This window comes from Psammomys obesus, unplaced genomic scaffold (genome assembly GCF_907164565.1).
Source record: "Psammomys obesus unplaced genomic scaffold, mPsaObe1.curated_primary_1811, whole genome shotgun sequence".
In the NCBI taxonomy this organism is placed as follows: Eukaryota; Metazoa; Chordata; class Mammalia; order Rodentia; family Muridae; genus Psammomys; species Psammomys obesus.
The window spans coordinates 34,409,058-34,480,056 of NW_026596051.1; the positions used below are offsets into that span (position 1 = coordinate 34,409,058).

Consider the following 70,999-nt stretch of genomic DNA (forward strand, 5'->3'; position numbering starts at 1 on the left):
GAGTAGAAGGGCATGGAGGCTCATCTGTAGTGATGTGGCAGGTTTCAACATCTTCAGCGTGAACGGTTCACCCTTATCACTATTGCTTAATGCTGAACATCCCCAGTGTTCTGTAAGGCATACCATGCACTATTTCCTTCATTGCCTCTCCTAACCTCATCTGATGTTTCTAGTATCCCATTTCATGGGTGGAAAAACCATACAGCTCCAAGATAGAGTGAAGACCTGAATTCCACTTTGCTCAACAGACCCATTTCTTGGGCTGTTTGAAGTTAAGTGGAAGGCAGAGGGTTCCAGAACCCAGATCTGAGCTCAGCAAAACAAAACAAAATAAAAAAACAAACAAACAAAAAAAAAACCCAAACAAACAAAAAAACTTACCTTTTTTTGGGGAAATTAAAGCAGAAGTGGCTGCCAAGATTGTCTGGCAGGCACGTTAGGACATTTTGATGTTCCCCTAGTGTCTGTACTATGGAATACCCTTCCCACATCCAGCAGCTTAGCTCCTATTCAGATAATTCCTCTCCCCAGGTAAAAAAGCACCTCACTAGCCTCTCTTGCAGCTATGCACAAGCATGTGACCAATGTTAGACCAATCAGGAAACAGCAATTTTGATCCTGGAGAAACATGGAGTCTGTTTTGTCAGAAGGTGGGTATCTGAGGTGGAGGTGCCTCTTCTGTTTCATCAGTGCTGGGGACAGAATGTCACTGGTGAAATCAAGAAAAGCAAACTCGCAGCTCAGAAGCTGCATAGCATTGGCGGGATGGCATTTTCATATTCAGACTAGATCCATACTTTCTAATGTGTTTCCTAGACATGGAGTTCCATCCCTCACAGAAGTTCACAGCACAGTGATAATTTCCTCCTCCCCAGAAGTGAAGTCCACTTCCACTATGTACGTCCCAGAATGCTGATTCATACAAGGGCTCCCAGAGGGAACTTCAATATCATGTGGAATTGAACACTGTATACCCACGCAATGCGGGTTTACAGCCCTGAACCTACAGAATGTCAATTAGCCATAGACCTGGAAAATGACCTGGTATCCAAAATGACCTGGATACACTGGAAAGCAAGAAGTTAATGGGCCTCTGTGTGTTAGTATGTATGCATGTGCCAGTGAGAAAGACCAGTCACCCATATCTGCAGTGTAGACCAGGGGGCTGGAGAACCAGGGAGAAGCTTGATTTGAATATGGTCTTCTGGAAGAACTAATTTTCTCTTCTTCCAGGAAAGCCTTCAGCTGAGAATCAGTTTTCACTCAGCCCTCTGAGTTGAACATCAAATCTAGATGCCCAGTACATGCCTCCACACGTTGGACGAACTATCTGGGTCCTATAGTCTTAAAACTGAACCCTGCCATGCAATTTGAGAAAAGAGAGCCTGGCAACAAGTACAGAAGTGAAAGTCCCCAGGGGTCTTAGTTACATTTTCCATTGCTGTGAAGACACCATGACCATGGAACACTTATAAAGCACAGCATTTAATTGGGGCTGACTTACAGTTTCAGAGGTTCAGTCCATTATCATGGTGGGAAGCATGGCAGCGTGCAGGCAGACATGGTGCTGGAGGAGCCAAGTGTTATAAAACGTGATCCAAAGGTAGCAGGAGGAACCATGCTGGGTAGAGCTGGAGACCTCAAAACCCACCCCCACAGTGACACACTTCCCCCAACAAGGCCATTCTTCGTAATAGTGCCACTTCCCATGAACCACGCATTCAAACACATGAGTCTACAGGGGCCATATTTATTTAAATCACCACGCTAGGGAAACAGACAACACTGAACTTCTCTCAGGAGAAAGCGTAACGGAGTGTTTTAAGAAAATCATGCAGAGGGCCAAGAAGGACTCTTTCTGCTAGGCAACATCTATTTTAAGCGGATTTTGGTCAATTTGAGGCTTTTGAGAATGTGGGAAGATTTGAACAGACCCAGAACGGAACCAAGGCAACTAAAGGGCAACACAGCAAAGCTGGCTACTCAGCCATTGTCCCACCACCCAGATCTGGAAACGATGCAACCGTCTTCTTCAGAGAAGCTGTAGAGAGCTGAGCTACCTGAATTAGGAGCCTGAAATTTTCTAAACCACAATTCACAATCCAGCTATGAGATGAGAAATAAGTTTTCAGTGAATCCGGCCCAACCAGTGGGTACCTCGAGCCACACAAAGTCCTTGAGACTTGAGACTTGGATTCTGTTTTCTAGGTCTACTTGTACATGACTCTGTACCATGAGCAGACAGGGGTAAAATGTATTTCTGTTGTGGACCATTATCATAAAGCTTGGAAGCCACTGGAATGGGCATATCCCTTCTCACCCAGAGTCTACCATTTACTGAAGTCATTGCATTCCTGATGAGCTAGAAGGGAGAAAAATCTAACCACAGGATGGGATTACAGAGCAGTTTCCTCCACCCAGTGGGGTAATGAGTATAAAATGTTTCTCTCATTCTGGACTATTTCAAAGCCTGAGTATAAGTTTGAACCTAAGCACTGGGAGCTGACAATTTGAAAGCTCCCACTCAGCTGAGGAAACAGCACACGCAAAGGATAAACACAGCAGCACACAACCCTGTCTTGAAGACACAGCCTGTTTTCTTTTGGTGGTGTTCCTTTACAGTTCATGCTTACTTTACTATCTCTGAGGAAATAGATACAGAAATACTGAGCTCAACAGGTTTCTGTAAGGGGTCAGTTCAGTATCCTCAGGACACTCCAGGGGTTAAAAAAAAAAAAAAGAGGAAGAGGACCTGTTGGGAAGTGATAGCTTGGAGCTTCTACCAGAACAGCCAGGCACTGGGACTGTATACCCTGTGCCCAGCACTGGAGCAAGCAGCAGGCAGTAGGGTAGGAAACCTCAGTGCAGACCCCTGAGGGAGGACAAATTTGTGGAAAATGTTGGTGTGATGAATGGATTTTCTTAGTCCACTCTTCTAGAAAGAACACTCCTCCTGCCTACAAACACCATGGGCTAGTTTGAAGTTGCAGTGTCTGCGAATTCTACCACATGTTACTGGTTCTGTTGAGTATTCACTACCCAAGTTCAAGGCCACTTCATCCCCAGACACTGGCCAGCCTCAGAAATGGTTTCACACACTGGCTGAATAAGTTCCCGTTTCTTTCACTAGGTCTAAAGTAACCCAGGCTTCAAGCTTAATGCCCCACCTCCCGCCTCTCCAATGCCTGGGTGCCTCCACCTTACTGTAGGTTGTGCTGGGACTCTAATCCAGGGCCTCTCTCTGGGAAGCTAGGCTAGTTCTAGCCACTAAGCCACTATCCTGAGTATCCCACCTAGTGACTTGATCATCCCCTGGCTCCCACTGGGGACACGTGTGGAAAAAATCCTGTTGTGATGTACTTAGAATACTGTTATTCTATGTTTGAGTTTCACTCTGCAGGCCTGACCTGGACCTTGCTGTGTGGCCCAGGCTGGCCTCAGACACTGAGATGGGCCTGCTGGTATTGAAGGTATGCACGAGCACGCTCAGCTCTTTCTGTACTTTTAAGCATTGGTTTTCAACACTTTAAATGTAAAGAAAAGCTACAGTCCCCATCTCTACACCTCAGTGAGTTGATTGCAAGAGGTGCACTTCATGCTGAGAACTGAAACTCTTCCATAGTCTTTGCGGGGCTAGGACGATCCGCCAGGCACTGGACCCAGATGGAAATCAACCATACCAGGCCTGTCTTCATGGAACCGGTCTAAAACCGCATCTCCTTCCGCTGATACCCACCACTGCATTCCCATGTGTTGTTTTCTAGAATGCTACAAGAGCCGTAGGTACAGGAAGCCTACGTCTTGTCCACAGCAGCCCTGGTAAGGAGGGTTCTTCCCAAATCTATACGCTCCTCACCTCCTGCTGGAACAGATTATGCTACCTCTCAGTGTCGTTTCCTGTCCTCCAGCAAAGGTGTGCCCACGGCTTACAAGAGAAATAAGCTAGCTGATTCTGGGCCTTCCCCTATCTCTTTAAACATGCGGCAGTTTTTTTGTTTTGTTTTTTCAACTAGGCAGCTTTTTATTACCCACGGACCATCTGATGATGCCCACAGCTGGCGACTTGCTGGAAGCTCCACTTGAGTATGCCCCCACATGGCCGCCGAGTGAGTTAACGGCTGCCCAGGAAAGCCGTCAAGGCTGGTTTACTCCATCCTACAAGACACCTGAACCCTATGAGGAGGATGCAAATTCCAATTCTGGAAATACACAGAACAAGAAGGAAGAGGCCCATCTCGAGGAAACATTTTTTCTGTTTCTGTGCCTTTACAGTTGCATTACACATTATGACAACTACTTAAAAACAAGTGTGAAAAGAAGTTCGTGTTCCCATAAAAACTGGGGGGAACGTCCTGGCATGACTGGAAAGATGTTAGTTGCTTAAAAGAACACACTGTAGGCTTTGCCATGGGTCAGAGAAACATTAAACGTTGGAAGTTAAAGTAAGATTCTCGGATAAGTTCTGCAAGTGTGTTTAAGTTCCTCTTGGAGACCACAGTTGATGCATTATTTAAAGGTGTGGGTTATACAAAACAGAGCAAGTCAGTTGGCACACCTGGATGACAAAGAGGAACTTAGGCCATAGAGGAGCTTGCGGTACAACTTTTCAGGAGACTCTCACTTTTAGAAGCAGGCCGACAGGAGAGCAGCTACTGAGCCAGCAGTCTATTCTAATGAGTACCTGCTTGTTTCACCCAGCACCAGCGATGCCCTGCCCCGCCCTCTTCAGATGTGCATGTAGATAGAACGGAATATCATGAAAGATGTTCACTCCATTAGCCAACTAGCCACTTCCAGTCTTACTGGAAAAAGCTTCTATAATATGCAAAGTATTTACTGGGTTTACTGCAGTAAAAGCAAATGTTTGCCGAGTGGGTCCCCTGAGAGAGACAACGCCTGAGTGCACTGCTAACTACTAACGTGGCAGGTTGGCACGACAACGTGGCAGGTTAGGTACTAAAGGGCTTTGGTCTGAATGTGACCTCCCACAAAGTTCTCACGTTGAAACTAACCATCCATGATTGTATCAGACGACAGGGAGCCTGGGAGGTGAACTGGTCATGTTGGGGTGGATCTTGAACACTTAAGAGGATCAGCACCTTTAAGAAACCAGAGAACTCATGCCTTCAATCATTTGAAGATGCGGCGTCTCAACAAGATGCCATCTGTGAACTAGAGAACAGTCCCACCAGGCACCGAGTCGACCAGTGCCTTGGTCTTGGGCTTCCTACGTCTGGAACATGGGAAATACACTGCTCTTTATGAACTACCCAAGCTGTGGTGTGATACTAGAGAAGCTTCCCGGGTCTAAGACACAGCACTGATCTGTGGTGGGTAGTGGGGTTTCTCTTCCCAGTGTACAGGTGAGCAAAGAGGCATTGTGACATACCTGGAAGACAATCTTTACTAACCAGAACTCCAGTCAGCTAGGGACACCGGGTAGGTAACTCAGTGGACATTCCTTGTCCATGTACTTCCCCACTGACTCGAGGCTGTTCCAGGAGCCATTTACTTCAGGGAACTCTGACTATCTAGGAATACTTAGGCACATGGCATTACCAGATCTAAATGGTCATAAGGTCACCAGTTACCTGTCAGCCTTTGCACGGAGCCCAGAGAGCCAGGATTTCTAACTCCACCACATCAAAAAGCCTGTCAAGTCCCTCGCAGAAGCCTGGGAAGCCAGGGCTCAGCAGAGAATGGAGGGGATGTTCAGGAGCTAACTACCATGTTACCATCGAGAATGGTTTTGGCTTACTTTGGCAAGGCAGGGAATTAATGGGTTACCCTCCTGGCTCCCATTTAGCTTGTTTCTCTGCTAACCTTAGGTGGTGAATTAGGATTCAACCTTACTGGGCAGTATGATTTAGGGGAGCCCAGGTGGGCCTACTGGGAACCAATGTTTCCCTTTGCCCTGGGCCCAGCACAGCAGTTTAAATCCCTGCAATTGTGGTTTTATAAAGCTGCAGTCATTTTTGTCATATAATGTGTCAAATGAACTTCGATGTCTTGCTGGCAATCTGCTGTGTTTGAAGAATTCCACACGTGAAACAGTGCCCTTTTAGGGGAAGATTTTAGGAAAAAAATATGCAAACTATACCCTAAAAACACAGGTGAAGTGGGAACATCACTTAGGAAGCCCTTAAGTGAGAGGATCCTTACACTCTTCAAGCTTCTTCCTTCCTTTCCTCTTTCAGCAATGATTTAATGGGGCCCCACTCTGTGATAGAAAAAAGTGAGTTGTGCTAAGCCCCTGCTCTCACATGGAAATAAAAACAGGAGCTTTTCAGGTTGTTGAGCTGGCTCAGCAGGTCAAGGTACTCTGCTGCCAAGCCCGAGGACCTGAGTTTCAATCTCTGCAACCCACATGATGGAAGCGAAGAACCCATTACTACAGGTAATGTGTTCTGACCAACACAGGCACGCTTTGGCACACACATATACTAAATGCATAAATGTTAAAAAGGACACTCTTGGAGTAAGGTTATTGTGGGTGATACGACAAATGGTAAAGTAAGGAGCATCTTGCCGAGCGATGTGATATGAAGTAGATCTGATGGTGTGAATTCCAGGCTCAAGTAAGTGAGCAAGAATAGGAAGGCTATGCAAGGTAAGGCATTTCAGGAAAAGGAAACTACAAGGGACTGCTAAGCAATCAACAGCTTTCTACAAAAGCGTGCCATACCTCTGTACCCCACTGTTGCTCGGACAAGTCACCACAACCATACTGATGTAAAAACCCACCAGCTTATCACTGGAGGTCCTTGTAGACTGCCAGTGTACCTGCATTCCTTTAGCAAGCTTTAGGAGTTGAAGTTTCCTTGCCCTCTCTGGTTTCTAGGCGACAGGCATTCCTCCCTTCCATACATAACTCTAATCTCTGCAAATGCATCACATCCACCATTGTGACCCTTCTGCACCCTCTACCACGGACCGCTTTAGGTTCAGGTGTGCATCCAGGGTAATTCACCACATTTTAAAGATCTTTTATTAAAAAAACAAATCAAAACAAAAATTCATTGAATTTTATTCTCTGTGCATTGGTATGAAGGTGTCAGACCCCAGGAACTGGAGTTACAGACAGTTATGAGCTGCCATGTGGGTGCTGGGAATTGAACTTGGGTCCTTTGGAAGAGCAGACACTTAACCACTGAGCCATTTCTCCAGGATCCCCACCTGCAAAGTCCCTTTTGGGATAGATTGTAGCAGATTCAAGAATTCAGGGATTAGGGCTTTGATAACTTTGACAACCCATGATTCAGCCTACCTCTGTAGTACAGTGCCTACCTCTGATGAGCAAAAATTAGAGGACTTCAGTCTTTACACCTAGCTGGTGGGGAGACCACAGAAGGGATCATTTAGTAGATGACAAGTGGGTGGAGCATTGGAGAGAGAGAGAGAGAGAGAGAGAGAGAGAGAGAGCGCACAATGGGGCCACACAGGTAAGCTCATTTAGGTGGGAAGCCACAGATACACCTAGAGATAAAAAGAGACAGACACCACAAGCAAACCATTACTCAAATCTGGCTGAACTATTGACTGTATTTTGGGTTAATGGCCTACATGCTGCTTTAAAAAGCATCCTGATACGGCAAAGCTGCAAACGGAATTTTTAAAAAAGGACATGCAGTCTCAAAGTGGCTTTAAAACATTCCTGTGTCAACTGAAAAGCTACGGGCAAGAGCTATAACGAAGTTGGCAGAACAATAACTGATGATGCAGGGGGTTGGGAGCTTGGGACTTCACTATATAAAACCCATCCTTCCATGCAGGTGTGAAATGTCTCATAGAGAATTTGAACTCTTTGTGGAAGATCAGCTTGGCCTTTCTACTACAAATGTAGAGTCCTCTAGTCATGAGAACATGTGCAAGGAATGCACCTGGGCAGAGGAATGGAAATGGGACAGTAAGCTGCCAACTTGGAGAAAGCGAGAAAAGGAACAAAGACAAACTGCTGGCAGCCACGTAGGTGGCCGTGTGCCCCAAGAGCCACGAGGAAGACTAACACTGCATTTGCTTGAGTAAGACAGTGAGGTACTCTGGCCTCCCGTGCAGCCACCAGCCGCAGCAGCATGGAGAACAGGAGGCAGGTGCAGATGATCTGTGTGTGTTCAGGAGAGTGCCTGGCGGCAGGAGGAGTGGAAGCTGTAGCAGCAACCAGCGCACAGTGGTGAGAATCATCAGATGAGACGACCCTACTGCAACACTTTAGGGCACTGAGTTGAGAGGGGAAAAGTAGAATTTGAGCTCAAAATACTGCCCCACCAAACAAAGCATCCACTTGGAATGACACAGAAACAAGAAAGTGCCTGAGAAGCACAGGATAGTTATCTGGGAGCAGAGAACAAAAAATCCCAGCTTTTGTTCAGGTCAAATCCCACCTAGCCTCACTCAGTCTCACTGGACACACCCATCCTCATTTCTATGTACTGTCACAGCCTTTTTGTTGTTGTTTTAGTTATTCTGTTTTTCCTGGACTCGCTTTGCAGACCAGTCTGGCATCAAACTCAGAGAACCACCTGCCTCTGCCTCTCAAGCGCTGGGATTAAAGGTGCACAGCACTGCACTCAGTTCCGTATTGTCACAACTTCATTTGAGCAGATGATGTTATCTACCAAAGATTCAACAAGCTTCTGGACCTGGGTCTTAAAAAACAAAAAGAAGGTAGGGGGAGGGTTCAGCAGGTAAGGGCACTTGCCACAGAGCCTGATAACCCAATTTCTCTCCTGGGCACCCACATGGTGGACAGAACTGAGTCCTGCAAGCTGTCCTCTGACTTCCACATGCACCGACAGCCCCCCATAAATAAAATGTCAGTCTTCAATACTAAGAGGCTTAAACATTCCTGTGTTCACAGCTAGAAGGAAAAGGTAAGATCCACTTTAGAGATAGCCAACCTCCCAGTGCTTAGAAGAAAAAGGTAAGATCCACTTTAGAGATAGCCAACCTCCCAGTGCCCTTTAAATTAGGCGCTGCTTCTCACAGTGGAGTAACAATGGAGGAATGCATCCTCCCACAACTCAGACATGCTCAATTCACAATTCCCATGGTAAGACAAGTACCAGAAAGCTAGCTACAGACCAAACATGCAGGGACAAACCTGAAAAAGCCATAGAAGACCAGCTGATATGGAAATTAGGGGATTATGGTGTAGGCCTAGCTTTGTGGCTGCTGTCTGTCAGCTATTAGGACAGGGAGAAGTTTGAGGGTAAGTCACCCCAGATGGATGGGAAAGCCAACAATGTCCTGTAAGGTTTGACTTAAGCTGCTGTCATTGAGGTGCCAACTTTGACAAAACACATGCTCGGTATTTCAGAGGTAAATGTTTCTAAATCAGAACAGATGCCATGCACATTAATGCCATTATTGCAACCCCATTTATGTCTAGCATTAAGGTATCCTTTAGGTTATACAACTGGGTCACAACCAATCAGTCAGCGTATTATTTATCCTTACCATAAAAGGTGGGCAATATCACCGTTGGTCAGATGTGCAAAACAACCCTGGGACATGCAGACTCTCGGGTGAGCTGACTTCACCTGGGCATGTGGATCCATGGCCTGTGCTCAATGCTGCTGTCTGATGCCCACCTTTCCAAGACTGTAGACCATGGTACTCTGACTGCAGTGGGCAGATCCCACACGCAGAGAAGACCGTTCCTCAGCTGAGTGTAACCCTCTAGCAGCCACTTAGTAGGGAAATGCTGACTGGAAGCAGCTAGAGCCAGGGCTGTTCAGGCTCTGGGGAAGCTCCATGTTAGTTCAAGGAGACCTGGGTCTTTCCTTTGGCTAATAAGAAGCCCCTGATGCCACTTGGAAGCTAAAACTTAAAGAGGGAGATATCTTGGCAAGATGACCAGGATTGGAGAAATAAGATCCTAGTGTAGACAGAAGAGCCCAGGCAAGCTGTCTCAAACCTCGTCATTGCTGGGTCTACTTCAATTGGCCCAGGATGTAGTAAGGAGCTGACTGCTTGCCTAGCATGTTCAAAGCCCTGTGTTTGAACCCCAAGCACTGCACTAAACACAAAGAGAGAACATGAGCAACGAGGCAGGTTTTTCCTGCTCTAACTATTATGTGAATATCCAACTCATTTAAAACAAGCCACAGAAACTTACCCAACATCTGATCATGGCTAATGGGTATATTTCTTATTACAAACATGAGGGCGATACATACCCATTCAACAAAGTATATACATATCCATTCAGCAAAAATTTGTGAGATATCAAGTGATATAAATTCCCAGTGGATCAAAAACTTGAATTCAAGCCCACGACTTCACACCATGGTTCTCAACTCCATATTCTTTTCAGCATACCAAGCTTTGGCCACAAATTTCTGAAGTGAGAGCTGGCTGAACCACCCTGTAAAGTAGTTCCTCAAACACTAGCAAATCTTTTACTTCCCACTCATACACAGAAATATAGCTAAATAATAACTGGAGGATTCATAATACATAATAAATGATACCCTGTATAACAGTTTGGAATGCTGCTCTCAGCAATGGAGGTATCACAATATCTGACCTCAAATATATATGCTGTAGAGCTATAATAACAAAAGCCTGCTACTGACATGAAAACAGGTCTTTGGGAAAGGCCTAGAAGAACCAGCAAAGCTGTGTGTGGCCATCTTATTCCTGACACAGGCAGCAAAATACAAGTAGAGAAACAACAGCCCAGTCAACAAAAGGAGCTGGCAAAACTGAATATCCACCTGGCAAAGAATGAAATTAGAAAGTTATCGCTCACCTTGTACAAAAAAATCCCAGCACTTGAGAAGCAGAGACAGGTGGATCTGAGTTTCAAGTCTATATATTCTATAACAGAACTATGTTATAGAATATAAGGCTATGTTGAGATCCTGTCTCAAAGAAAACAAAAAACAAAGCCAACAAACACCCCCAAATCCAAACAAAAAACCAACCAAACAACAACAAACAAAAGCCAAACCTCTCACAATGTTTTCTACAAAGCAGGGGAAGAACATTTATGAGGCTGTCCACGTGCTGGGCTGTAAGGGCAGCTCAGAGGCTGCCTAAAACCCCACACCCCTCCCTAGGTGGCCCATGGCCAGTGCTTCCGCCAGCTCTTCAGCAGAAATTGTCAAACAGGAGGCTGAGAATTTTTTGGTTTTCTCATCTAAAAGCCTGACCACTGGGTGTCAGTTTCCAGGGGAAGGAAAATAAACAGGCGGTTATTACCCCACTTAATTGTACCCACAAAATCATGTGAGATTTGCCAAAGCAATGAAAATCAGTTGGGCCAAGTATGTCACTTACGTCAGATAAAGTTTATTTAACTTTCACTCACATAAACACATCAATACTTATCTTTCCTAATTTGTACAAATAAGTCAATAGACAGCAAAGGCTATGAGCTCAATCCTTGCTTAAAAGATGAGGCAGTAATGGCCAGTGACAGTCACTAATCTAGAAAGCAACTTGAAAGGCTCCTGACACCAAAACACCTGGAGCTGCGACATCTTTAAAGGCACAGTGGAGATGATTGGTGACTGAAATTTCCAAAAGTAAGGCTTCATGACCCACTATGTTGTGCCATCTGCCAACAAGCAAACAAGAGGAAAAGAAGCCTTAAGTGCGGTAAAGGACACAGGGCTAAAACACTGAGGTACGTCTGCACTGGTGTGGGTCGACCACGGGGTATATAGCATGATGGAGAGATTCAGTTGATGGGCATTGTGGGCCTCCCCTAGTACTGCCAAGACTTGCAATGGAGTACTACCACACCATGGACTGGAAACACACCTTCAGTGTTCTCTTGCCTTGGCTGGGCCCTAGTGAACAGTCAGTGGTAAGTACTGAACACAGTACCCATACTCCACTAAGCGTTCAAACAAACAGTAGGGGTACAACCACATTGGAAACTTATTGCCCAGCGAGCAAACTTTCCCTTAAGATAACCATATATGGTTATACTATTATCTACTTGATAATAAAAATATAAAGAAATAAAAATAAGCAAATTTCATCTCTAAAAGAACCAAGATGTCATAGCCTTATTAGAAGCTAATTACATAATTAGAAAATGATACTCTACAGTCATCAAAGGCTTATATTAACTCCCAGAGTTATATCATTAAAATGGAGTGAAAATATTTTAACTCAAAAAAAAAAAAAAAAAGGTTTGAAACTATTTTGCCTTCATGACATGTATACAGTTTAAAAACAACTCTCTGAAGATGAGGCTGGCCTTTAACTCAGATATTCTTGCCTCTGCTGGGATTAAAGACTTGCACCATCACCCCCAGCTCAAAAAACTACCGGCTAGAGAGCTAGCTCAGCAGTCATGAGCATCTGTGGGTCGTGTAAAGGACCTGAATTCAATTCCCATCTCCCACACGATGCTCACAACCACCTGTACCTCCAGCTCCAGGGGATCCAGTGACCTCTTTTGGCCTCTGCAGGCACATGCAAACGAAACATACATTTAAAAAAAAAAAATATAAAAAAAAAAAAATTTTTTTTTTTTTTTAGGTAAAATGAGGAGAGGAAGCAGGATTTAAAACTAAAAAGGCTCCAGGAATGTACTATGAAGATAAATAATAAGCTGAAAGACCTTGAACACAATTTTTATCTCTAGGACTTGTTTAAGATAAAAAAGAGGGATTGAAGTCAATGACTCTTGAGCTCCTTCTATTCAGGACACTGCCCTTTCTGATTCTAGGACAGTTACTCCATCTGCAAAGGAGTTCCCCATCCATGCGGCTCTCCCACTCCACAAAAGAAAAACATAGTATCATTTTCAAAGTCAGAGCCAGAGCCTTGTGGCACATCCCTGCAGAGGTTATAAAAAACCCTTCTCTTTCAAACAGCAGAACAGTTGACTCAGAGTTTGGTAAAACTAAGTACCAGTGAAACCAAAATGGATTTTTAACCTACTAGAAAATCTAAGTTGACAAAGCAAGCAAGAATTAGCTCAAATGGCTGCGGCCTTCCTCTGAGCATCTTGGAAAATGCTTAATGGTTTGAGTGTTTACTGTATATGTCACAAAAAGCAATGAGGCTGGAAGTGTGAATGTGGTATGCTTAGAAGCTGAACCTTCAGTCACTGGGGCAAGTCTCAAGAAGTAACAAGCTAAAAACCTACAAATTCATATCAGGAATTGCCTGAATCATACCAGGATAAACTGCCAACTGTATTTTCATGTCTCCAACTTTTCAGTTACTGGATTTCACTATGATTCTAAGTTTATTTCCCAGGAATGGATACAGTGAGACAGTTTGCAAATAACTTTTGATGTACAGTGGAACTTACAGAAAAAAAATCATTTAAGAAATCGAATCTTAAATAATAAAAATACTCTTAACTAGAGCATTCACACATCTGACTGTGGATTCAAGAGCTTATCTGAACAGAACCCATGCAATTACACTGCCTTCACTCAAATAGTGTCAGAAGGCAACTACCCTATTTACTACCCACTGATAAGTTATGACACCACCATTTCATAGCCTGTCACCCTATTTCGTTTACCCTCACCACTATGTCCAGGCTTTCCTCAGTGCTAAGGACTGTTCACAAATGCTTTAGTGTATCAACTGTAAAAAATCAGGATGGCAATGCCGCAGTCAGAAACCAAATAATTACCTGAATGTGAAAGGCATAGGGTGATGAAATGACATTTTACTTTTAATTGAAATTTTTCTAATAAACAGCATAATTTAAAACAACCACAGAGAGAAATCTAACAGACCTGAGATTCTATAGGAAATCCAATGGCTATGAAAAGCTTTCAGCACTCTACCAGTTTTAAGAAAAAACTCAATATGAGCATGAGGCTGAAACTCACAATGGCTTAGTAGATAAAAAAACTGGCCACAGAAACAAACAAACAAAAAAGCTAACTGCCAGAAGAGCACAGAAACAAGCACAAGGCCTGGGTTCAAACCCAGATCAGTCTGTTCAGGATGCTAAGCTCTCCTCATTGTTTCAGATTACCAGCCTTATTCTACCTCAGTGTTGAGCAATTTCTAGCTTAGTGGGTAAAAAGGAGTGGGTATATGAGGCAAAGGTCTATTACCAAAAAGGAACAAAGAGTCAGCCATAAGAACAAGTCATAGCAGTTACATTTTCACTGATCACTGGGAGTGAGGAAGGGCAGAGGGCATGGGAGGCAGAGCAATAAATTAGAACAAATGACAAATGTATGAAAACGCCACAGTGAGGGTCCCCTGATGGCTCAGAGGGTAAAGCTCTTGCATCAGTCACTAGGATGGCTCCCCGTCTCAATGAAAGGCACTTTGGTTTGAACAGGCAAAAGATAGACTTCATCATGCAAGGTTTCTAGCCAACAAACCTTGGGAGTAAGCATGCTCAGATGCACACAGCACGGCTCCACTGCCACCAAGAGTGGCTGGACTGAAACCTACTAGAGTAAGGAAGGCAGGTACTGGAGAGATGCTCATCAGCTACATCACTGGCTTTTCTTCCAAAGGACCTGGAAACCAATCTCCACCACCCCTAACTCTGAAAGAACGAGGCCCACACATAGTGCACATGCCCAAACACATAACAAATTAGAAAACTCAAAACAAAAAACCCTATTTCATCCAACTTTTGCAGCTGGATCTGCTCTTCCATGCTTACCTCTTGTGATAACATAACAGAGTGGAAAACTAGACTGGGGAAAAGGGCACAGTGGTAGACCTGTAATCCTTGCAGCAGAAACTGCCAAGTTAGACCAGCTGAGGTTACAGAGCCAAGTCTACAAAACTGCCCTAACAACACTAGATCCACCTGGTTCCTTGGGGGTTAGAGCAGAGCTTGGGCATCTTTCAAAACTACAATTAGCACTACAATCTGAGCCGCAAGAAGCTGATCAGGGACTAGTACTCTATAACTCAGATCTAGAGCACCAAATTGTGCAGAGTTGGCATGTTTGAGCACTGGTCATCATCACCAGGCCTATAGTTCCACTTCTTCCATAATCAGAAAAAAGGGTTATCTGCCTTGGGGCTATGTGTGCCACTCAAGTTTTGATCTGAAATGCTCAGTCCCTGCAACAATCATCACTACTGATTACTTTCTTCCCTCCCACCACGCTATGTTCTCTACTGCCTGCAACCTTGTCTGCTGGACAAAACCCACTCACTAAGCAAGCATAACCAGTTCTCCACCAAAACATGTCTTACCTGCCATCACACGTCTCTGTGATAAGAAGAAAACTGTGGGGGGTGGGCGTTAGATTTCAAAGACTGCCCTAGTCTCTATCAACAAACTTTTACCAAGTTAACAAGCAGATCTGATCCACTGGAGATGTTAAAACAGTCAGCTTTTTGTGAAAACTCTTACTGCATTAAAATTCATCTACAGAGGCCTTGAGAGGCACAGATGCGCCCATTTGAAGTTTAGTGAGTTCCTTCAAAGTCAGCTCCTGATTAAGTGAATTAAAAATATAAATGGATTTCAAATCCAAAGTTTCACCAGGATAATTAAACTTAGGAACTAAGTTATACAAAACACCCAAATATAAAGCTTTAAGAACCTTATTTTGTCCAAGTAGTCTTCAGTTTGTTTTTGTATTGATTATATATTTAAAAAGTACACTAAAAGTAACTGCATTCTCACTATAAAAAATCAGAGGCTAAAAAAAAATCTAATCGTTGTCATAAAGTAACTGAGTGCACAAAAATAAACATTTCCCTAATTTGAAAATGTGGTTAACACTGGTCAATTGTCCCCTAGATGAAATATCAGCTTTTTTGTGAAGACACTAAGCAGTGATATCCAAACACTTAAGATATTTTCCAGCTTCTCGTCTGGCAACAGTTCTACAATATAAAATGACATTCAGCTAATATTAAGCACTAAACTCCGATTCACTTATCATTTCAGTCATTCCCTAAAGCAGTCACATTTTAATTCACTCTGCTCCTTTATTCAGATTTGGGTAAATCAAAATTTCTTCTTTAAAATGTCCAATTATTTCTGCAGGCAGCAAATCCATGAGCCAGTATCACCAATACTGACATGAATGCCCTCAATCAAATATTGCAGGGCCACCGGGCATAATGAAAAGAAGCTGCACAGATCTGAGCACAATCAATGTATTATTAAACTCTAAATTTAAAAAGGGTGGGAGGAAGGCAGGCATGGTGGCACGTGCCTTTAATCCCAGCACTTGGAAGGCAGAGGCAGGTGGATCTCGATAGTTTGATGACAGCTGTGAGTTTGAGGCTAGTCTGGACTACAGGACAGCTACAGAGAAACCCTGCCTTAAAAAACAAAAACCCCACAGCACCACGTGAGCCAGAATACCAATCACCTATGAAAAATTCCACAAGGGAGACCCTGTAAACAGGTGGCTAAGCCCGATGTTCACACTTTGACTTACTAGCTACACCTGTGACTTTAAGGCTTGTCTAAGATGTCTGGTACCTGACATCACATTATTGTTCTTTGTATCAATTTTTAAAAACTCAACTAGACCTTATGTTGAGACTGTCCTGGACAGTACAGTCTAACACAATGAACTCTGGAGCTGGGGCTTAATAATTCAACCGTGGTTTAGAGCACTTATAATAGGAATAACATTAGTCCCTAAAGCACCTGCCAACCTAAGTTTAGATTCCCAAAACCCACATAAAAACAAGGGATTGTGGCACTCGTCTGTAACCCTAGTCACATAGCGTAGATGAAGAAGATGGAATAACAAATGGATATCCACAGTTCATTGCCCAGACAATCTGGTCTATCACTGGGCTCCAAATTCTTTTGAGAATTCATGCCTCAAAACGTTAAGGTAGACAGTAACAGAGGAAGATACCTGACACTGACTTTGGGCCATTTCATCCATTCATCCATTCATTCACTCACTCACTCACTCACTCACTCACTCACTCACTCACATTCTCTTTCTCTCCGCAGTAGAGTATGTACTAGATTCAATTACAATACTCCACCCTCAATGCCCACAATCTGTTAATTATTAATGCATCTACAACAATCTTAAAAAGAGAAACAACAACAAAAAAACAGAAATTTAAGAACAAAGTGCAGGACATTTGCAAAACACTATGGTTTAAGCTCATCCACTAACAATGAGACTAGCAAGAACACTTTTTGCTCTTCTGAGTTCACATGTCCTGAGACAAGTCACAGTAAGTTGAAACTAATGTTTCCATAACCTGCAATGATGCTTGTCTAACCATTTAACCATCATGTAATGGCTGCCTGTGAAGTATTTTACTCAATCTTAAAACCCAAGTTCTGTAGGGTACTAGTTTAAAAAAAAAAACAAAAAACTGAGAAGACTGACGCCCTTTCTAAGAGCTTGAACAATCAATGTGTAAACAAGTATCTACTGAGCTTGTCAACTTTACATTTAAATTTCATGGGATAAATTTGATTTTACACTGGTGAGATGCCTCATCAGGCAGACACTTGCAAACAAACCCAACTATCTGAGATCAGTCTCCATACAATAGGAAAACCATGATAGGAGTAAACAAAAATTGATGAACAATGAAATCATGTCAGAATCAGAAAGAAATTCTTATCACTTTCTCTATGAAGTATATGAGCCAGTCCTAGAATTCTCGGTTGTTAGGTACACTTGAGTACTTTTCATTGCTCCCTAGTAGGTTCTGCTAGAAATGCTGGATTAAAAGTCTCTAACAATCTGGTTCTAATTTTCTCTTAAGACATAAACAAGACAGAAATATCTGTAAGTAACTGTTACTTTCTCTTACTCCTGAGGCCAATGAGCCAGTGTTTTCTCATCTCTCTGATGTGATTTCTAAATATCCAGAACCACTGTAATAAGAGGCACTCTAAAAAGTATTCAGATCCCTTGAAACTGACACTTCAAAAGAACACAACTATACATTTCCCTTTTATATGTAAAAAGCTGAGGAGGCAGAGGCAGGAGAATCGCTGATTTCTTTGGCCAATCTAGTCTACACAGTAAATTTGCAGGTCAGCCAGGACTTCATACTGAGACCCTGGTCTTAAAACAAAGCAAAATATCAAAGCAAGAGAAAGGGGCATCCAATGTAATAACAGCATTTAGTTTCTATGTGAAAAATTTTTATTACACTCCCTTTACAAACTAGCTACATCAAGAACCTCACTTTGGTTCCAAAAGCCAAAAGAATTTAGTTTGTCTACTTCCTGCTAATAGGAAGGTCAACTTCTCATTTTAACACACTATACAAATTACACTATAAAAGCTTCCAACATTCAATATTTAGTAAAACTAGTGGTGTTCCATAATACCCTCCCCTCCTATGCACCCAATACACATATACATGTGCTATGGGCTGGAGTGCTTAAACTGCTCAGCTGAGTACAATAAGATCGACAAAAATGCATTTAACAAGGTAATAAACTACCAGCTGAATGAAATGAACTTTAAGAAGAATGAGGAGAAAGCCATTCTTCCATTATTCTGTCTCTAGGGATCCAATTTCAAAAAATATTACACACTTTATCCCATTAGATCACATACTGATTAACCTAACAAAGTGCTACATTATGCTCTTTAAGCCCTCGTTTTAATGGCTACTGTACCTAAGGAGCACTCCTTTCGAAAAAATGCTAAATAAGTAATAACAGTATAATTACAATGAGAAAAGAAAAATCCCAACACTTAGGAAAAGCAGCCGTTATATAGACTACAATAAAAGATACGGAAGGACTTGGGCCAAGATTAGTATAAATAGACTTTATTGAAGTCAGTGCCTCTGTACGGAGACAGAAGATTGTGTCTACATAAGCACAAGTTGTAACATTTCACAACTTCTAAAAGGAATGTCAACAATTACAACGATCATGCATACCATGGTCGATAATCACATTTTAGAAGCATTTTCAACCATTTCTAAAGAAATGCTTAAAACATTGTTATATATAGAACTACTTTCAATAAACTGCAAAACATTGATCGACTTTTCCAGTATGAGCTACAGTGTCAACACAAAAGGGAGGCATAAATGTTTAATTTATGAAATCAGAATGGAATATTTACTGTAAAGAAAAATTAAAAAGCTTTCAAATAAAGGCCATTATTGAACCAACATGAAGAGCACAACTTGAACTTGACTTCATTCATCTTTAAAGCTGTCCTCTGAATAACTTCAGTTCTAAGCATTGAATTCAGTACTGTGAATATTCCTTGGATTGAAGTTTGGCAATAATGCGGTCCAACTGTCTCTTTGCTTCACACTGTGGGAAATTGCTCATGTCATAATATTGAGGGGCAATTTTCACCAACCTGTCCAGAAGGGAGGAAAGTTATGAAACCAAGATTTAAGAAGTACTAGAGTTGCTAATAATCACATTACTGCCAAATGAAGGCAAATATTCAAAAACAAATCAATGATATAAAATATAAACCCCATCTTTACAAACATCAGTTTAGAATTGTCAGCTCAGGAAAAGTACAAATCTTCTGTTGAATTCATCAACTTTGAAAAAGTATCAGAATTAATTTTAAGAATTTGCATTAAAATGAAAATAACACAAAGCTACTCAAGTGTTTCATCTGACCCTACAACTTTCACCTGTATTTTAAAGGTTATGGTTTTCCTAGTCAAATGATTTCATCTCATTTTCAGTGTTTTAGGAACTACAAATATAAAACTGTATCATTGATAAAGGCTAACTACACATCCACCCCTCAGCAAAGCATTAGATAAAATGGTAATGTTCTACACAACTGAAGTGTCAAAAGTCATAAATCAGTCATGGATGGAATCGGCAAAACACTTAAGTGATGTCACTTAACGTAAATGCTTTCCAGTTCACTCTTGGCTGACAGTCCCATAACTTACAACAGGGGTGGCAGGGGTGGGTGGGTGGAGGGGAACTGCAAGAGTAGCACTGTGCTAAAAATTGAACAGCCAGTCTTCATTACAATTTCTAGAAGCTAATATGCTAGCCAAGATGCAATGTGATTTTTTTTTTTTTTTTTTGGCTTTTCAAGACAGAGTTTCTCTGTGTACCCTTGGCTGTTCTTGACTTGCTTAGTAGACCAGGCTGACCTCAAACTCTGCCTCCCTGAGTGCGGGAATTACAGGCATGTGCCACCGTGCCTGGTTCATGATAAAATTTTTATCTCATTAAAAAAAAAAAAAAATTATTAAGGAAAAAAAATGTTTAAAATAAAACAGGTGAAATGTTAAAAAGACACTGCTTTCACTGACTATGAAATGACCCCAACGAAACGCCTAATGTTAAGTCCCTGCCCACATCAACATCCCCACTGTCTTCTCACTAAAAAACTGACTTAAAAAATTCATACTATGTTAATCCTACATCTATATACAGGAATATACACGCCTAGCTGAGAGCAGAGAAGAATATGTCTACTAAGACCAGTCAAAGTCTATCCACAGCAAAATACTAAAATCAAAATTGAAAACAAAGTGTGCTTACCATTCTGGCTTGATATCTGTACATGTCCGGATATAATTCTTAGTTGTCAGCACAAACTCATTATAGAGCACCCATTCAGGCTTGTGATCAAGCACAGTAGAGGGATGCAACTGGACCACCTGGTTATCTTTCACAGTTAAATAATGCCCTGTTCGCTCTAAATGTGCCACCTGAAACCAAAACAATATATAAAATAGTGCTTGCAGTGAAATACTTGTAAGAGTATGACAATTTTTACATGAAAAAGAGTAGAAATCAGGCTTAAAAACTATTTTTGAGTTTTTAATGCACACACATGTGTTTTGCCTACATAACTATCTGTGCACCACATGTGTAGCTGCCTGAGGACAGAGAGGATGTTGGATCCTCTTAGAATTTGATTTACAAACTGTTTTTAGCTGTTACACGGGTGCTAAGAATTGAACCTATGCTGTCCAGAAGATAGCCAGTGCTAGGGCTCTTAACCACTGAGCAATCTCTCCAGCCCTTGTTCTTTCTTTTTATTCAATGGTTATTACAGAAATATGTTGTAAAACAAAGGTATTTACCTGGTTTTTTTTTTTTTTAAGTCTTCCAATAGCCTCTAATATAGTACATTTAAATTAAATAACTTGTAATTAGGAAAAACTCAGAATGGCTTACATCAAAGGACACTTGGAGTGCTGCAAGTTGGTCATGAATACCAATGAGCTCTATGTAAAATCTCACACACACACAGACACACACAGATGTAGTTATTTAAATGTGGCGACACATGCCAAGCCCAGTGGTGCATGCCTTTAATCCCAGCACTCTAGGAGGCAGGACCTGGCAGATTTCTGAGTTCAAGGTCAGGCTGGTCTATAAATCAAGTCCAGGACAGCGAAGGCTACACAGAAAAAACCCTGTCTCGAAAAACAAAACAAAACAAAAAAAGAAAGAAAAGAAAAAGAGAAAAGAAAAACATGGACACGGGGGCTGGAGAGGTGCTTCGTGGTTGCTGGAGAGATGCTTCGTGGTTAAGAGAACTAGCTGTTCCAGCAGAGCCAGGCATCGATTCCTAGCACCCATGTAACACTGAGCATGCACAGCTGATGTTCACACATACTCTCCAACTCAAACCAAACCAATTAAGTTCAATAAAAAGCAAATACTATATGAACATTTAATTATGGATACCTGACCTAACTACTTACCTGCATAAAATACCCAGTAACCAATGCTTTTCTTATATTAATATAATAGTCCCTGCTTGTAAAATCAGTACTCCGACGGGGCAAATTAAATCTGTCCATAATTCTTGATAGCTGCTGGCGTACATTGTCTGCAGACATCAGGGACCGGTAGTTAATGAAGTTGTCATAACACCACTGAACAGATTCATGATCTAAAAAGTTGAAGGGAAGGAAAAAAGAACCTTGAATCATCCACACAACAGAAAAATTTGAAAGGCAACTTTTTTTTTCAAAAAAAAAAAAAATAGAAAAGAAAAAGCTACAGGGCTGGAGAGATGGCTAAGAATGTGTACTGCTTTTGCAGAGGACCAGAGGTGGTTCCTAGCACCCATGCTGGGTGGCTCACATTGAGAGACTAGTAGCTCCAGCTTCAGGGGGATCTGACACCTCTGCTCTCCTCCAACACTTGAATTTACCCTCAGATAGACAGAAACAAAGACAGACACACCCACACATCCATTCCTTAGTAAGAAGTATCAGAGAAAATGTTTATATAAAACTTCTCTAAATAAACTGTCGTACCACCAACTTTTCTTTAAAAAACAATAAACCTGATTCAAATGAATAAAAAAAAGTACTAAGGTTTCTGGCTAATAGATAGTAAAACAATGACTTTTTTTAAATCAATGGTTCTTAGCAAATTGAGTTATTTACCTATTAACAGCCACCTGGCTGTTTCCAACAAAGGATTTATTAGACACTGGTAGATTCAGAGAACTTGGTAAAATGCCAGATTTTGCTCATTTTCAAAGAAACCAGAGCCTTAGCTGAAGAAAATCAAATACAGCATTAAGTAATGTAGTGAAGTTCCAACAACCAGCATGCTGCTCTCTAACTGCACCTGAACTACTCCTTTAGATGGAGAAGCTAAATTATGATTGTGGCAACATCTGCCTCGGCAATTTCTCCAAGGCCAATGAACAAGCATGTCAAGCATTAACAATTTTACTACACGTATTATCAAGAAATAATTTTCTACTAATGAATTCTTAAAAATCCTCGAAACCCAGTATTATTTAGCTCAGAGCTCAAAAGGCACTGAATATATTGAAGAAAAGAATCCTTTTGGAGTAACCTGCTTTTAATGACAGTCAGGCAAGAAAACTGCATCATCTCCTTCACAGATCTTTTGGTCTTGAGAAATAAAATTGAGAGGATTGGAAAAAGGGTAAAGTGTACAAAAAAAGCACTAGAAAACAGAACGTTGATCTTCGTCAGCTACTATAACACATATACTGCTTTATCCTTTGGTGCTAGGATTTAAGTCACTATATATAATGTGTATCTTTGTCTTAAACTGACTTAAATAAGTAGATAGGTTTATCATTTTACAAATACATTACCATTTTACAATTAAGAGTAAGCAGGACTATGAACCAGTTCTTCAAACTTAAGAATATGACCAAAAGTTGGGCAATGAAAATTTCTAAACTAAGGTATTGTTGATTTCCACACTCTGACCAAGGGTACAGCTTTTTAAAGTCTCTCAATTTTTAGAAAACAGACATTAAAGACTAACAAGAGCTGGGCATGGTTAAACAACCCGTTGTCCTACCTACTCAGAAAATCATTATCACCTAAGTTCAAAACCATTTTGGATAAACCAAGCAAAATGACATATTAGTGAGTTGAGATAACCAAGTTTCTATCATACAGCTCTACTATATTTCTAAATTGATAAGAAATAACTAAATAGGATAGATAAAAATCTGCATTAATGCTACTCGTTCCTTAGAATGCCAAGAGCTACTCTACATGGTGAAATGCAAGCCATCTGAAAATAAGAATGAGGTCTCCCCACATACAAAGGTGTTACAAAATAACTTAAAACTTGTTTGTAGATATTGTACTGATATTAAGATCATTTTATTAACATGACTTCTTAATTCTTCCATATTAATATAAAAATCTGAGATTCAATAAATAGGATATGAAACATTCAAATAATGGTATGGTGATCTGGAAAAAATTTTTAAAGTTTGCGTTTTGTTTTTTTAAAATGTTTATCATTATTATTTCTTAGTTACATATGGGGCCATGTGAGTACAGTAACTGGTGGAAGCCTAAGTCTTCAGGTCCTCCTAGACCTGGAGCTAACAGCTGTTGGAGTTAGCCAGTGTGGGAACTGAACTTAGGTCCACAGGATGAGCAGGAAGGGGCTCCTGGGCCCTGAGCCTCTCTCAAGTGTCAAATGTTTGTATTTTAAAAGGCAACAATTAGTGAATAAAGGCTAACTGCTCTACTTTGAAGAGTCTGTTCTATCAAATACATTTGCTGCCTCTGGTGTAACATAAAGAAGAGTTTAACAGGCCTAAAAACCAACCAACGCTTGCCACCCCTTTCCTACTAGAAGCATTTCGTATAAAATAATCATGCCTCTAGAAAATTAATCTATCTTCCTTCCCTCTCCCTCTCCCCCACCCCTGGTTTTTCAAAACATGATTTCTCTGTGCAGTCTTGGCTGTCTTGGCTCACACTGCAGCCCATGTAGAGTAGGCTGGCCTTGACATCTCACCTCTGCCTCCGAGTGCTGGGATTACAGGTATGCACCACTGCGCCTGGCTAGTGTTATTTTCTAATTCATCTCCCCCCTCTGGCTTCTGGTCCTACCTCAACAGGAAGAGTAAGACATCTGTGGATAACTGCTATTTAATATTTTCACCAAACTCATCTACCCAAAAGTCAAAATAAAAAAATATATATACTACTATTAAATTTGATTTTTATACTTGCTTTAAAATGAAATTGAGAATATTTAAAAACCTGTATTAATGACAGTATTTGAAATTAGAAAAATTAAATAAGTAAGTGGGCAATTAATGTTTTCTAATTTTACAGGTGAGAAATAATGAGGTGACCTTTGCCTTTCATGTCATGTGTACAGACTACCCATAGTTTGACCAAGAACAGTAACTCTTATTGCTCATTCAACTTGTTACTTTGTAAAAATGTTTTTTTTTTGACTGCTCAAAAACATCACTTTATTTTTGAGATAAAATGATTCCATTTTTAATGACAACTAATGCATTTGCAAAGAACTAAATAGGTCATCAGTTGTTTTTTTTTTTACATTTTATTTTTTTCTTATCAGTTACATTTTATTAACTCTGTACCCCAGCCATGTCCCGATCCCTCATTCCCTCCCAGTCCCTTCCTCCCTCCCTCATCTCCACCATGCCCCTTGCCAAGTCCACTGATAGGGGGGACCTCCTCCCCATTCATCTGATCCTGTTTTATCAGGTATCTTCAGGACTGGCTGCATAGCTCTCCTCTGTGGCCTAACAGGACTGCTCCTCCCTTGGGGGGTAGGGAGGCCAAAGAGCCAGTCATTGAGTTCCTGTTAGAAATAGTCCTTGTTCCCCTCACTATGGGAAACCAATTGGTTACTGAGCTACCACAGGCTACATCTGAGCAGAGGTTCTAGGTTACATTCATACATGGTCCTTGGTTGCATGTCAGTCTCAGAAAAGACCCTGTGCCCAGATATCTTTGGTCCTTGTGGGGCTCCTATCCTTTCCTCATTAGACTAACTCCCCTTCTTTCTTATGATTCCCTGTACTCTGCCAAAGGTTTGGTCATGAGTCTTTGCTTTGAAAACACTGCTAGTTAGAGTCTTTCCAATGCGCTCAGTAGACTCCTGTCAATGTTCAATGCGCATCCCATTTGTCTTTCAAAACAAGGATTGATCATCTTACCCCATGTCCGCTCTCTTGATTATCTTTTTTAGGTGTATAGATTTCATTATGTTTATTATATCTTATAGGTCTACATAAGTGAGTATATACCGTGTTTGTCTTTCTCCTTCTGGGATATTTCACTCAGGATGATCTTTTCTAGATCCCACCATTTGCCTGCAAATTTCATGATTTCCTCCTTTTTGATTGCTGAGTAGTATTCCATTGTGTAAAAATGCCACAATTTCTGTACCCATTCCTCCGTTGATGGACATCTGGGTTGTTTCCAGGTTCTGGCTATTACAAATAAAGCTGCTATAAACATGGTTGAGCAAATATCCCTCTTGTGTACTTGAGCAAACTTTGGGTATATACCTAGCAGTGGTATAGCTGGGTCTTGAGGAAGCACTATTCCTAATTGTCTTAGAAAGCGCCAGATAGATTTCCAGAGTGGTTGTACTAGTTTACATTCCCACCAGCAGTGGAGGAGGGTTCCCCTTTCTCCACAACCTCTCCAGCATGTGTTGTCCCTTGAGTTTTTCATTTTGGCCATTCTGATGGGTGTAAGGTGATATCTCAGGGTCGGTTTGATTTGCATTTCCCTGATGGCTAATGAGGATGAGCATTTCTTTAAGTGTTTCTCTGCCATTCGATATTCCTCTACAGAGAATTCTCTGTTTAGCTCTGTTCCCCATTTTTTAAGTGGATTACTTGGTTTGCTGCTTTTCAGCTTCTTTAGTTCTTTGTATATACTCGATATTAGTCCTCTGTCAGATAAAGGGTTAGTGAAGATTCTTTCCCAATCTGTAGGAAGGCGTTTTGTTTTGATGACAGTGTCCTTTGCTTTACAGAAGCTGTTCGGTTTCATGAGGTCCCATTTATTGATTGTTGCTCTTAGAGCCTGTGCAGTTGCTGTTCTGTTCAGGAAGTTGTCTCCTGTGCCAATGAGTTCTAGGCTGTTCCCCACTTTTTCTTTTAACAGATTTAGAGTATCTGGTTTTATGTTGAGGTCTTTGATCTACTTGGACTTTAGTTTTGTGCAGGGTGATAAATATAGATCTATTTTCATTTTTCTGCATGTGGACATCCAGTTGGACCAGCACCATTTGTTGAAGATGCTGTCTTTTTTCCATTGAATGGTTTTGGCTTCTTTGTCAAATATCGAGTATTCATAGGTGGGTGGGTTTATTTCTGGATCTTCTATGCAGTTCCATTGATCCTCCTTTCTGTTTTTATGCCAATACCATGCAGTTTTTATTACTATTGCTTTGTAGTACAACTTGAGATCGGGGATGGAGATACTTCCAGATGATCTGTTGTTGTACAGGATTGTTTTGGAGATTCTGGGTTTTTTGTTTCTCCATATGAAGCCGAGAATCTTTTTTTCAAGGTCTGTAAAGAATTGAGTTGGTATTTTGATGGGAATTGCATTGAATCTGTAGATTGCTTTTGGCAGGATGGCCATTTTCACAATGTTAATCCTACCAATCCATGAGCACGGGAGATCTTTCCATCTTCTGAGATCTTCTTCAATTTCTTTCTTCAGAGACTTGAAGTTTTTCTCAAACAGGTCTTTCACTTGCTTGGTTAGAGTCACCCCAAGGTACTTTATGTGGTTAGTGGCTATTGTGAAGGGTGTTGTTTCCCTAATTTCTTTCTCGGCCCTTTTGTCTTAATGACTGTATAAGCAATACAAAATTGTTTAAAAAAAATACAATATATAGAAATTAAGCACATCACAATTTTTCTCTGTTAATACTAAATTTATACAGGTCTCATTTTTATTACTGTATTTCAAGTTTTCTGTAATTGTTCCTCTTTCCCTTGATTATAAACGTAAACAATTTTGGAAAAGATTGGGCAATTTTATTTTAACTCCTAGTCAGGAGTTTTTCTAACAAACCTCAGAGTTTCTAATGTAAAGTTGTCACAGATTATAAATGAAAGTGAGTTAAAAAAAAAAAAAAAACATCTTTTACATTGCAAATGACATTTATACAAACGAGAGCCTTCAATCAAATTTTACTTACTTTGTTTAAAAGCGTGGTAGACATTCAGCAGTGTCAGATGATCTCCATCTATGTGGGCAAATCTCATCTTGGCCTCATCTGCAGCTTTCTTGGCCTCCGTGGGGCGAACAAAACACTGTGGGACTAAACAAGGTTGGTATGGGCCCAACACAAACGCCCATATCGATGAGTCACGCATTCACAGATAGAGGAACAAGGCCTAGCTAGGTCAGTTCACAGAGCATAGGGCAGGGCAGGATGGCCTCCAACTGCATCTTGGACTGTTTACTACCTTGATTTGGTACATCACCTAACCACATCTGTAAGACAAGAGGGTTTCAAAGCTACAGAGTACCTGATTATTTTAACTAGATCTAAAAGAAGGCATCAAAACAGCTATTCTGAAGGCCATCAAATTACTAGAAAGCTCAACTTATTTCAAAAAACCAGTGCTGATAGCTCTACCAATAACCAGAAGTATGGTGTCAATAGCCTTTCCATTAACTGTAATTTTTCAAAAGGCCATCCATTCAACCCACTGAATGGCTGTAGTTAAAAAGCTATACTTGCCCACTGAGTAACTAAAACAACCAGTCTACTGCCACATTTCTATCAAAATTGTTTCCCTAAAACTGTGGCTATTACCAACTGGTGGGTATCACTATTAGCACCGGTAAGCAAAAGCATACGCAAACATTAAAAAAAAAAAAAAAAAAAAAAGGAAATCTTGGGTTTGATAATAGCAGTAATGGTGGAAGGTTACACCGCCTTAGAATTAAGAAAATTCAAGAAGGCTGGGATGTATTCAGTCTAATGTTGTAGCATTTTCATTAAAAAAAAAAAAAAAAAAATCAGTTAACGAAGCCCCAAGTTAAAAAAAATGAACCAAACCCTCAATATAAAAGTAAATCCAATATTAAAGAGTTGACAATTAGTCAGAAACAGTCAGTATTTCAAGGGTCATCAAAATATCAAACTACAGTAGCTGTTTAGAGCCTCAAGATTAATTCACAAACTTTTAAGTTGTTACAAAGTATGCACTACATTTTTTTTTGAAATACGACCTTCCTTAATTCACTTTACAATTCCATAGTTATAAAAAGCAGTATCAAAATAAATACTTAACAAGCCTGGGACTTTTTAATATATTCTGAAGCTCTTATAATCTTACCAATAAAAATCATGAATTATCAGTTCAGAGAGAAGATAATGGGAATAATCGACAATGAGATTAAACACAGCATCAAATTACTCTTTCCCATACAGTTTTTCCCTTTAAAGATGCCAACGTAGCCAAATAAAGACATCAAAGCAATCACAGTAAACATTAATGGTCTTGCTTAATATAACTGAAGCAAGGTAACTCTACAAGTACAAAAACATCTCACAGCTCTAAACACTAAAATGAAATAGCCACCAGAGTTGAATAGGAATAAAGAGCCCCATAGGCTTGCAACTGAGAACCTCAAAGTAATGGGCAAAAAAAGCATTACAAGTTCTAACTACTTTTTGTCCTGACTTTCCCCTCACTGTGCACGCTCACAATGTCCACAAATGGCTTGTTTAAAAAACACTATGTTTATTTTCAGCAGTCTAAAGACAGCCAGCAGTAAACTTTTTCCTAATTACTACTACATATAAAACTAAGATCTAACTGGATGAGTTCAATCTCACAATGACCACTGTAAAGGACTAATATACTAAACACAACAACTGTACTGTTTACTGTGTCTGATATGAAAACCTACTTGAAAAGAAATTCTGGCAGTTAACACAAGCACACTTTTGCCCCAACTTTTCTCTAAAATCTAAAATCTTGGGAGAAACACAACTGGGAGAACATAACAAAACATATTAAGCAAGGCAGACAACAACCTACCACCACCTCTGCAAATGAGACAATTTATTTAAAACATTGATACTGCCCTGCCCATCTGCTCTGAGTCTGATCAGTCATAACTCTGCAAGAAAACATTTAGCTACTTAAGTAAAAGTCACACCATTAGAATATACCATACATCTGAGCTATGCCATGATTTTGTTTAGAAAACTTAATTATTCTTTAACTCCATAGATTTTGAATTTATGGCATTAAGTAATCAAGACCAATAAACCACTCTGCAATTAGAAGTCAGTTCTCTCCAGTACTGAAACTAGTAGTATACAGTACTATGATTATTTTTAGTTTTAAAAGACACACACACACACACAAAAAACCCCAAAAAACTTTGATTTCCAAGTTAGATTTAAGTTTTACTGCTACTAAGAAACAACACTATTTTCTCAATGTAACAGCTAATGTTTAAAAATTACCAAGTTTATCAAGAAGATTTATTTAAGTAGGTTTTTTTTCTGCCATTGTAAAAGAATATCAAAATCAGATTCTGACTTTTAAGTACCAAATTATACATTACTACTTCTAAATCACTAAATCAGAAACTCATGTTTGTCACTGAATACACATGTAGGTAAGGCTCAACTTAAATGTAACATCGGCTCATTGAACAATTAAGTATATCAAGTACTAACGTTTGTGTACTTGCAACAAACCTTTAAAATAAGACTAACGGATCTGAAGGGAAAAATGCAGTTACAAATGCATTCAAATGTATTCTTGTTGCAATTTCTAGTTGTACTCAATAGAGCCAATGTTTTACTATATTTTGTGCACAAAAACTTTACTTTTGTAAAAATTTTTATAAAGCTATTTACAAGGTATTTAGGAAACAAACTAAATTCCTTAAAACCATCTGTAAAATCTACTACCACATTGAATAACAGTAGTAACACCAGTACTAGTAGTAGTAATAATGGTAATAAGAACCAACAAAGGGGAAGTCCGCCCAAACTCTGAAGAGCTGGGCTTTTGGTCCCTCTCCCTCTATTACCTGACAACATAGCAGTAATAGACAGGACCTCATTAGAACAGTTGTAGTCACAACTTGCAATAACCATTTTAGCGAGCTGTGGATCTAGAGGAAACTCTGCCATCATGGATCCCAATTCAGTCAGATCTCCATCATCATTTAAAGCAGCCAAATAATTCAAAAGTTCCAGGGCTCTCATCAGAGTTTCAGGAGCTATGGGAAAAAGGTAATCTATTAGATGAGTTCTCTTAAGTAAGTAAAAACATGGCAAGTGCAAACTATTATAAGCAATCTCATTTTCATTTATTACCGGACCCAGTTCAGAACTCAAACTGTCATCAAATTCAGTAACAGAACACTATTCTAAATACTACACTAAAATGACTTCTAACCCAAGCACTGTGTCAAATACCAATACCTGTAACTCCTGCATATAGAAGCCAGGAGGATCAAGTCAAGTTTGTCTTTAGTAAGTAAGACAGAAATCAGCAAAAAATTATTTTCATAGAAATATTACATACTTTTTCATAAAAGTGTTACAATTTTTACATTGCCTTGCTCTAGCAATAATTCAATTAAGCTAAGTTCCCAGAATAACATCTAGAGAACTTATTTGCTCACATCACTGCCACCTTTTTAAAAGTTTTAATACTACCCCGTAAGACCTATCTTAATGTAAAATGGAGGCAAAAGGTAAAATGTACTTAATGCATATATGCTCTATAAGACACATAGAAAACGTCTCTGGTTAACAGAGCTGACAAAAAGTCCTGTTTTGAGTCTTACCTGGTGGGTCCATAAAATCAAAATGTACCAAATCATCAATACCAAGCTTCTTCAATTGTAACACAACTGATCCTAAGTTAGAACGCAGAATCTCAGGATAGGTGTTATCCTAATAAAAGCAAAAGAACATGTAATGATAATAATACCCTTGACACCTGCCTTCTTAACCTCTTGCTTTGGCATTACACAGCTTGTACATAACTATCTCAAGGGGAAAAAATACTTGAAATTATCCCCAAAGAAAAATCAGTTGACTTCTACCAATTGCATCTATGTTTTAGAGCTAGCTGCCTCAATTTGACATATTGAAAATAAAACAAATATATCAATATGTTATAACATAATTCATTTGGAGAAAAGGTAAGGAGCTTAAGGCTCTAAAAGAATGGTTCTCATCCTTCCTAACGCTGCAACCCTTTAACACAATTCTTCATGTTATGGTGGCCAACACAAAATTATTTCCATTGCTACGTCATTAACTATAATTTTGCTACTATTTATAAATCATGTTTTCCGTTAGGAGATGCCTGTGAAAGGGTCATTCATTCGATGCCCTTAAAGGGGTCACAACCCACGGGTTGAGAACTGCTGTTCTAAAATGAAAGAAGCTCTTTTTATTCAACTAGAATGTTACATTTACTCTTCTAAATGTACAAGGTATAGCGAAACTCCTTACCTGCATTTCTGTTTTATAAGCTTTCTCTGTGTAAAGCCTGAAACATTTCCCAGGTCTGGTACGTCCGGCTCGACCGGCCCTTTGCTGAGCTGAAGCTTTACTAATTGCTGTCACCAAAAGAGACTCAACTCTGATTCTAGGATTATATACCTATGGGAATGGAAACAATTTACAATTCTTTCTTCAGCAAAACATAAAAATAAACCCAACACAAACATTCATAGACAATAATTAATGTCAAAATAAAAGATAGTTTTGCTGACCATGGTAATGGCTTCCACACTGCTCATCTTATGATCTACCCTTCTTTCAGGCACTCTGGCTACCATTCCAAGATTGAAGCTAAATATCTCTAACATACAGAAGCTAAAAACATACAGATGGCTTAATTCTGTCTCTCTTCACTTAAACTTAGCCATATTCAGTGAAAGAAGAATTTTGCCTCCCCCCTAACCCAAGGGAAGAAAAGACAGGCAATTTAATCTGTTAAAAATAGGCAATAAATTAGCTACATGCATTCACTTTAATGGGAAAGTTTTCCATTAATAATATACTATAGATTACATTAGAACATGCTTACCGAAAGCATGTCTGAAAATAGAACATTTTATCAAGTATTCACTTAGAAGTGACTGGTGTTCCTTTTACCTAGAAGACTTAAATTTTTCCAAAAGTATGCTCAATATAAAAAATAAAAACTAGATTTACTGAACACAGCATTAATTTCTGAGAGCCAGACTAAACACAGGGATCATGTTAGAAATTTGAAAATGAAACCCAAATTTAGGGAAGTAATCCTTAAAAACTATTATAGCCACATATTTAGCACCCTCAGGCTCACACTGTGTAAAGTAAGCTTCAGCATAGTTACCTTTTGCTTTGCAAATCCAGGGTCAATCACAAACACCACACCATCTATTGTCAGAGAGGTCTCTGCAATGTTAGTGGACACAACTACCTGTTCAGAAATCAAGTAAAATTACCATGAATTAAAGCTAGACACTGTCACCAACAAAAGAATTTTTAAAGCAATAAATAAGAAATTTAAAAAAGGTAAGGCTTTAAAGACAAACTAAAAATACAATATGAATCATTTCAACTTATTCTCACAACAGCAATTTATCAACACAGCTTTATTATCAAGCACACGGATTTTTCAAATAAAAATGTATCATCAAAAGGCAATAGGCAAGTAATAAAGACAGCATTAAGCAGATAACAAAAATCTTCAAAATTCACATACCATGTATTTCTTCCAGTATTTTCAAGCAAAATACAATCTTTAAGTAGCATATACCTCTGGATGAGTAAACAGATAAAAGATTTACATCATATACAAAAGGGGATCTGGGTGGTGAAAAATGTCATGCTTGGAAAAGTAGGTAACTTAGAGTTTGGGCATTATATTCCCCTATAATTTCAATATTTAAAGACTATGATTTCCACAAGTAGCTAGCACCAAGAAAAGCAAGACTATGGAGTAGGGTTCCTTGCTCTTGATTAAAAAAAAAAAAAAAAAAAAAAAATGTATCTAGTCCAGTCAACAAAGAGAGTCCAAGAGAGCCAAGGCTATACAGAAAAACCCTGTCTTGACAAAAAACAAACAAACAAAAAAAAAAGCATGTAGCATGTATATACATATCTATCTATCTATCTATCTATCTATCTATCTATCTATCTATCTATTTTTTTTTAACCTAAAAACGTAGGAATACGTACATGTGGCCCTCACGTGCTTACAAATGGAGGATTACGCTAACTCATCAAGCTCCATTTCATTATCTGTTGCTAGACAAAAGTAAAGTCCCACAATGTTAAGTCTAGGGGCTTTTTGTTTGATAGTCACTAAAGACTCTACTACCCAAAGGACAGAATTTAAAAACCATGAAAGGTTTTAGGAACAAAAAGGCCAAATTAAGATTTATTCATCCCATAGACTGGACCACAAAATCTGAAAATACCAGTTGCAGCTAAAAAATACGTAACACCCACACACAAAAATGAATAAATAAATAAGTACACAGAGCTACTTTGTAACTCATCAAAATAAGATAAAGCAAGTAGTCAATCTGATCAGATGTTAACAGTTCACCATGTAATTCAGAACAGGTCAGCAAAGTGATCCTCAATTAGTCAAGGGATTCACATGACACCAGTGGGAAATGTTACACATCTTTTCTAGACTATAACTTTGTAGTAAGTGTTCAAATATAGCCTTTGCCAAAGTCTCAGGACTAAGAAACTTGTTTTGTTTTTTGAGACAGTTTCTCTGTGTCACCCTGGCTCTCTGCTTGATCTGTAGACCAGGCTGTCCTCTATCTCACTGAAATCCACAGGTCTCTGCCTCTAGAGTGTTGGGTTAAAGGTGTGCCCCACCATGTCCAGCAAGAAGCTAACTTAAGGTAAATTACCTATAGCACAAGATAAACTCTCAATTGGCATCAGTGCTAAAACTTAGTTACCCACAATAACTCATATCTAAATAGAACCAATATTTAGAGTTCACTAACTGCTCTTCAGATAGAATTCAGGGTGCTTGGACTGCCCTGCTTAAATACTGTTTAGCCACAGTCATCTATTTAAATAAAGCTAATTTACATTATTTTAGCCATCAGAACATGAAGTGTGTTCCTTTCCAATTTAAAGACAAGATTCAGCTTGTGCAGTTAACCATCTTTAAATCAATAACCCTTTCTTCAAAACCATGAAACCGTCTCCACAAGGGCCATGTTCCTTTTTATTGAGCAACCCATATTTTAAGGCTAACTAATAATTAGTAACTTAACTATAGGTTAAGGTCCAGAAAAGACCCCACCTAACTATTTTAGCCTGAAATGGTGTCTCATACTTGCTATTCCAACACTGAGGAAACTCAGATAGAATGACTGTTGAGACCAGGCTGAACTACAGAGCATGCTTGTCTTTTCTGTTGTTTTGTTTTTAGATCCTGGGCAGCTTTGAGCTCAGTAAAATACTTAAAATAAATCAACATTTTAAAACTGTAGGCATACAAAACACAAATTTAGTCCTCAGGCTCTTTCCGGATGGCATACTAACTATACCACAGAAATAATTCAACATGTCCTAGAGAATACACTGATGTCTTCCAATAATGGGAACTTGAACCCAGTGAAACATCAATTAGACCAGAAATTAATAAAAAACCTTCTCAAGTTGAACTTCACCCAGCTGGAATACCTTGTTCCCTTACCTAGGCCAACTACATGTCCATCTACCAAAAGAATGTTAAGGTTCCTGCCTTCAAGGAATTCATGTATTTATTCATGAATAAATACATGTGTGGTTAATACTTTAGATTCTGTATAGAGTCAATAGTTAACATTTGTTGACTTAAAAGAAAATTCTAGCAAGGGAACAAAGCACCAAATTAAAAAGAAAATCGCTTAGTTGCGAAGTTCTCATACACCTTATAGGTACCTGGCCAACTTCCCTCCCTTTCCTGGATCCTCCTAAGCATTCTTCTTATCTGCTAAGAACAAACTGCTTCTGTGGGAGGAAGTAGTTCATTTTCTTATAAAAGAATGCAAAAATGGCATTCATGTTAATACATTTCCCACTTACTTTTGAAATGCAGACTTTTGTCATGTCCTATCACTCCACCCTAAGTCTGGTGACTGCAGTGGTTGTGGTTTGTTGTTTTCCTTCTGGAGACAGGGTCTCACTATGTAGACCAAATCAAGGCTGGTCTTGAATTTGTGCTGACTTTTTTTTTTTTTCCAGGCAGGTTCCATTCAAACCCTAGGCTGGTTTTAAATTCTTTATCACCCTGCTTCCTCTGCCAGAAAGTATTAGAATTACAGGCATGTACTATGAAAGCTAGCTTATAATTTATAGTTCTTTCTTTCTAACTGGTATCTCATAACTTTTCTACTATCAACGACCCAATACGACCATAGGGAATATTGAATGTTACCTTTCTTCCAATTGCTCCATTCTGTTTTTTGGGAGGTGGTGGCTCAAATATACGTTGCTGCTGCTGGGGTGGAAGTGTAGAATACAATGGAATGATCTTAATATCACCAACTTCAGGGCCCAAATCATCAACTTCACGCTTTATTCGTTTACAAGCCTCATCAATTTCCTACCAAACAAAAATGTTGATTATGGAAACAATAATCATAAAATGAAAGTAGTCATCACTATATGCATTTCATTTGACATATCTATAATCTGCTTTTCTTTCACAGATAACCTATTTTAACCTTGTTGGCCAAAATTTTAAAAATTTCAGTGTGATTTTTGAAACCAACAAAGAAATTTTGATTTTGGTATTGAGACAAAAATTTAACTACCATTATTTGTATTCTATACCCCTTTTCTTGAAGACTCAAACATCCTAATTAATTCTCAACCAAATTTATTAAAAGTGAAATTTCTCACCCAGGAATATTTAACTGCATTCATAACCTTTTCATTTTCACAATCTAAAAGAAACTCATGTGTTAGATATTTTAAATAAGCCAACTAGGCTAATGTCACATATCACTAATGCAATTATATGGAAGAATTGCTTCATTGTACCTAATGAGAACAAGCACCTTTACAGTATCAACATAGATATTTCAGGAGAAAACTGACACAAATGCCTCAGAGAGGCTTTGGAATGTTCTCCACTAGGCAAACTAATCCAATGCATTTGTATTCAAATACAAATTTAAAGAAAAAAAAAATGAATGCATTTGAGAGAGCAGTAGTAGCTGCGGAGGCGGCAAATGGCTTAAAAAGCAAAGGTTGATGATGGAACAATAAATGTTCTGCTGAAGCAATGAAACTTCAATGTTTATTATTATTAAAACAATCTTTCATGTAATAACTAGGCAGTCAGCTATCCTAGCCAATAAATTGTGTCAAAGAGTTATCACTAAGAGAAAAAAGGAATTTTAGGTAAGTTGGCTTTGTATCAAACTAGGTTTCCTGAAAATGATTTAAAACCAACTTGCAATTGTTTCTCTGTTAAAGAATATAAAATCTGGGGCTAGCGCGGCAGCTAAAAGCCACTGGCTATTGCACAAAAAACCTGAGCTTGGTTTCTAGCAACCATATGGCAGCTCACAACTCCAGTATTTGGTGCTCTGTTCTGGGCCCCTGGGCACAGGTACAACATCTGATGCACACACGTAAATGCATGCATACATACAGGCAAACATGCATATACACAAAATTAAAATAAATCTTTAAAAAAATGTAAGATCCTTGGATAAAACAAACCTTTTGCCTATTAAAAAAATACCAATTTTCTTAACTATCATAAGGTTGTTTGACCGAAGAAAATTACTATTAAAGACCATGCATGGAGAGGACCTAAAACCCCTCCTCAGATGTAGCCCATAGACTCAGTCTCCAAGTGGGTGTCCTAATAAGGGGAGCAGGGACTGTCTCTGATATGAACTCAGTTACAGGCTCTCTAATCACCGCCCCCTGGGGGTGGAGGGGGGCACAGCCTTGCCACGCCATAGAGGAAGACAATGCAGCCAGTGCTGATAAGACCTGATAGGCTAGGATCAGGGAGAGGAGGTCCTCCCCTATTAGTGGACTAGAAGAGGGACAGAGAGGGAGAAGAGGGAGGGAGGATGCGATTGGGAGGAGATGAGGGAAGGGACCACAGCCGGGATACAAAGCGAATAAATTGTAATAAATAATAATAGTCAATAAGAAAAAAAAAAAAAAAGAACCCAAAGTTTAAGACCTCAAGTTTCTAGAAAATAAAAATTGAATACTATATATTTGAAAAAAATTTAGTCTTTTTAGAAAAAAAAAAAAATGTGCTTAAATGCTATCTAGATCAGAATGACCCTGCTGGCATGTAAATAGGTTATTAAAATCCCTATCAAAATGAAAAAATATTTTAAATAAAAAAGTAGAGCCCTGTATTTCAGATTTGTTAATGTCAGCACACATTAAAAAATAAGTAGTCAACCTAAAATCTACACATGTATTAAAAAACTTAACACAATAACTAAAATATATGCAAAATGAATCAGCTCAAAGTCTTCAAGTTAAAAACCATGAAGAGTTCACAACTACAACCTCACTTCATTTCACAACGTGCCAGCATACACCTGAAAACACCTTTCCCCAGTTAATCAAATAAACTGTACTAGGCTGGCTCAGGAAAAAAATACAACAAAAAAAAACAACCTTTCTGGTTATCTCCATGAGATCATCTTCTAATACTATTCAAATATGCCTCATCAAGAGGAAGTGAGAAATTGTAGAGACCAAACACAAAGGGACAAAATGAACACTACCAACATCAGCATTAACAGTTAGAGCATGAATGTTGTATAGATGCCATTGCGGGGGAGAATTCAACCAGTAAGTTTTGCAGAAGCTTTATGGAAATTTTCCACTTTAACTGCATAAAAAAGTTTGAGTAGAATCAAAGAAGAATTGCATTTAACACACCTTAGCTCACAAAAGAACTAAGGGTGAATCTCTACAGGGAAAAAATTTACAAACACCTTTACCTTAGACATTTGGCAATGTCTAAATGTTTGCTGGTTAGCCCCCACAAAATATTGCTGCATATAATATGAAAAGGCTGAGAGTGCTGATAAATGTCCTCCAATGCACAGGCACTGAACCAATACAAACATCTTCAACTCACAACAAACATAAATAGTATTTAGGCCCCAAAAATCATACTCTATAAGAAAACTATGTCCAAAGGCACAAATATTCAAAGAAATCCCAGAATTAAAAAAAAAAAATCACAAATTTATAGCTCTTAAACTGAATGGCATTTGATAAATTATCATCTAGCTAACAATTCTACAGGAGCTGGATACAATAAAAAGAGGTTTTGGTGCGGTGAGGCATACCTTTGGTTTGTATGAGACTAGAGCAATTAATTTTGCACCACACTGTTTAGCGGTCCTTACGTATCATAGTCGGGATATCTCCTATAACACTCCTCTGGAAAAGCAATTCTATGTCTTAAATGACCCACAGAGCTCGTAGGCAATATAGACTCAAACTTCATTCATTTTAAAAAGCACTGACCAAAAACATGAACTTTATTTAATAAATTCTCTTCCTTCAGACCAGAAATCTACTGACCTACTACAGACCATACTTAAGACATTCTAGATTAGGACTCAGACCTAATCTAAAAGGTACCCAACATTTCAAGGAACCATCTACCAATTCATTTATATATTTTCCTTCAGTATGCACCCCTTTGAATATGAGTATATTAAAAAGGTGGTTAAATACTTCAAATATTTCAAACAATTATGTTGAAGAAAAACTTGAAAGACTTAGTTGAGAAAAATATGGCTAGCTTTGGTCATGTAAGTATAAAGTTTCTGGCTAATAAAAATGACTACACAAAAACTACATAAAGCAAATGATGATACCTCTTGACCAGTCAAGAAAAGGAGAAGGTCTCCTTCCTCCTCTTCACACATATGTATCTGGATCACTGTTCGAATTGCTGCTTCAAGATAATCTCTCTCTGGTTCTGGAGTATAAAAAATCTCAACAGGATGTGTTCGGCCAGGAATAGTTAAGAGAGGACAGTTATCAAAGTAAATCTGGAATTTCCCAGCATCTAGGGTAGCACTCATAACTATAACCTGTCGGAGAAAACGGCATATTACTTTTATCTCTAAAGATTCTTCCATAATCTCAAAGGAAAAAAGTTAGTTACTGTTCTAGTTAAGCATATATTATCAACTACAGACAGCCTTTAATGCTAGGCTTGATGGTGTATGTCATCTTTAACCCCAGAACTAGGGTTACATAAGCAGGAGTATCTGTGAATTCAAAGCCAACCTGGTCTAGCCAATGAGTCCAGGATAGCTAGAGCTACATACTGAGACCTTGTCTCTACAAGACCTCCCCCTCCAAAAGACGGTCTTTAAAGAAAGATTAAAAATAAAAAAGAGGCCTGTGTAGTTGCACACACTTTAAATCTAAACATTCAAAAGCTAAAAGTAGGTGGATCATTGTGTGAGTTCAAGGCCACCAGGGTTATATAGTGAAACCCTGTTTTTAAAAAACAAAAATAAAATATAGAAAAGGATGAACTACAGTTATTTATATTTTTAAATACTAGAATACCTAATAAGCAATGTGTCTTTAAGGTCTATGTAAAGGATACATTCATTATATACTATGTAAGTAAAGAGTTGTTAATATGTAATAATACAATTACCGACAGATTTAACTATCTCCAAATAGAAAAAAGGGGGGGGGGGGACCGGTTGGGGAGGAAAAAACCCAACAGACGAAATTTTTGTCATCTCTTCTAAATTATCTTAATAAGCACAGCATATTTTGAAAATCTAAAGAATGCTAAGGCCTTTAGGTTGGCCACTGAGGTCCAAGGATCTACCCATGTCCACCTCCCCGTCGCGATTATTAAAAGATGCCACCACACTTACACAAGACTGCAAGCAAATGTTTTCTGGGGGCTGATGGTCCTGTGTACAGTTACTCCCACCATGTTATATTAGGGATCCAATCGTCTCTGACCTCTGTAGGCAACTGCACTTGTGCACATTCCTACACATGCACGCAAACAAATACTTAAAAATTTGAAAATTCTTTACCTTTAAATCTGATCTCTGCCTTACAACTTCCTTCAGAACACCCATGAGAATATCTGTAGCCAATGTTCTTTCATGAGCCTCATCAAGAATTATCACTCCATAACGTTCCAGGAGGGGATCATTCATAGCTTCACGAAGCAGCATCCCATCAGTCATATACCTATAATCACAAAGACAACATTAGTCAAAACTATGTGATATTAAAACTAACCACCCTGACCTAAGTAACAACTGCAAAAATTATAATACTACAACTAAAAAGTCTTATTATAAAATCTTATCAACACTGCAATATACTGAGAAACATTACTCTTGGGTAAAGATACATACAATGATCACATGGTTTCACACGAATGTTAAAATCAAATGTCACTTAAATGCATCTCTTTACAAAAAAAAAAAAATCCCTAAAAAATATTTAAAACAAGCCAATAAAAAGCTGTAAGTTGTTTTAATGCCATCACACTACTAAAATGCTACTATATGCAAAATGTACATTTTGAAAAAAAATGCAACCATAATTTTTTACGGTAATAACAATAGATGACAGCACAAAAGTCTACTTTGCTCCATCAACACCATCAATGAAATGACCTAAAAGACAAAATGAGTCCATTCATAAAGGCTATGGGAATGACCAACATCAGCACCATGAGAATGCTGATACTTAAATGTAAAATAAAAAAGCAAATGACACCAGACTGAATGGTGATTCAAAAAAGAAAAACAAACAAACAAACAAACAAACAAACAAAAAAACAGTCTAGAAATGCTTCAGAGAAGGCATCTGGAATCCAACCATAACAGAAGGAACCATGCAGAGGCGGTATCAGATCAAAGACTGCTTATATAACGTTGTAAGGGTCAGCTATGTCCTGTCCAATCCACTCTGGCCAGTGCTGTCAGTAATACAGAACAACTATCCTTAAATTTGGCCCCTGGACAAAAACATAGTATATATACCTTTACAAGCTAAAGTCACAGTTGATGGTCAGTTAAGTAAAAGCCCATTATTTTATTTAAAAATTTAAATGGTATAACAAAATCTGAAGCCATCACTTATAACTTCATTCTGGCTCTTTATCTTGTAATCTAACCATACCTAATCTTTCATGAACCAACCTGACTTCAGTCTATATCTCTCGAAGCAGTTAAGTTCAGCAATTGATAGCATACAACATAACAAACTCCTCTCTTTCATGTAAGAGTAATTCTAAATTTATTAAAACATTTGGCAAACAAGTACACCTTTGCTACATGCAGAGACAAGGATTTATATAGCACAGGCTGCTTCATTCTCATGCGCTGTTAAGAACCACCATACCTGGTCTCCATTTATACAGTTTGTATTTCTTTAGTGTTCTTTTAAAAATAAACTACCACCATTTCTGGAATCAACTCCAAGATTTAAGAACATGAAAGAAAAGTCACTGTCAATGAAACAATAACTGTCCTAACAATCAACCCTAGACTCTGTAAAAGCCACAATATGGCTCTAGAAGCCTTGAAATTTTTCATCTATTTGACGGCATTTAGCAATTGTTTTCAGATGTGTTACTGTCATGAGCTAGGCAATCCGGTGATGAAGTAATTGTAGGTAAGTGCCTGAGCTACAACAAAACTCACTTTACCTTTTAGGGGGACAGGAAGAACTGATTATTTCAACGGTATGTGCTCAAATACCTATCTATTATATCTTAGTACTATTTCTACATCTCTCTGGACTATCAATTGCGAGTCTTTCGATATGAAAACCTTCATTTCTGAAGGTACTTTAATTAGCAGATTAATCCAGTCTGTTATTTCCAAAAATTCACAATATGTTATTTGAAGTGACAACACATAAAACTACATCTATGTCAAATATCACGGGACATGACAACCTCTAACCTACCAATTACTAGATTTCAACTAATTCATATAAGTCTCTTAACTTGAACAGGCTTCCAACTATAATTATTTAATTAAAACCAAATAAAATAAACAAAAAGCCAGAACTGCTGAGAAGCACTAACCTAACTTAAATATTTTTCAACTAATATACAAATGACACAGGAAAGTGAGCAACAAACTACATGTAAGTTTCTCCTAACTAAAGAGTACTAACAAAAACTTCTGGACACGTCAATAAAGGTGTTTCTAGAAACTTTAAAGTGAAGGAGAAGACACACTGTAGATGTGGATGCCATAATGCCATAGGCTGAGGTCCTGGATTGGACCGGCTGCCTCATACTTCTGACCACCATGCATTCTTCATGACATAATCTATCCCCTCTTAAAAGGTAAACCAAGGCCGGGTTTGGTGGTGTGTGCATTTATTCCCAGCAGAGGCAGAGGCAGGTGGAAAATCTGTGAGTTCAAGGGCCGCCTGATCTACAAACCCTGTCTCGAAAAAACAACCAACCACAAAAATAGATAGATAGATGGATGGATGGATGGATGGATAGATGGATGGATGGATGATAAATAAAGGAAAAGAAGGTAAGCCAAAATAGTAAGCCTTATGTTGCCCGTTTGGTATATGGTCATGTCAAAGAGAAAAGTGAATACACATTAATATGCCTATATAAACAAGATTATAGAAAGCAATTTTTTTTAAAATTATAAAGAGTCAACACTTCACAAGACACTGTATTTTTAATATGGTATTCTTGGAGGATTGCTTTCAGCACAACAAGCACCTGTGAGGACTCTGAAGTATATAATATAAACTAGCCTAGTAGCATGGAACTCCAAACATTTTCCTATATATAATTAGTTTCTAGATGTACAACATATAACAGAATGCAAATCCTAAAGTTTGTATTGTTTAAGAAAGGAAAAGCCAAGTGTCCAAGTTTAATATAGATACCAAATTTTTTGAACTCTCAACTTTCACAAATGCAAAATGAACATGTCAACTCTATTCACTTTTCCATTACTTACCACACAGCCTTTAGTAATAGTATAATTTCTGGATGACAATAACAAACAGAACAAAGCAAAAACGGCTTTTATTTAGCAGAAAACAGCATGGTAAGAGACAGTCCCAAACTACGGTAGTAGTTCAACTTTACCCTGGGATTATGTGTGTATTAAAAACACAGGACTTTTGATGGGCTAACTCAAAACCTTTTATCATTAAATAAAAATTTCACGCAAACCTTAGCCATTTAAATGAAAGTTTTACAAGCTATTCTGGTGTTTAATATTAAGATTTTTTTTTAAAATTCATGTATATACTATCTCTACAGTGTTCTTCTACATGTAGGTCGAGGGCACCAGATCTCTTTAGAGATGGTGGTGAGCCACCATGTGGTTGCTGGGAATTGAACTCAGGACTTTGGGAAGAGCACCCAGTGCTCTTATCCTCTAAATCTCCTCATAAAGAGCCTAGTTATAGTTCCTTGGTTATGTTACAAACAAATCCAACAAGCTGAGTTTGGATAGTTAATAATCTCAATGTCTACATAGATATCTAGAGCCAACTGACTAAACAAGTATTTTGATTATAAACAGGTCACTCAAAATGATATTAAATGTATGAAAATCTCCTAAATATTAAGTCTATGGAAGAACTTTTCATCTTAATGTAAAAGCTAACATTACTACTAGTTCAGGGTAGCTTAGTATAATAACAAGCATTTCCTGGCAATTTTCACAGAATCAAGTTCAATATGACAAGAAGTAAAACAGTAAAGCACAGTGCCAACTGCTAGATTTGGATGCTCATCTAAAAACAAAATACACATACAAGCACACAATATTTTAAATATCTTGGTATTCTAATAAAGCAAACAAAGCAAAACCCAGGAAAACATCAACCCCTTGTGATATATACAATATTGATTCTTGGCTGAAATGTTTACCTAAACACATTGAACACACAGCTATGTTATGTCAAGTATTTATTTAGCCTATCTAAGACACCTAATCAAGAAAAGGCCTAAAAATTTAATAAACTGCAGATAAAACACCAAATCATTTTTAAATAATTTTACAACATCTACAACTCTGAAGTTTGAAGGCAATTGTCTTTTATTCCCAGAACAGCATAGCTGACGCTGAAGTTGTAACTTCTATACAGTATTTTCTAGAACACCGGCACTGTGTGAACAAAGTGAGCCTTTTACAATTAATCTTTTGCAAGTACATATATATTAGAAATATTCGTAGAAAATCAAACTGATAAAAGTCAATAGGATTCTACTTGCAGGAAGCAAAAAGTATTACCCGTATAAACCCATACGAACCTAAGTTCTGTGTAAGGATTAAAAAACCCAACTTCTGACCTCCACGAGTGGTGTGGTACAAGTTGCCTACACACAGGTTTAAAATAAAATAAAATAAATAAAGCTACTTGAAAAGTAACAATTATTTCAGTCTTTAAGAGTTGTTTGAATGGTCAACTAACCATTTATTCTTTACTCCCCTACCTTTCTAAGAGAACAAAGGTCAAACTAAACCACTTAGCTTCCTAAGTACTATACTTCAATTAGAACAGAGCCTACTACTAAAAATTACTCATAAATTGTACAATTGTGGCTTAAAGTAGTAGCAGAGCTGTTTTTACATCTTACCTCAAGCCCTTAAGGGTTTTTGTCTACATTTCATTCCACAAAGACAAACATCAAATTTTAATTCATGCTAAACTTTCTCAACTGTAATTCAATTATTATATTATATAGAATCTTATTACACTGCTTTTGTAAGAACCTTTTAATTACTTTAGCTGGTGTCTTAGCTACTTTTCTATTATTGTAAGAAGACACCAAAACCAAGGAAACTTATCAAAGTTTTTTAGAGGAGGCTTGCTTTCAGTTTCAGAGGGTGAGTCCATGACCATCACTGCAGGGAGGATGGCAGCAGGCAAGAGAATGCAGCAGAAGCTCAGAGATTACATTATCACCTGAAAGACCATGACTTATCCACCCCAAACAAGGCCACATCTCCTACAAGGCCACAATTCCTTAGAGGAGTCCTTTCCAAAAGGTGTAACTGGGAACCAAACAATTCAAATATTTGAAGCGATGGGAGCCATTTGTATTCAAACTACAGCAGGTTAGTATCATTCAACAGTGTATCAAGCCAAAAATTCCACCACTACCACCAGCAACAAGCGCTAGCCATGTTGCCTGCACACTACTAATGAGTGTCAGTAATTACTTAGGTTGTATACAGATCAACATACTCAGAATAACCCTTGAGGCAGTTACTAACCTTAAGACACCTAATTATCACACTGTAAGCAGCAGCGCTAGAACCCAATTCAAGACCCTAAGACACTGGGGCCATCTTCTTGGTTCTCAAAGTCTTATCTGTTAGAATCACTATGCCCCTGTTAGCTATCATTCCAGACTATAAATTCTTATACAGTTAGCACTTCAGTATAAGATTTGCCAGGCAATATTTCATAATCCTCTGGGTGCCAACCATACCATACACACACAATCACTATGAAAAGATGGCTCAGCAAGTAAAAGCACTTCTGCCACACCTAATCAGAGTTAGATCTGCTGGAACCCACAGTATAGAGAAAACTACAAGTTGTTCTGATATATACTCACATTGTCATTGTGGACAATGCTCTAAAGTTTTTATTTTATGTAATTATATATTATAAATTATAAAACAAGCCAGGCACGGTGGCACATGCCTTTAATCCCAGCACTCAGGGAGGCAGAGGCAGGCAAATTGCTGACTTCGAAGGCCAGCTTGGTCTATAAAGTAACTCCAGGACAGCGAAAGACACACACAGAAACCCTGTCTCGAAAAACTAATAAACAGACAAACAAACAAATTATATATTTAAAGACTTAAAGCTATCATTTCCCTTAAGGGAACAAAGAAAATGAAAAAGAAGCTATTGCACATGCCTGGAATTCTCTTACCCTATACCTCAATCCTTCATTCACTTCAACTTTTCAAGACTGAGATACAGCACTTAACTAGCAAGCTCAAGGTCCAGGGTTAGACTCCGCAACGCCAAAACAACAACCAATTTCTCCATCAAAGGTAAATTCCCGTGTTGTTCTTCCACAGAAACACCATGTTCTGCTTCAGGTATCTGAAGCTTTGTATTTGTATTTGCTTCTGATAGACATAGACCAAATGAATTTCATAGTACACTGCCCAACACATAAAGCACTGTTTAATGGCTAAATAACTGAGTATTTCTTAGTAAATAATTGGGTCCCCTTAAATATTAACTACTTCTAATTGTGCAGCTGGGGGAAAAAAATCTTATCACCTTAACTACCAGCAACATTAGCCACAAAGTCAACTCCAAAGTATTTTTCTACAGGTGTAAGTATCAAACTGTTCCCTTTTCCAAAGTCACCTGTTTCCTAAAACAGAAATTTCCTGATTTGTCACAAGTCACACTATGAAGTTCTTCCATCTACTGAAATAGTATGTGTTAATGTCTTCTTCCACACAATGAATCAAGATGTTATAACACGACTGTCACATGGCATTTATCTCTAACCCACTAGTTTTCACATTGGACTGTTTCTTTAGCTTCCTTGATGCTATGTCCAATTTTTCATTAATCTCCATCCCATGACAGCAACACAACAGGAAATTAAGTCTGAGGCCCAGAGAGACCTAACACACATCTAATAAAATATAAAGTGTAGCAACTTATCCACTGAGACTGAGTAGTCACTTAGGCCTAGTGTATGTTGACTAATTTGTACTGGAGCAAATCCTTTTCAAACAGCACAGTATCTGATGTAGAATTTAATGTATCTCAAAAACTGAAAATAATATATTATGGATACTATTTGGGACCAATTTAAAAAATACGAAAATGTAGTCTCAAACTGCCTAAATTCTGGGACATTCAAGAAAAATGTTTAAAATCCAGTCTTCTCTAATATCCGTTTTTACTAAACGTCCCCCTGGCTGTTTGATAAGTATGTGAGGTCTTTAATTTCTAGATAGGAAAGTGGTTACGCAGCATAAAGAGCTGTCCTACGCACACACTCCTCCTACTCAATACACAACTGACTTTCAGTTTATTAAGGCTTTAGCTTTTTTACTATCTGGATTTTCGGTGATTTAGTGCATTACTATAGCAAATATATCCAGATACTTTTACCACACTGTTTAGTGAAGCAGTCCTATCGATTAAAACTACTACTGGCACTCTTCCTACAAAATAAGTTACATTACCACTTTTTCTCTCCTTGAAGGTAATGAAAAACATACCAACTTCTAATTCTGTTAACAATGCCAAGATAGTTTTAACTATTGAACATACTGTAGAACACCAATAAGCTTACCTTATCTAGAATTATTTTTTTCCTTAAGCTTAATTACAACTTCTGGGAATTTCTTAATGAGAAAAATGACAGTGTCAAAATGCCTTCACTTTGAACAATTACACCTGTTTGTCACCCTCTATAAACTTAACCAGTCTTTCACAAAGATTAATCTTTTGAAAGTCTACCCTTTCTATACTTTCTAGCACACATATTAAGACAGCTTATAACTTAAATTCCGAAGTCCTTTCTTCCCTTAACTGTAACTTACTGAGAATAATCTGGCATACAACTAAACATCAAAAAGCTACTCCTTTTAGAAATGAGGAAAAAACCCCACACTACAGTTTCAAGTCCCTGACCACTTAACACGTATTCCAAGTTGTCTTTTTACAATCAACTGAAGACTGCACTGCAACCAATTTATTTCTAAAAATAGGACTAAATGTTCCAGAAATGGAGATAAGCAAAAGCAAGAGAAAGTAGGATTTGTAAGACACAGAAAACAACTACGCAAGTAAAAGTTACAAGGCTCAAGATGGTCAAGAGCATACCAGCTATAAAGAAGCAGGATGTATCACGAATACTCTATTAAAGAACAAGATTCCTCCACGAGTTCATGCACAGCAAGGACTACCCTTACCCATAAAGCATATCCTACGCACATCATTTGTTTTAAAAGCAACTCTTACTAACAAACATTTTTACTCTATCACATTTATTGAACAATCCACTAAATCCCCCATTTTATGCTATTATTAACATTTCACAGAAGAAACAGTATCACTAACTAAAATCTGACCTTTGAAGCAGAATTTCTACTGAAGGGCTAAATACATCACCAAGAAAAAAATTTGATTAAAAAAAAAAAATCACTTGGCCTGCCTAAGAACGTCTACTTCATACTATTTTAAAACTGCTAACTCCATTAGTAAAGCTCCTTAACTAGTGGTAGATAACTACAATTAGAAAAGCATCCATTTTAAAGACAGAGTACTTACTTAAGAATGGTTTTTGCACTACTGCAGTCTTCAAATCGAATGGAGTATCCAACTTCCTGGCCTAACATTACATCCATCTCATCAGCAACTCTCTGAGCAACACTCATTGCAGCTACTCTTCTGGGCTGTGTACAGGCAACTCCTCTTTTGGGTCCTGGCAATGATCGCATATACTCCACACACCACTGTGGTATCTACAAAATAATTTCACATTTAAATTATTTGTTCTCTGCCTGCATACAAACTGTACGTATCAAGTACTTTATCTCACTATAATAATTTAAAACAAAATTCACTTATGCAAACAAGTTATTTATGAGTCAGGTTACAGTAACTTGAGCTCTCGAGCCAGAAGGGAGCATACACAACACTGATGTGACATAATTATACTCCTGGGAGGGCAAGGTCCACTCAGATTCTGCTTAATATACTCCACAGTACAGCTGTACCATTACTGTTTTTCTAAGCAATGGAAAAAATAGCCAACTTAAATTTTACCCTTTAAAAATTTCTAAGTCTTGTTGGGTATGGTAGTGCACACCTGTAGTCCCAGTATTGAGGGAGACAGAGGCACGTGGATCTGTGAGTTCAAGGCCAGCCTGGTCTACCAAGCAAGTACAGGATAGAAAAGACTACACAGAGAAACCCTGCCTTAGAAAAACAAATAAATAAATAAAATCTTAAGTCTCAAAAACAAAATATAGCAATATATTTCTGAAAATCACAAATTTTTAATTATAAAAATGTAGGCACAAGTATTATACCTCTTATGGCTATAAACTGCAAGCCATCAAAAGTCCTAACACTATTATTTTTCCCTCAGGAGTGTTATGCATAGTGACAGTACCTTAGGTACCATCTTAAAAGTTTTCGAAATCACCACCTTCATGTTCAATGGGACTGAAAACAGCAGCCAAGAAAAAAAGGAAAAAGAGTACTTGAAGCTCAAGGTGATCATTAAGTAACCTGTTACATATGTAGACATGAAGGGGTTCTCTCATTGTTTGATTCTCTAGCCATTTAAATAAAAACAATAGGAATATGCAAATGTTCACCACCTTCAGTAAGAATCAAATGCTACAGCACCTTGATTTGTCTCCATCAAAGCTTCTTTCTAATGCTATTAAATGCAGAGGGTTTGGATCTAAGTATATGATATCTGATGAAAAATACTAGCAGACATACTGTTAAATAATTTAGTTAGATTATTTTTACAATTGGACTAATGCATAAAAACAAATAACTCAAAAGGGAGGCAATTATACTGTTTCTCCAAGAAAAAACTGTGTGTACCTTTCAAGGACTTAAATAAAACTACTAAATAAAATAACAGTATTTCCCTAGTTCTGTGAGCCAACAGACCCAGAGTGCTTTTCTGGGAAAGCTTTAAGTGTCTACCTTCATTTCACCAACCCTCCTCCATGAAATCCAAAACACTGACTAGCAGATTAAAGGAACAGTTAGTTAATCCTTAATTCTTAAAAGTGTTCAGATTTACAAAAAAAAAAAAACTTCAATGAAATGAATGATTTAACCTCATTTTAGAAACAAGACAGTTTATTTAATTTGGCAGATCTCAAACTTTCTCAAGTTCTTCGTACTCTTAACTGATAACAAAGTAATATACATATTAATTCCCAATAAAAACCATCTTGTAAAAACCTGCATGTTTTTTCCCACAAAAAAAAAATTATATATATATAATTTTTTTTTTCTCAAACGAAACTTTTATAGTAGGGTCCATATTCTACATATTCCCAGTTCTAATGTCCATGCTATTAGAGAACACTTGGCTCTCCATATATGCTCATCTGCAATACACAAACTTCAAAGCAGGGCTATCAAAAAACTTAAAATGGGATAGTGTGTGAAAAATATATGGGGCTTGACTCTTCAAAAGTGCTAATGAAACAGAAGATTGTCAACAGTAAGTGAACACACTGATAAAGCATCTGAAATTATTTAACATTCTATAACATTAATAAATTTACAGCTATATTCTTTCATGAATCCTTTTTTAAAGATTTCAACACATTAAATTACAAAGTTTGAGTATTGAGACCAGGTATCCCTCTGTCCACAAGGCAGCCCTCAAACTCTGCCCTGCCTCTGCTTCCCAAGTGCTGAGACTAAAAGTGTCACCAACCACAGCTAAAAGTTTAAGAAGTTTAAGTCGTTATCAACATTAAGTTACCTCTCAACTAAGTCTTTTTAATACTTTTGGTTGCTACAGTATCAAAATGCTTCGATGAATTACTCAAATTAGTTTGTAGCACATAATTTTTAAAAGATTTTTAAAAATACACACCTCAGGTTTAGGGAGGAGGATAGCAAACTAGAGGCAAGCCTAGATTATATAACAAGAGCTCTTCTTAAAAGAAAGAAAAAAAAGTCTAAACATACAGCTCAACAAATGGTAGAGCACTTGCTTAGCAGCATATTCAATGTTTATTCTACATTCATAATAATGAAATAATACACCAGTAAAAACATATTAAAATAGGCACATAAGTTCAACTATTTTCCTGATTTTTACAAATTCTCTACCATATCCAGCAACTTTGTACTCAAAACAAAACAAATTCCAACTCTTGGCTTTCATGTTAGAACTCATGAAAAACAGGTAACTTCACTCTGTCTCAGCAAGCAAGTGCATATTAAACCCCACAAGTACTACTTTCACCAATCAGATTAATAGAATATAAGTTCAGGGATATATATAACTAAACAATCTATACATGCTCCCTAAGGAAAGAAGGGCAACTTGACTACACGTATTATACAACTACAATAAATCCAAACTCTTCAAAATCTATGAACATCTGCTCCCCAAGACTGACAAAGCCTAAGGTTGGCATGTCAGCTCAGCAAGTTTCAGGCACTTGCCATTAAGCCTGACAACTTGAGTTCAATCCTCAGTTACCCATATGATAAAAGAGGACCCTCCCAAGTTATTTTAATTGCCATACATGTGCTATGACATGGGTTCGGCCATACACAAGCATATATACAACGATGCAATAATATACAAAAATATAAAAACAGGCTACGTATCTATCAACAGAGCCTAGTTAAGTAACGGCTTGTTCGTCTTTAAAAACTGTGGGCACCAAGTGAGACACTTGTAACAGTGTTCAGTACTGTATGCAGGAGGCAGACGGATGCAGGTCACAACTAGAGACCTGCCTGCCTGATTTCTAAATGCTGGAATTAAAAGGTATGCATTACCAAGACTGGCAACTTCAATTTTTTTACACTATTCAAATAATTAAAAATATTTTAACAAAGAAACAGCTACTGCAATTGTTCAGATCTCTCTACTAGAAAACAAACTTTGCACTCCTAGTTCTGTACTGTCTCAGGGCTAAAAAGTGTTGGAAATTATTTCTGTCATACTTAAAAAAAAAAAAAAACAACAAAAAAAAAACCTAAACACTCTGTAATAGAATTACAGAGTGCTCATCAAAGTACTATTCTTCAAGGTAGTCTACAAGGCAGACAACTGTAAATGAGTAGACAGACAATGGGAAATGGGTACTATGACCAAATCAGCACATTTAGTTAAGTTTAAACATGAACATATTTACCAACTCACCTGTGTTGTTTTACCAGACCCAGTCTCACCAACCAGTACAAACGACTGATGTCTAACAAGAATATCTGTAAATCGATCCTTGTATTCCCAAACAGGGAGCTGAAGCCGTTTCTTTAGAATATCATAATATCGAGGGGTATGGGGCAGGTTGGTAAATGGATTGATGCACTGTGGAAGTGAAGTGTGTCCTGCGTGTCCAGTGTGTGTTGAATGGGCAGAATGTGTAGAATGTGTTGAATGAGCTGAGTGGGTTGAGTGAGCTGAGTGAGAAGCTTTTAAAGGTGGCAATCCAGCACTGATAAGCATAGCGTTGGTGGAAGCTCTCAATTCCTTTTCCTTTTCTTTCTCCCTTTCCCGTTCTCGATCTCCTCGATCGCGCTCTCGGTCACGATCTTTAGATCGGTCTTCTCTATCCCGATCTCGTTCCCGGTCCTTCCTAGAAATATAAAAATTCAGAAATCAGAGTGATTTTAAAAACATAAATCTCAATGAATTATTAGAAATTATGATCAGCCAGGTGTGGTGGCTCACACCTGTCTCTGGGAGGCAGAGGCAGGTGGATCTGAGTTCAAGGTCAGCCTGATCTACAAGGGCAGGTACAGGAAAGCGAAGGCTATTTATTACACACAGAAAAAGGACTGAGCCACAGGTTATGGAAATGGTTCAGCAGATAAAGTTCTGCCAACCCTTGTCACTATTAATGATATTCTGCTATGACTGCACACAGGAACCTAGCTTAACTGTCTTCTGAGAGGCTTCACCCAGCAGTGGATGGAAACAAATGCAGAGACCCACAGACAAACAATAAGCCAAGCTCAGGCAATTCTGTGGAAGAGTAGGAAAAATAATAGAGGGAGCCAGTTGGGGTCAAGGACACACTACAATTAGACCTACAGAGTAAACTAACCTGGGCACATGGGGGAATCAGAGACTGAACCACCAACCAGAGTGAGCACAGGCTGGACTTTGACCCCTTACATACACATGCAGCAGATCTGCAGCCTGGTCAACATGTGGGTCTCCTAACAATGGAGTAGGTGCTGTCTCTGACTCTGTTGCCTGCCACTGGATCCCTTCCCCCTAGGTGGGAAGACCTGCCAGGCCCAAGTGGGAGAAGATGCACTTAGTCCTGCTACAACTTGAGGTGCCAGGGCGGGTTGATACCCCCTTGAGGGCCTCCTCTTCTCTGAGGAGGAGAGGGGACAACAGGGGTGAGGGAATGAGCATAGGCCTAGGAGGACAAGAGGAAGGCTGTGATCAAGCTGTAAAGTGATTGTGGTGGCACACACCTTTAACCCCAGCACTTGGGACACAGAAGCAGGTGGATCTCTGTGTACATTTTAAATCTATATTCCTTGAGCAATCAAAATGAAATGTCAAATTTAAAACAAAGCTCACAAAACACAATTTTTAAAAAATAATTAGTCACTTTACTGCATTTATGCTAATTTTAAGTAGTTATTTCTAGTATCTACTACAAATAATCCTAATGGAATAATTTAAAAATAATTTATAATAGGCTGGGTGCAGTAGCTCACTCCCAGCACTCAGGAAGGCAGAGGCAGGCAGATCTGAGTTCAAGGCTGGCCTGGTCTACAAAGGGAGCCCAGGACAGCCAAGGCTACATACACAGAGAAAACCTATCTTGAAAAAAACCTAGAAGAAGAAAGAAGAAGAAAGAAAAAAAGAAGAAATAATTATAATAACAAACAACATCACTTTGAGTTGCATCTAAAGGTGGTCTGAGTGGCTAGTGATGGAAGGAATCAGTTTACTCACTCATTCTACCTTAAGTTTACTTCAGAACAATTCATATACCAATAGCTGCCATAAGGTTTTGGGTTCCAGACTAAAATAATGAGGCAATATGGCCATACAACAGAAACAAACCCTTGAACCTGTCAGTGTTCTTTACTTACAGCACATAAAGTTCGATTCCTGTGACCCAAGTTGGTGTAGCAGAGTAGGAATGAGCATTTACTACTCTCCATAATCCAGGAGGTGAGCAACAGTGAAGACCTTAAGCAGACTACAGCTGAATGCTAACTTAACAGCACTGTGTGAATGTGCTCAGCCACAAGCACTGGCAAACTGTTAATGTATCTAATCTTGTTCTTAAAATACGGGATTCTATTCCATACAACCCTGACATGACGAAAAGCCTTACTAGCCCGTGGCTTCTCTTCTTCTATTCTACTGCCCACTCACTACAGAATTATAAAACATTCAACAGGTCTGGCGGTGGTGGTACATGCCTTTAATCCCAGAGGCAGGTGGACTTTGAGAGTTTCAGCCCAGCCTGGTCTACAGAAAGCGCTCAATGACAGCCAGGGAAACAGAAATTCTGTCTCAAAAAAACCAAAACAAGCAAACGAGCAAGCAAAAAAGCTATACAACATAAAACTGAATAAAGCCTTACAGGCCAACCAAAGCCTCAAGAAATCAAGTCTATAGGCAGAGGGTGGGATCAGTGGTAGCAGTGTGGAGGAAGTTAAGGGAATATTTTCAATAATAATAAAAAAATTAAACTCTTTTCACCTAATAAAAAGAAAAGTAGGGGAAAAGAAATACAAAATTAAGCCTCAAAAATTCAAACTTGAACCACAGCCTGTCTTTGAAATACAACCCAACCATCCATTGCCTTTGTTTCTAATTTTGCTTCTCAGCTCCTTAACTTGACTTTGTATCACCTCACAATGTGAATCTGACAGTTTACAAAAGCAAAGAAAAAAGCATGTAGACTCAAATAGCTCAAGGACTAGATACCCTGCAAGGCCTACTGGTTCAGGGGGTAAAAGCATTGCTATGAAAGCAGGTTCAGATCTACAGTTCCATGTAAGCCAGGCATGGCCTTGTGGTGCCTGTAACCCCAGCATTGGTAGGGGAGCCAGATAGACCTTGAGTTTGCTGATCGGCCTAACTTTTAACAGCTTCAGATTCAGGGAGACTGCTGTCTCATACAAGGTAATGTATGGGAATGGGTACACACACACCCAGCACCACACAGAAAATCTTAAAAGGGTTCATATTCTAGTTATCACTTCATTAGAAAGGACAAGAAGAAATTAAGATAAAGCCCTAACCTTTTCAAAGTAACAAAACTTGGGGGAAGACAGATACAAACAAAAGACAAAGCAATCCACTGAATTTTATGTGATAAATACCCACACTAACACACACCCTTTTCTAAGACCCGATTCACCTGCAGCTTTATCACTATAGCAGAGAAGGAAAATACAATGCAAAACACAAGGACTTGCTGATCAGTAAAGTAAGAATTTAAACAAATAAGTAGATAGAGAGACATGGCAACCACAGCTTCAAAACCACAGGAAAGGCTCTATTTTCTGCAAAGTGAAAAAATTGTAATAATCAAGAAAACATTTAGGAAGATGCAGAAAGCTAATTCAACAGCCTAGGAATGCTGTTGCAATTCACACTGGCTACTCTGAATGTCAAAGTAAAAAACCTCTGTTAATGGGGACTCAAACCCTCTCCACTTTCTACGTAGACTTGTCCATGTGTACATTTTCTCACTTTTACCAGAACTTTTATTATAAAAGTTTTGTTCATAACATTTGCTAGTTGAAACAGAATGCTTTTAATTTTAAAGAAAATAAAAACAATCCCAGTGTGGTGGTGATACACACCTTTAATTACAGCACTCAGGCGGCAGAGGCTGGCTGATCTGAGTTGGAGGCCAACCTGGTCTGTCTATGTAGTTTCTAGGAAAGCAAGGGCTACAGAGAAAGATGCTGTCTCAAATAAAAACAAACAGAACAGAAACAAAAAGAAATGTGTTCTAACAGGGCAACACAAAGAAACATTGTCTCAAAAAACAAACAAAAAATAAAAAGTGTTCAAAATAGTACTTCAGTCAACAATGATCAAGAACAGTGTTTTCTTGCTCACATGAAAGTTGTGGCTTTTGATATGGATCTAAAAACAATAAATAATCTAATACACATAACGATGTTGCCTGGAATATCTGAAATGTGTCAAAAAATAATGGTTACTACTGATGTTTCAGTTTAAACTGTACATGGATTAATAAGAGGCACTGATACACTGCTAATAAGGATGGAAACTAGTTATCTACATCAGACTTTTTTGTTTTGTTTTTCAAGACTGGGTTTCTCTGTGTAGCCTTGGCTGTCCTGGAACTCACTCTGTAGATCAGGCTGGCCTCAAAGTCAAGAGATCCACCTGCCTCTGCCTCCTGAGTGCTGGGATTAAAGACTTGAGCCACCACTGCCCAACTACTTCAGATATTTTAAAAACTGTTTTTTTTTCCTTACAGTCTCACTTTCAGAACTTCTAGCATATATTAATATGTATATATAAAGATACTGCAAAAACCCCCAGGAAATTATTTAACATCAATGAGCAAGACAAGAGATACATTTTACAACTGCAGTATCACACAACCAATGGGACACAAATTCCAAGAGCTCACTGATACTACAGTTTGTACTGATGAATAAACATGCTCTCCAAAGATGAAAATAAAGATTTGGAGTAATTTATTGCTTTTTTTCTTTATACGTTTATGTATGAAAATTTCTTGCCCAGTACACCTAATTATTTAATCTCAGCTATCACACAAGACTGCAGTGAAACTCTACATACAAAGCACTTATGACAATATTAGGTACTCTTCCATAACTAAAAAAAAAATCTGATCAGGAATACTAAAAACCATTAGAATGAAAATGTCCTTATGTTCAGATTCTTCCAGAGCTGGTGAGATAGCTCATATAGCTAAGGCACATGACACTAAGACTGAAAAACTGAGTTGACCCCTAGGGACCACTTAATGGAAAAACTGACTCCCATGTATTCTTCAGCTGGCCACCAACCAGTAGTCATCTGCCCACATACAACACAAAAGTGTACTGGAAAGATGAGAGAGTAGGTTCTGGTGACAGCTGTGATGACAAAATGAACAAGTCTATGCTGTCAAATACACTAAACAAGAGCAAAGAGGAAGGGAAAGAGAAGAACTCTGGCCATCAAAAGTGCCTTCAAACTAAGTGAAGAAAAAAAAAAAAAAAGATGCCAAGCACAAACTCACTGCTAAAGAAACCAGTTCTATAATAAAAGGTACTCAACTAACTTAGGAAACTACAAAAACTGCCCTACAGAATCTCTAGAAATTAAGGAATTGCTGTACAAATGAACTAACTCTCCTGTACTCACTGACAAATATGAACTATTAAGAAGAAACATGAAGCTACCATGACACACCCAAGGTTTTATGTTTGGAAAAAAAAAGAGAGAGAGAAAATCAAAATATATACTGTAATCTGGAACCACTAATCCCAACAAAATCACTGAGTGGTGAACATACACAGAAAAAATACTGAACTGTCTCAGTGTTTATTCCCATGTGACCTAAAGAGGGAAATTAGTTGCATCTTGGCCAACCATGACATTCACTTTGGTTTCACAAAGTTCCCCACTTTACAAACCCAATAGAAATATTATGACAGGTGGTATGCCGAATTACAGTACAAAGTTTCATGTTGATAAAAGAATTCTAGATGTCATTATAAGGTACAGAAAAAAGCCCACTGTAACCCTGCTCTTTCACAAAGAATATTCATGAACCTTGTTTCTACCTCTAAAACCCATGACTGAGCTCAAATACTAATTTGGGATTTTTGCTTGAGGGAATAGCCCAAGAAGCTGTCTTGTGATGTGGTATTATTACAACGCCTAGTATTACAAGCTTTAAAATGTATGTTATGTATGTATGTATGTATGTAGAATCAGAGCTAACATATTCAGTATTTCAATCTAAGAAGAGAGCATGAGAACAATATACTTCACATTGATAGTTAGAAATAAATCCCAAAGGACTGCCTGTGAAAACTCAAGAGGCCCTACAGATGACTTGACAGTGAGTTGGAGTCACAGGGCAAAAGAAAATGATCAAATAATATAACAGATTTCGACTTTAGGCCTTCTGTAGAATTTGTTTTTTAATTAACCAAACAGATCTCTGTACTGCCTGGGGGGAGGGATATAAACCAAAGTGCATTTTAAGTATGAACTGTGAAAGAACAAAATTGGAAAATGGCAATTTTAATACAGCTGCTTACATGCTCCTAGGCCTCTTCCCTTTGCGAAAGCCTAAGGAAAGTAACCAAACTGCCAAACCAAGAGTCTGTGTAAGCATTTCTCAATCTGCACGTGGGTGTTGTTTGCTCATACATGCTTAAGATCACTTTTGGAAAAGTGCGGCCCAAGTGGGGAGGGGATAAAAAATAACTTATGGAGCGGAGGGGGAATACATCTTTCCACAGTCCTGCCCCAGTGATACTCAGCAAGGCCGGTTTTTTTAAGCAAAGCGGGAAATAAATGAGATGGCGGGAGGGCAGGCGGAGGGCGGAAGTTGGCAACGGCCTCCTCTGGAGTGCCTCAATGGAAGGAGGCCCGCCGTCTCCCGCCAAACAGTGCGCCCCGCAGGAGGCTCGCCCCTATCACAGGTACACGGCTCCCACCGCCAAGCAGGGCCGTCCGCGGCCCGGTGCCCTGGGCCACCGGGTTCCGGCCGCTCTCCCCGGCTGCGGGCCTCACGCGAGCACCGAGGCCTCGCGGCCCGCTCCCCACGCCCGCCGCCCGCAGCCTCGTGGCCGCCGCAGGCCTCTAGCCCTCTCCGCACACTCAGCCTGCGCCCCCGGCCGGCCGATGGCAGACAAAGACTCGGCGGCCGGGCCTGCTCCCCGCCAGAAGCCAACAAAGCCCCTGCCGCGACCGCGCGCCCCGGCCTGCCTTACCCATCGGTCCCCGCACGCTTCTTGCCGGAGGGGTAATCCTCCCCCAGGTCCAACCGATGCCGCTTGGACATCCTCGCACTCCCAGCGCGGACGCTCAGGAAGGAAGGAAGAAGAGAGACACCCGCAGCCGGATCCACACGGAAGAGGCCCGCTGCTTAACTCCTGGGGACCCCCTCCCCTCCCGCCACCACAGCCCGCTCCGTGCGGCCCGAACCAGGAGCTAAAATGGCGGCCGCGACGAGGGCTGGGCCTGCGCGCGCGCCTCCGCAGCGGGCGTGCCGGCCTGGTGCGCGCGCACGCCGTCGGAAGGCGGGGACTCCGGTCCCGCCCGCCGTGCGATTGGCTGAGTGGCCAATCTGCGACCCTCGGGCTCCACCCTCTTCCTCGGAGCTGTCTGCGGGTCTGAGCAGCGGCTGGGGTAGCTGTGCGCCTCGCCTCGAGCTGTCACTCGCCGTCCCGAGCTGACTCGGAAAGTTGAGAAAGCCGTTAATCCTAGTAAGGAAATCTATCCATCTGCGTATTTGCCTTCGCTTTTAGGGTATGAAGCTCAGGAAGGTTAAGGAAACGATGGAGGTCACACAGCTGGCAAGTGGCAGAGCAGGACACAGCTATTTTATAACCCCAGAAAGAGAATTTGCAATTGTTGCGCCGGATGCCCAGCCGCGATGAGAAAAACGTTAATTTGCCGTGACTCATTTTGACCATTTGCCCCGGAACAGATAACGTCTATTTATTCACTCTATAGCTGTGTTCGATAGGGTGCAGAAAGTTGGCGGTAATCGTACGGTTCACCTTATTTTGCCTCCAATCTCTGCCCTGGTCTTCCTCCGTTTGTGTGTATATGAGTACGTGATAGGTAACCGGGAATGTTCGCCCTATCCCTGTCCTCGTTTGGTTTAGTTTGGTCTGGTTTTCGAGACAGGGTTTCTCTGTCCTGTGTAGACCTGGCTGTCCTGAAACTCCTCAGTGCTCGAGGCTAGCCTCAGATTCAGAGATTAGGCGCTGCCTCTGCCTCTCAGTGCTGGGATTAAAGGCGTGCTCCAACACGCCTAGCTTCTGTGCTCATTAGAAGAGTGAACCTTGAAATGCATTTTATAGACGTAATCACCTAGGCTGAAAGAAATCAACAACTAGCTCAGCCACTGAGACTCTACTTTAATGGCAAGTTGGTAAGGCAAGGTGAGCCTCGAGAGTTTGGTGGATCTTTACCGCCTATGTGCTTGCTCCATTGCATTCATTCCCAGACATACAGGAGAAAGCGGTCTAAGGACCAGCCCAAACACAGGGTATCACTTCATGTCAAGGCTCTCCTTGGCTGCCCCTTGGCTCTAGTCCCTGGCTAATTTTCAATATCACAATCTTTGAGATTAAATTCAACAGAAATAGCGCAGGTGACAGTTTCTACTTTTGTAACCAATACATCAATACAAAGGAAAATGAGTGTCTTTTTGTTACTTCCACAATATGCAATACCAATTCTACCTTAAATGTACATTAGGCCAGGTGTGGTAGCATGTGCTTTTAATCCCAGGACTCTAGAGGGCAAAGGCAAGCAGATTTCTGTGAGTTTGAAGTCAGTCTGTTCTCCAGAGTGAGTTCCAGGACAACCAGAGCTATATAGTGATTCTCTCTGTGTGTCTATCTCTCTCTGTCTCTCTGTCTCTCTGTCTCTCTCTCTCTCACACACACACACACTGGCCCTCCACCAGGGGCAAGAATGACTCACAAAAAAAGCAGTGTCACTGAAAAGTCCCATGAGCAACCTGCAGTCAGCTACATCACTGAAGAGTTCCACACTGTCGGTTGTTTGCCTCTTTATATTTTCTGGACAGGAGGGGCCTCTTGAGATTCTTGTGCCGTCCCTTGAGACGGCAAGCCCCATGAGACCCTCTTCCCGCCAGTGTGTATTAATGGGCCAGTCCTGTGAGGAGTCATGTGACTTATCATAGCTTCTCTGATATAAGATAATAATCGTCATGTCTAACCCAGAGGAGATAAGTACGCTCTACTATTATTGCTGAATTAGTCAGAGTTCTCTAGAGGAACAGAACTGATAGAATGATTATATATTGTGCAGTATATGTATATACATATATGTATACACATACACATATATATGGGAATTTGTTAAAGTGAATTACAGACTGTGCCCTGGCTAGTTACTGTCCTCCAACAGAAAGACCAAGAATCTCGTAATTGTTCCATCCATGAGGCTGGATATCTCAGTTGGTCTTTGGTCTATGTTGAAGGGCCCCCCAAAATAGCTTCTAATATCAGAGAAGGAATACCTTAGCAGCAGGACAGATGAACTTGCTAGTGAACATGAGGGCAAGCAGGAACAGAGCAAAAGCTTCCTTCTTCTTATGGGGGCTCACACCCTCAATTCCAGCACTCGGGAAACAGAAAGAGGTGGATCTCTATCAGTTCCAGGCCAGCCTGATCTACGTAGTGAGCTACAGGATAGCCAGAGCTACATCATGAGACCCATCTCAAAGAAAGAAAAGGAAAAGAAAGAAATTTCTCAAAGGTATGCTCAGCTGCTTGGGTTTTAATTGATTTCAGATGTAGTCAAGTTGACATCAAGATTATCCATCACACCAATCTTTATTTATTCATTCAATGGATAGTTTTAAGCCAATGTCAGACATCGAGTTAAGTGCTATAAGAAATCAGAAAAGATAGAATAGCCATGTTTTCTGCCTTCAAAGGGGGTATTGGAAGGCAAGAAACAGCATTAAACAGCTAAATGCATGGAAAACTACTTTGGTAAGACTGTGACAAGTACTAAAAAATACCATTTGCAGAGGACTCGAGTGGTGAGAACATACAAGTGGTCTTGATCTAGACTGAGGTGGAAAAAAGCTGCTCTGAGGAAAAAGACGTTACATAAAAATCAACGGGGTAATAGGAAGTAGCATGCCTTTAATTCCAGCAGTCAGGAGGCAGAGGCAGGTGAGTCTCTCAGTGTGAGGCCAGCCTGGTCTACAGAGTTCCCAGGACGGACAGAGCTATTCGGAGAAAACTTGTCTCCAAAAAAAAAACAAACAAACAACAAAAACAAAACAAAACTAACAAGTAGCCAGAAAGAGAAGGGGGAAAGCATTTCAAACATAAGTCTTAAACCGTTAGAGACTCATGAGAGAGCCCCAGAGAGAACAGCAGATACTAGCTAAGGAAGTGTGATCCTCAGGATGCAACCACAAGCCGCATGGTGCACAGCCTGGGGCGCCCTGCTGAGGAGAGAAGACCTAAAACATTTAAGTAGCACAATTGGTATGATCACAATCAGCCCACCAACCACCTTTTTTTAATTATCTGTATCTATAAAGTCCATGCACATTTATAATAGTTTTCAGTACTTAAAAAAAAAAATGAGTATGGGTGTTTTGTCTGCTTGTATTTCTTTTTTTCCTTTTTTTTTTGTTTTTGTTTTTGTTTTTGTTGTTGTTGTTTTATTTTGGTTTTTGTTTTGGTTTTTGGTTTTTCAAGACAGGGTTTCTCTGTGTAGTTCTGGCTGTTCTGGATTTGCAGACCAGACTGGCCTCGAACTCAAGAGAGATCTCCCTGCCTCTGCCTTCCAAATGCTGGGATTAAAGCATGTGACACCACGCCCAGAGTCTGCATGTATTTCTGTGCACCATATCCACACCTGGTGCCTACAGAGGCCAGAAGAAGGAGCTGGACCCCTGGACTGGAACTAAAGAGGGTCATGACGCCTCTTGTGGGTTGTGAGACATGAGGCCGGGGTGAGTCATCTGGTGGGGCAGCCAGTGCTCTTGATCACCGGAGTCATCTCTCCAGCCCTTCCGTACTATTTTTAATCAATTTGTCCTCTCTGATATTTAAGACCTATAAATAGTTACAAAATGTTGTGGGTGCAGCGACTTGCCACCAAAACCCTCACTTTCAGATTCAGACATTCCTCAGCGACCTGAGTGCTGCCCACAGACAACCTTAAGCCTCCAGATCTCTCAGTAACTCTCTTGGCTAAAGAAAGCTGCAATGACCAGGGTAGCCAGAATGTACTCCAGAAGTAGAAAGACTTGGCTGTCCTCCCCAGCTCAGAACAGCTATGAGCTACAAAACATCTGAACTCCTTGAAGGACTCACTGAGTTCTTGGTTTGGATGGTGTTATTGGCTATGTAATGTCCCCCACAGACTTGTGTTTGATTCCCAGCTGGTATGTGGTAGTAAACAAAAACAATGAAGGGCTACCTATTGTTTATTGTCAGCCCCAACATCACAGCAGTAACTTAACCGCTCTCACAAATAATGAGACACACCCCCCCGTTAGATTTATAATTGGCTTACTTACCTTGGGCCAGACAGATATCTCACTTACACTGTCTCAGTATCCTCAGCATCCATCTCCCAGCCCCCATCCAATGCCATCCACCTTAATCCTCCTCAAATCGAATACCTTTCATCCATAATCCCATGGTACTTGTTTATATTCTTCATCTGGGCCTTTGCATGGCATTGTTGAAGTCCTTCCTCAGCCCACATGGTGTTCTCTGCAGGATAACCCATCCTTACTCTCTTCCCATCCATCTGTTTCTGGTGATTCCTCACAGGATTTTCCAAAGCCTGGGAACCTTAGCCACGCCTCCCCCATTCTGCCCTGCCCAGGTATAGGCAGTTTAATTAGCCAATCAGGTATAATAACTTAAGCAGGTTTACACAGAGGGCCAGTAATTAACATCTACCTCCAACAATGGTATTTAAAAAAAAAAAAAAATTTGAAAGTCCTGGAAAATTTATAAGATGGAGTCAAGATGGAAGTACTATGTCCCTGAGAACAGGTTCTCTCCTTGGCATGCTGCCCCTCATCCTGCTCGTGCAGGTTTGTGTGTGTGTGTGTGTGAGAGAGAGAGAGAGAGAGAGAGAGAGAGAGAGAGAGAGAGAAAGAGAGAGAGTTATTTTTCTATTACTGAGAACACCATGACCAAGACAACCTACAGAAGAAAGGGCTTCTTTTGACCTAGAGTTCCAAAGGGTGAATCAAACATAGTAGAGACAGCATGGCAGCAAGAGCAGAGAGCTGAACATTCACACCTTGAAGTGAAAAAAACAAGCAGATAGATGATAGATCTCAAAACCCATCCTCCAGTGACATTTTTCCTCCCACGATGCTGTACCACCTAGACCTCTCCAAATAGCGCTACCACCTGGGGACCAAGTATTTAAATACCCAAGACTATGGAGGACATTTCAGACTCACACTACCACACTCTCTCCTTCCTGACATATCATACTGCAGGTGAGCTGCTCCACCATGCCTCCCCTGCCATGGTGGAGTAAACTCTCTAGAAACAGATCTTCTTTTCTTTAAGCTGCCTGTGCTAGGTAATTTGATCACAGCGATGGAAATGCAACCAATACAGGTGGCATCTCTGGACCACAATGCAATTGGTCATCAACTCTGTGATTATTACCTCAGACCCCAAAAGTTGAGATCAATGTCGCAACTAAAACTGAAGGTGCAGAGCTGGAGAGATGATGGCTCAGTGGTTAAAAACACTTCTTCCTCTTACAGAAGAGCTGAGTTCAGTGCCTAGCACCCACATGGCAGCTCATTAACCATGTGCGACTCCAGTCCCTAGGGATCCAACACTCTGTTCTGACCTCCACAGGCACCAGGCATGTACATAAGTATGTGAGAGTAAAACACTCACACTCATAAAATAAATCTCAAAACAAAAACTCCGAAGATGTCCGCTTCCCGAGTACCATCCATAAACTCAGTCATCTTCAGACTGCTTTGACCTTTGTTCAACCAAGGGCAAATTCTGTTTGGACAATTTGTTAGCATGCCTTGCAGAACTCTAGGAAGCAATATGCTCATCGTAAGGCATACAATCAGAACCTGCTGCCCTTTTTCCGTAGGATCAGGACATATAACCCTGCTATACACCACCATCTTCATAAACCAAGAAGCTCCGTTGAACTTCAATATATGATTTTTTTTTTCCTGCAGTAAAGCAGCTTAAAACCTAGAGTTTTGTTCATGCTAAGTAAGTACTGTACCACTATTGACTATATCGCCTCTGCCTGGTCTGAAACTCACTGTGTTGTGTAGACCAGGCTGGCTTCACAGTGATTCACCTGGCTTTGCCTTCTTAGTGCTGGGATTAAAGGCAGGTGCCACCATGGCCAGCTGTCTTCATTCGTTTCTTCATTGATGATCCTAAGTGTGCTTTTTTATAAACTTCCTGACCATTAATCTTTGATCTGGAATGTACCTTTCATGGAACCCAACCTCAAAGGTATGATACAAGAAAGCACATGCTGTGATTGGATTTGGAGTTGGCAGTTTATTACTGCCATCAAATGGATCAGTGCTCTCAAGGAAAACATATCTACCACAGGAATTAGGCAAATCACTGAAACTTTCACCTGTAGTGTATTAGAGAACAGAACATAAGAAATATCTCATGGGAAAGATCTTGTGGTGTTCAGCAAAAGAAACCCCCCCCCCAAAATGGGAGAAACAATGACAAGACTTTAGAAAGAGCATTAACTCTAAAATCTATTACACTGTATTTTATTTTTTGAGACAGGACTCATGTATCTTAGGCCAAGCTCCAACCTTCCAATCAAGGGAGACCTTGAACTTTTGGCTTTCCTATCTCCATATCTGGAGCACTGAGATTACAGGCATATGCCAACATGCCTTGTTACTCTATAATTTGTTGTATGCCCAAGGCAGCTAGCATCTCGAAAAGCAAACAAACAAAAACAGAAAAAACGTCCCTTCAATTTGAAGTGCAAAGACCAGAGAATCTTCTGAGGAGCTATGGGAAGGCAGAGCAAACTGAGGACTAGGTGCCAGGACTTAAGCAGAGTAAGAGAAGGTCAATGGAGAACTCTGATGGAGATATAGCTCTCCCTTAAGCCATGATATTAAAACTTAGGGAAAACCTGAAGCTCTAATGTCACTTACCTTTAATTACTTTCAGTTGACTCTACAAGTTATAATTTTGTTGGCCATACAACTGGGCTATGTTAGCAGCCTGCCACTAGCTTGGCTGTAGATAACTTTGAAAAGTGCTATGCTGACAATTGCCTGGTGTACGTTTTAGGATCTTAGCTCAAAGTACTGACTCTTTGTGCTTGCGCAGCTGTCCAGTGGGTAGGTTCTTCGATGTTAGGAAGCCAATATCAGGCCCTCAGACAAGGCTAGCACCACCATTTTGTAAGGTGTATTCAAACTGAGCCATGGGACTACGTCTACAGACACTCATTCTTGTGAAGCAGCATGTCCACAGAGAGTTGCCATTGTCTTTCTCCCCTCTTGATTCCTAGGGTATGGCAGAGCACAGCGTCTGCCCTCTGCATGCCTGAAATTCCACCTAATGGTTTCGTAGAGCTGAGTGCTTATGTGTACAACCTTTATCAATTATATACATAAATACTGTATAATCATTAACAAAATAAAGCTAATTAGAATATGAATCAGCTCACATAGTTCTTGTATTTTTCTTTTTAAAAGGTTGGTTTGTTGTGTTTTTTAACATTTATTTATTGTATGTGATGGGCACATGCTTCGTGGAACATGTGTAGAGTTCATAGAACAGCTTTCAAGACTCAGTTCTCTCCTTTCACTGTTTATGACTGAACATGGGTCTTCAGGCTTGGTAACCATCATCTTTATGGACCAAACCGCCTTGATACTGACTTGGGGAGTCATCTGAGATGTCAAGTTCTGCCACCCACACAAGCCAATAAAACAGCAAAATTAATAGTAAAAAGCAGAAAGATGATATTTCTTCAATGTGGCCACATTGAGGAGAGGGACAGTGAGAGATCACGTAACCCACCCTCACCCGCCATTCTATCTTTGGGGTTCTGAATTGGAATTAAAGTTTCAAAAGAAGGCCAGAGATAAACGCACAACTAAGCCATCCAGTTAAAGTTGTGTTCCCACCTACCGCTAACCCATCATTGGATGGAGACAAGTTGCCACCCCTGGCTAAAGCCGTTTTCATCTTCTATTATGGGATTCTCTGGGAAATTTCCATTTCTTTAGAATGGAAGAGACAAGCGTCTCTTCAAAATTTCTTCATTTTTGCCAGAACTGTTCTAAGCTTCTCAGTTTTTGTAGTGCTGGGGAGTGAACCCAGGCCCCTTGCGTACTAGGCAAGCACTCCGTCAATGTGCTACAACTCTAGCCCTCACATAGTTTTGAGAGGTTTTTGGTGGGGGGAGTGAGGCAGGGGTGTGTGAGAGGTTAAAAACATTAGAGATCTACTGTCCTAGAGAGAAAGAAATGCTTTTTAGTTTTGTTTATTCGGTTGTTTGGGGATTTTGGAGACAAGATCTCATCATGTCGCTCAGGCTGTCACTGAACTTGTGATCCTCCTGCCTCAGCTTCTTATGTATTAGGATAGCAGGCATGCAACATCATGTCCAGTATATTAAAGAATTTAATTCGCCAACATACTTTGCGAGCGAGTTTTATTCTTTTGTATACTCTCATGCTACTATTATCGTCCTCTCATCTCAACCTGGAGATCTTTCAAATTTCTTGTGGAACAGGTTTGGTGGTAATGCACTCCTTTGGCTTTTCTTTGTCTGAGAACATCTTATCAGTTCTGCATTCCTCACGGGTAGCTGTGGTGGGCTAAGTATCCCTGGCTGGCAGTTTCTTTCAGCACTTTCATCAAGCCCGATTTACAAGCATTCCGCCGAGAAGCCACAGCCAATCTTAAGCGGAGAGAGGGGTTGCGTTTGTGTGTTACTGGTCTGTTCTCTTGCATTGCTTTCAAAATTCTGTGTTCAATTTTTGTTTGCTTGTTTGGGGGATTTTTGTTTTTTTGAGACAGGGTTTCTCTGTGTAGGCCTGACTGTCCTGGAATTTATTCTGTAGACCAGGCTGTCTTCAAACTCAGGAGATCTGCCTGTCCCTGCCTCCACGTGCTGGAATTTAAGGCATGTACCACTACTGCCCAGAAAATAATTTTTAGATTTATTTACTTGTTTTACTTTATGTATATGAATGTTTTGTCTGTATGCATGTATGGATATGATATCCATGCCTATTGGATAACCTGGGACCATAGTTATGTATGGTACCATGTGAGTGCTGAGAATTGAACCCTGGTCCTCTGCAAGAGCAACAACTGCTCTCAACCACTGAACCATCTCTCAAGCCTTAATTTTTTTTGTCACTTTGGCTATAATTAAATGTATTTGGGAAAATTTTGAACTTTATTTACCAGAAAAATAATGTCCGTATTTTGGAAGGTTTTGGCCATTCTTTCTTTCTTTTATTTTATATTTTATTATTTTAAGTGTATGAGTACTTTGCCTGTAGGTATGTGTGTATAGCTCATGCATGCCTGTTGCCTGAGGAAGTCAGAAGAGGATATCACATCCCCTGGAAATGGAGTCGCAGGTGGTTGTGAGCTGTCATGCAGGTACTGGGAATGAACCCAGGTCCCCTGTAAGAGCAACAAGTGGTCTTAACCACTGAGCCAACTCTTCAGCCGTAGTTATTATTTCCATAAGCAAATGCTGTCCTCCATACTTTTCTTACTAGACTCCTTATATATGTTGTCCTTAGGAGTTCCTTTTATTTATTCATCAGTTTATCTTCTCTCTCTCTCCCTCTGTTTTTTGGAACACAGTTTCTTTGTGTAGCCTAGGCTGTCCTGGAAGTAGCTCTGTGGACAAGGCTGGCCTCAGAGATCTGCCTGCTTCTGCCTCCCAAGTACTGGGATTGAAGGTGTGTACCATGACTGCTCAATTTTTCTTCTAACTGGAGAATTTAAAAAATTTAAAATATACTAACTCCCTCCAGTTCACGTGTGTGTGTATATATATATATATATATATATATATATATATATATATATATTATTCTTTTTAATTTTTATTTTTTATATTAATTACAGTTTATTCACTTTGTATCCCAACTGTAGCCCCCTCCCTCCCTCATATCCCACTCTCCCTTCCTCATCTCCTCCCTGCCTTTCTCTAAGTCCACTGATAAGGCCCTTTCATCTGATCCTAGTTTATCAGGTCTCATCAGGACTGGCTGCAATGTCCTCCTCTGTGGCCTAGCAAGGCTGCTCCTCCCTTCGGGGGAAGGGGGATCAAAGAGCCCACCACTGAGTTCATGTCAAAGACAGTCCCCTGTTCCCCTTACTAGTGAAACCCACTTGGATGCTAAGCTGCCATTTTTTATTCTTGTTAGGATATGCTGTTGACATTTGATGGTGTACTTTTAAAATCTATTTTATTTATGTTTCTTATATCTCTTTCTTCTTTCTCCACCTCAATCCCTTCCAACACCCCAACACTGGGCAGGAGAGAAAGAAGGTTAGTGGGGAGAAGGGACATAGTTTTTCTTAGCTACTTCCAGCTGGTTGGGGTCATCGAGTTTCTTGGGGCAAGTCCAATTCTCATTTCAAAATATCTCCAACTTCTCATCACGCTGCAACAACAACCACCAGGAGCAGCAGGAGGGGAGAAGCATCAACAGGCTTCTTTCTAGAGCCCCCTTCTCCCTCTGGGCTCTGGCATTTATTCCCTCTCCTCAGATCTAACTATCTGCAACTGGCAAAGAGCCTCTCTCAGAGCCTGCACAAGGCAAATAGTTTGCTGCTGTGGACAATCTGAATCAGTCCCTCAGCCCACACCTGAGATTAAAACAATAACATGTTTGGTTTTCGTATCATAAACCAAAACTTCCACAACAGACATTACTTATTGCATTTTTTTTTTCCTCCGGAATTCCTGTTCAGTTGGTTTAGATTCCTGTCTCCTGTTGCATTTGTTTAGGTCACATGTTGTTTTCCTTATTTTATTGAACTACATACAGCTAGCTCTAATGTTCCTTGTTCTAATGTTAGAGGATTGACTCCAGAATCTCATGCAAACACCTGACACAAAACCCCATCTTAAAGGGAATAAGAGATAATTGATTCTGGGGCCAGTCTGAGTAATTATAGCCAGAGAACAGAATTAGTCCCCCCAGAGTCTATGTCCTGATGTGGAAGCGGGTTCGTGAAGTTTAATAGCTTTACAGAACAAAGTCATAAATCTAGGCAATTAAAAATACATTTGTGGATATGTTACAGTGGTGGTTACAGCAAGATAGGCCCAAGATACTATCTGATGACATTCTTACCTTTTGGTTTGGTAAAAGCTAGTGGATTGCTCAGTTAATGGAGGCTAAATGTTTTGTTTTTTTGAGACCAAGTTTCTCTGTGTAGCCTTGGCTATCCTGGAACTCACTATGTAGAGCGGAGATCTGCTTGCCACTGCCTCCTGAGTATTTGGATGAAAGGCGTGCAACACTACCCCTGGCATTTTTATTTATGTTGTTTTATGTGTGTTGGTATTTTGCCTGCGTGTATGACTGTGTACCATATGCATGCCTGGTGCTTGTGGAGGCCAGGAGAAGGTGGACCTGCAGTTACAGATGGTTGTGAGCTGCCATGTGGGCACTGGGAACTGATCTTTGATCCTCTACAAGAGCAATATGTACTTTCAATCCCTGAACCATCTCTCTGGATCATTCTCGCCCCATCCTTAATGTGTACAGTACATTTACACACCTATTTCCAGAACTTTTTTCATCTTGTAAACCGAAACTCTGTAGGTATTAATTAGTGTGCTAACTTTAATAGACTCCTCATTCACCACAGCTCTTGGCAACCATTGTTTTTCTCCTGACTCTAGAATTGAATGTATCTCAATGTTACTATCTATTAGTCACAAAATGTTAGTTCAGTGGGCGAGGGCCGGCTGTTCTTAGGAGCAGAACTAGCCCAAGATAAGATGACTAGCTCTTGAACCTGAAACATTTTAACCTTTCCACCAAATTGCAGTTCTAATCAGTCTCTACAGACACAGCTTCCTCCCAGAAATTCTCACATATATTATACACTCTACCACAGGCCTATACTGCAATCACAATTTTATTTTGTGGCTTACTGGTCTCCCTTCATAAATTGTTCATATGTCATACATAGTTCCTTTTTTCATTTGAAGAAGTAGTCAGTATTCATGTTATGAAACTTGAAAGTAATGACTTGTGTCCCAAAACAGGTCTAGCCACCTGTCCTTAATAAGCCAATTTTAAAAGCCAAATTAAAAATGGAAAGCAAGGAAGGAAGGAAGGAAGGAAGGAAGGAAGGAAGGAAGGAAGGAAGGAAGGAAGGAAG

The 70,999-nt window shown here is 39.6% G+C and overlaps 1 protein-coding gene across 2 annotated transcripts; it reads right to left on the reverse strand.

Moving 5' to 3' along the window:
* Positions 1 to 18,674: 18,674 nt before the first annotated feature.
* Dhx15 (DEAH-box helicase 15) lies at positions 18,675 to 59,062 on the reverse strand. 2 transcript variants are annotated; one of them, XM_055623941.1, is made up of 14 exons: positions 58,826 to 59,062; positions 52,044 to 52,479; positions 48,449 to 48,642; positions 40,204 to 40,363; positions 39,007 to 39,225; positions 35,562 to 35,729; positions 32,499 to 32,585; positions 31,628 to 31,777; positions 30,952 to 31,060; positions 30,187 to 30,378; positions 27,320 to 27,442; positions 21,577 to 21,704; positions 20,402 to 20,571; positions 18,675 to 19,238 (listed from the first exon to the last, which is right to left on the reverse strand). In XM_055623941.1, the coding sequence occupies exons 1-14, from the start codon at positions 58,894 to 58,896 to the stop codon at positions 19,121 to 19,123; spliced, it is 2,325 nt and encodes a 774-aa protein (XP_055479916.1). In that variant the 5' UTR covers positions 58,897 to 59,062; the 3' UTR covers positions 18,675 to 19,120. The 2 variants fall into 2 exon arrangements, with proteins under 2 accessions (XP_055479916.1, XP_055479915.1); XM_055623940.1 differs by having other exon boundaries at positions 21,577 to 21,767.
* Between the last annotated feature and the right edge of the window lie 11,937 nt (positions 59,063 to 70,999).

Excerpts from the sequence above, each read along its gene's own strand:
- Dhx15 (XM_055623940.1), bottom strand. The coding sequence starts at position 58,896 with ATGTCCAAGCGGCATCGGTTGGACCTGGGGGAGGATTACCCCTCCGGC. Across the intron at positions 21,768-27,319 it reads CTACCACGCTTTTAAACAAA|ATCATGAATCTGTTCAGTGG; the intron begins GTAAGTAAAATT and ends TCAACTTTTTAG. Across the intron at positions 19,239-20,401 it reads ACAGATATCAAGCCAGAATG|GTTGGTGAAAATTGCCCCTC; the intron begins GTAAGCACACTT and ends CCTTCTGGACAG.